The sequence below is a fragment of the Danio rerio genome, chromosome 22 (assembly GCF_052040795.2).
Source record: "Danio rerio strain M-AB ecotype USA chromosome 22, GRCz13ab, whole genome shotgun sequence".
NCBI classification, from domain to species: domain Eukaryota; kingdom Metazoa; phylum Chordata; class Actinopteri; order Cypriniformes; family Danionidae; genus Danio; species Danio rerio.
In genome coordinates, this window is record NC_141042.1 from 6,340,740 (window position 1) to 6,412,828 (window position 72,089).

A 72,089-nucleotide genomic window follows, 5' to 3' on the forward strand; every position below is an offset into this window, starting at 1 on the left:
CTCTCTTGTTTTTTTTCAGTCATAGTATTTATTCATTCATTCATTTTCTTTTCGGCTTAGCCCCTTTATTAATCCGGGGTCGCCATAGTGAAATGAACCGCAGATTTATACAGCATATGTTTTACGCAGTGGATGCCCTTCCAGCTGCAACTCGTCTCTGGGAAACACCCATACACACTCATACTCTACCGACAATTTAGCCTACAAAATTCACCTTCACTATATGTCTTATATATTTGGACTGTTGGGGAATTTGGTGCACCGGGAGGAAACCCACGCAAACGCAGGGAGAACATGCCAACTTCACACAGAAATGCCAACTGACCCAGCCTAGGCTCGAACCAGCGACCTTCTTGCTGTGGGGCCACAGCACTACCTACTGCACCACCGTGTTAATGTCAAGTCTCCATTTTGTTATTACCAACAACTTAATTTATTGTCGTTATATTTACATTTATTTCTATATTTATTGTCAAGTTATGTAGGCTTATCAAACATGTCAACATGTAGTCTATTCTAGATGTTTATTTTGAACGTATGTTAGTCATGCAATATGATTTAATGCTTTTAAGTCTTTGGTATTTTATTTCAGCATTGCATAAAACATGTATACTGGGTACTTGTATAAGAAAAGCATCAATATGACCCGCTGGAATAAAGGCCAACATGCTACGTCTCTGGTCTTATGTTATAAACTTGACGCAAATGGAGAAAACGCTTAACTCGATATTTTGCACTCTATTTATGGAATTAGGGCTCGTTTTTTTACAGTAGTTAATGTTAATTGCAAGTCAAATCTCACAGAAATTTGGGTTTATTTGACCCATGTTTAGGTACATAAAGCCGTTCTTCACGTTAAGCGTTTTAGAATGCCCACAACCCATTAAGCCAAACGTAGCCACCTTTCACTTTGTAAGTTAGCACAACCGTGTTTCATTTAATTTAATTGGAAATTCTCCAAACTGGAAGAGCAAACCTTGTCAAGCAAGCAGTATTTTACTTGCGAAAAAAAAGAAAAGACAAACCTTTATCCAAAGTGAAACCGAAAGTTCTTAAAATGCGAACCAAATCTAATCTTACCTTCCAAAAACAGCGAGAGCAGAAGGAAAAGAAGAACGTTTCCCATAATGTAGTATACTTTATAGCCCAATAGTTTCGAAGATGATCTGTCGATTATATTTGTAATTTCTGCTTATTTGCGTTTGGGTGCGGCAGAGTAGCGAATGAATCCCCTGACAGAGAAAAACTCGCCAAAAACCAAATGCAGATCGACAGACCGTTCGCACAGACGAAAACGTTGATACATTTGATCTACTCTAACTATACTTAAAACAGATTATAGGTGCTTATCTGTTAGCATTGTGTTCAAAATGAAATCCTAGACCTTTTCTTCGAGGTTTACCAGCAGCTTGCATGAAACAGCATTGCACTTTAACGCCACCTTCTGGATCATACTCCTGCTGAGCTGCTACTCCGCTACTTCCTCTATCATTCAGATCTAATGTAATATTAGCCTAAATAAAAACCGTGGAAACGTTGACATTCATAGTAGGAAAAACAAATACTTAGAAAGTCAGTGGTTACTGGTTTCCAACACTGTTCAAATTTATTTTTTATTTTTTTTGTGTTCAACAGAAGAAAGATTTTTTTCTTTTTGGGTGGGAAGAAGAAATATAAGATGTGTCTATCGATATGTAGGAAGGCAGGAAAATATAATATAAAGATAAATGTTTGCAACAGACAGTAACAGACACATTAGATGTGGACCACAGCAGACACAAAAAAGACAACCCACTGTGAAAAAAAAAAAATGCCGGAACTGGAGGTGAGAAATGCTGCAAATGCATTTCTCACAAACACAAACTAGCTCTAGCTACATAAATAGCATCTTAATATATTCTAGACCATCTCTACAGGACTTTCAACATTTCTGATCTATTGAAGAAAATGTTCTGCTCATATGTCATTTGCTCTTTGTGTCTGCTTGGTAAGTTTTTAAACTTTTTAAAAATGTTCATTGTTTCAAAAGTACAAGTCACCTACGTCTATGTCAGATATCAGCCGTTTGCAATGAGTCAAAGAGAAAGGACTCACTGAAAAGTTTAAATTTTTGAATGCTAAAGACTTAATCCATAAAAAACCCACGGTGACTCAGGTCTGGAAAGGACTTTTTCAATGCAGCATTATCCCTCACTTTCAACTCAGGAAGTCCCTAAAAGACATCTAATGAAAACACAGGTTCAGTCATATGACAATGTGACAAATTTCTTGTTGCCTTGGTGACATTTACAAAATGATAGTCAGTCTGGATAGCACATTGCTATGTCAGCAATTAAAAAAAAAAAAAATTAAAAACACTTGTATGTCTTGCTAGGAACAGACTTAGTGATGGGGCCCTAGCAATAAAAAAAATGTCTGTTAAAAAGTATATGTATGTATGTATGTATGTATGAATGTATGTATATATATATATATGTATATGTGGCGATGCGATGGCGCAATAGGTAGTTTTGTCACCTCACAGCAAGAAGGTCGCTGGTTCGAGCCTTAGCTGGGTCAGTTGGCATTTCTGTGAGGAGTTTGCATGTTCTCCCCACGTTCGCGTGGGTTTCGTTCAGGTGCTCCGGTTTCCCCTACAGTCCAAAGACATGTGGTACAAGGGAATTGGGTAAGCTAAATTGTCCGTAGTGTATGAGTGTGAATGAGTGTGTATGGATGTTTCCCAGTGATGGGTTGCAGCTGGAAGGGCATCCGCTGCGTAAAACATATGCTGGATAAGTTGGCGGTTCATTCTGCTGTAAATAGATACATATATACATACATACATACATACATACATACATACATACATACATACATATACTTTCATATAATATTCAAAGTATATTTTGTTTTAATATTAAAGGAAACTTTATCTTCCTAATGTAAGCAATAAATTCACAAATAATAAAAACAAGTTCACACACTATGTACATATGTACTGGGTGCAAAAAACTCGGTCCTGGAGGGCCGGTGTCCTGCAGTTTTTAATTCCAACTTGCCTCAACACACCTCCACAGATGTTTTTTAAAAAGCGTACCCACATAGCAAAATTTCTCTGGCCCACACAATCAGTTTTTGCTTGGCCCACATGCCGCGGTGAATTAGGATACATGACTGGACCAAGTCTGGCTTCCAAACAAGGACCAAACATGGAGTCTCAGACAAGTTAACTGGGCCTGAACTGGGCCAGATATGTTGGTGTGCCATGACCGCAATGAATTTAATAAACCCATGAAGCATTTCACTTTAGACCTGATTGGTAGACTTTTTTCTTTAGTTAAAAATAATTTAAATGTATTTTAATAGTGTGTCATGATACGCCAAACTTATGTGGCCCACATTTCATTTTTTAACATCTGGGCCAATTACTACGTTTGACATCTGGCCCAAGTCTTGTGTGCCGCTTTAAAGACGGTGCCACCTCTGCCAAACCCAGGCCATGTTTAGCCCACATGCTGTATGCCAGTGTCGAATAAATGTCTGCTGTGCCAGCTTTAAGCCAAATCTGGCCCAGAATTCTTTGCTACCTGGGTAGTAAGAGCTTGATTATAGCCCAGGTGTGTCTGATTGGGGTTGGAACTAAACTTTGCAGGATACCGGCCCTCCAGGACAGAGTTTGGACACCCTGATGTAGTTAATTAGCCATTTGTGTGATTATATATTTTATATTTTAATAGTAATAATATTAATAATAATAATAAACATTTACACTTTTTTAACTAAAAATTTAAATTAAATTTTAAAAGTAAATTTTTTTCTCAAAGGAATCATGCTGCACAAAAACCCTGATAAGCATCTCGTGTCGCTTAAAAACTGACTATTACAAAGCTGTGTGCTGTGAGTTGTGTGCATCACCCTGCTAAAGTGGGTCCATCCATAATTTCATACAATAATAAACTATACAATAATTCATAAAAAGAACACAACCCACCTATGGGCTTTGTTTATTGAGGAATAGGAGCTATGTGGCGCCAGTGTTCTAACGGTCAATTTTGCAGTGCTGCATATGCTCAAAGTTATAATGCATTGATTGATATTGACCACATTGTTACAATACTGAGTTTGGATTGGTCAATCGTCGTTGTTTATATGTCTTAAATTACCATATATAGGGAATTAATTCATTCATTTTCTTGTCGGCTTAGTCCCTTTATTAATCCGGGGTCGCCACAGCGGAATGAACCGCCAACTTATCCAGCAAGTTTTTTTATGCAGCAGATGCCCTTCCAGCCACAACCCATCTCTGGGAAACATCCACACACATATTCACACACACTCATACACTACGGACAATTTAGCCTACCCAATTCACCTGTACTGCATGTCTTTGGACTGTGGGGGAAACCAGAGCACCCGGAGGAATCCCACGCGAAGGCAGGGAGAACATGCAAACTCCAACTGAGCCGAGGTTTGAACCAGCGACCCAGCGACCTTCTTGCTGTGAGGCGACAGCACTACATACTACGCCACTGCTTCACCTAAATAGGGAATTTTAATTTTTAATTTGCATGATAAGTTTTACACTACACACATTGTTGTTAATCTAAAGGAGATGGTAAGTGGGGATGGTTTTACAAAGGGAATGATTTTTGTAATTTTTTTCCATAAGAGGGGTGCCTTCCTCCCGCATTCCCCCTCAATTCGAGCACTGGATGTGCATCACATTAAGAAAAAAAGTAACTCTTTACCTCCAGGTAGTTATTTATGTTTATTCAGTTGGTAATTTTCCTAACAAAGAAGTAAGAAAATTCCATATTCCTGAAATTGTAGAATTTTTGTAAAAAACGTTTTTTTTTTTTTTTGCAAAAATGTTATGGTCACAGACCAGTGTTTGAAATATGTTGTTGCAAAGCAAATAAAATGCAAAAACTGTATTACATCTTATAGGAGCCATATTACTTTTCATTTAATTATAATGTTTATTTGTATACTGATTAGTTTTGGGTTTCACAGTGACGTTTTATGTTTTGGTCACGTGAACATAACTGGCACCTGCTAGAACAAATAAAGATCACACAGCTGTTTAGGAGGAGAGAAGGAAAGTGGGGTAGCCGTATTTTTTTTTTTTTTGACCGCAAACAGCAGCGCAAAGCAGCCACGCAAATTGGTCTGAGTTTTTATGGGTTAAAAAAGCTGCTGGTGGTAAAAAGTGAAAATGAGTTTCTATGATCTGCCACTGTGTGTTGTTCAGGTGTGTTTGCTGATTCAGGTGAAGTGAGTTTTGTGATAAAGGGAGTTTCAGTTTTTGGAAATAAAAAAACTCAGATAGCTGAAGTGGATACAGATGCTGCAATCTCCTCCACATCTGATGGTGATGCTGTGGGATTCAGAAACAGACTGAAGCTGGATCAGCAGACTAGATCTCTGCCCATCATGCACACCAGTACAGCAGACTCTGGAGTTTATCAAATATCCATCAGCGGAAAGACAAAACCAACCACACTCAACTTCAGTGTTACTGTATACGGTGAGTCTCAATTACAGGTCTGTTCACCCTGTCTGATGAGTATTTCTCATTTATATTTTATTGTATTGAAAGTTTGAGGGGTAGTCACGGTGGCTAAGTGGTTAGCGCAGTCACCTTACAGCAAGAAGGTTGTTGGAGTTTGCATGTTCTCCCTGTGTTAGCGTGGGTTTCCTCTGCATGCTCTGGTTTTCCCTATAAGACATGCACTATAGGTGAACTGAATTAACTACATTGGCTGTAGTGTATGTGTGTTAATGAGTATGTATGGATGTTTCCCAGTACTGGGTTGCAGCTGGAAGGGCATCTGCTCTGTAAAACATATGCTGGATAAGTTGAAGGTTCATTCCACTGAGGCGACCCCTGAAAAATAAGGGACTAAGCTGATGTAAAATGAATGAAAAACTGAGCTTGGAAAGCAATAAACATTTGTGTGCTTTTATGGCATGTTTAGATTTTTTTGGGTTGCTGATATTAATTTGGGGATTTAAATTTAGGCTTTGGATATTTTTTACACCATATTGAATAGTACATATATATCTTGCTGCTCATAATTTATAGGTTACAAACAAAATATTTGTAAGCAGGTTAACTGTAATAAAAGATGTGTAAAGATAAATCATTATTATTAATGAATATTATAAATTGATCCCTCTGTGCCTGACCACTACAGGCCCATATCTAAGCTCTCATTTATATCAGAGGTGCTTTCACAATTGACCTCATATTTGGACATCTTTAATATTTCAGACCCGTTTCAATCTGGTTTTAGAGCAAAACAGAGCACTGAGTCTGCACTACTGAAAGTCACAAATGACATTTTACTCTCCATAGATTCTGGGTCATCTGCGATTTTAATACTTTTAGACCTAAGCGCTGCTTTTGATACTGTAGATTACGACATTTTTTTTTTAAACGACTTGAGTGTGTTGTTGGGGTTCAGGGCCTTGTCTTAAAGTGGTTCCTTCTCCTCATATCTAAAGGGGAGATCTTTTTCTGTAAATATTGGATCTTTTACTTCACCACCTAAACCCATTAACTGTGGTGCTCCACAAGGATCATTTCTTGGCCCTCTTTTATTTCCTCTTTATATGCTTTCTTTAAGCTCAATACTCCGCAAACATAACATAAGCTACGATTGCTATGCTGATGACCTCCAACTATATTTTCCTATCAAACTAGGAAAAGATTTATCTTTAGAACACTTTTTATTATGTCTATCCGACATTAAGACCTGGATGACCAATAACTCTCTGCAACTAAATGAAAAAAAAAAGAAGTGTTATTATTAGGTCCTGCTGCTACCAACGATTCAATTAAAACTCAGCTATAGGAGTCCTAAATGACAATCTGCACAGTCACGCCAAGGATCTCGGAGTTATCTTTGATCCACTCTTGCAGTTTGACAAACATGTAAATGCAGTTGTGAAGAGCAGCTTTTTCCAGCTCAGATAACCCATTTCTTTATAAAAGTTAAACCGTTTCTTTCTAAAAAAGATTTAGAAATCGTAACGCATGCTTTAATCTCCTCTTGGTTAGACTACTGCAACTCTTTGTACATTGGTCTAAGTCTACCCAAGTCAACACTCTCTCAGTTGGTCCAGAATGCAGCCGTCAAATTAATAACAGGACCTAAGAAAAGAGATCATATCTCCCCTGTCCTCGCCTCATTGGGGTGACTTCCTATAAAATTCAGAGTTGATTTAAAAAAATTTCTTTTCACTTATAAAGCATTGCACAATTCTGCCCCGGTTTATGTCAGTAAACTTATTGGGCTTTATACAGCTTGTAGACCGTAAAGATCCCATGACCGGTTTCTTCTGTCTGTTCCTTGGTCTCGCTGCAAATCAAGGGGTGATCAAGCTTTCTGTGTTGCAGCCCCAAGGCTCTGGAACAGTCTCCCTCTGAACATCAGGATTTCTCCTACATTGGATGCTTTTAAATCTAATTTAAAGACGTATTTTTACTCCCTTGCCATTGAGTGACACATAAATGTTATTTCTTATTTGTAATTTAGTATTACGTTTATACATATATATTTCCTTATATTTTTAATACCAGTTTTTATTTTTTTTATTTCATTTCATTGTAAAGCACTTTGGATCAACTACAGTTGTGGAAAATTGTGCTCTATAAATAAAATTTGCCTTGCCTAAATCAACCACTAAAATCTAAATCTAATAAATTAATGACCTGCTAAACAGCTGGATTTTTGTTTCTTTAAAAAAAATTAAACAAAGGTTAAATAACACAAGCCTACAGGAACTATTTAATAAACAACTAGATTATTAAAGTTCGTCAAGACAAACTTTAGGCTGGCTTGAGAAAGCTTAGACTGAAAGTTATAAAGCAGTTTTAAGTTAAAAGTAGTTTAAAGTCTTAAAGCAGTTTTAAGTTTAAAGTAGTTTAAAGTCTTAAAGCAGTTTTAAGTTTAAAGTAGTTTAAAGTTTTAAAGCAGTTTTAAGTTAAAAGTAGTTTAAATTTTTAAAGCAGTTTTAAGTTAAAAGTAGTTTAAATTTTTAAAGCAGTTTCAAGTTAAAAGTAGCTTCAACTTTTAAAGTAGTTTTAAGTTAAAAGTAGCTTTAACTTTTAAAGTAGTTTTAAGTTTATGTTGTTAACATGATTCTAGCCCAAATTAGCATGTTGTTAGCATGATTCCAGTATGAATTAGCATGTATTTAGCATGATTCCAGCATGAATTGGCATGTTGTTAGCATGATTCTAGCATGTAATAGCATGCTGTTAGCATGATTCTAGCATGAATTAGCATGTTATTAGCATGATTCTAGCATGAATTAGCATGTTACTAGCATGTTGTTAGCATGATTCTAGCATGAATTAGCATGTTACTAGTATGATTCTAGCATGTTACTAGCATGATTCTAGCATGTATTAGCATGTTACTAGCATAATACTAGCATGAATTAGCATGTTACTAGCATAATTCTAGCATGTATTAGCATGTTATTAGCATGATTCTAGAATGAATTAGCATGTTACTAGCAAGATGGATGGATGGATGGATGGATGGATGGATGGATGGATGGATGGATGGATGGATGGATAGATAGATAGATAAAACAGTAGATAGATAGATAGATAGATAGATAGATAGATAGATAGATAGATAGATAGATAGATAGATAGATAGATAGATAGAAGCAATTTGAAAAAGGATAGATAGTTTTGAGGTCACAAAGTTAGATCTAATGTTAAGTCAATGACAGTCTTTTGCAATGGAAGTCTATGGGACAGTTGTTGCAACAACCAAAAAAGAAAAATTTAAGAAATTGGGTTCACTGTAAAGTTGAAATTATTAAATTCTGTTCTTTAAAAGGCTGCTGGTGGTAAAAAGGCTACAGGTATAAGTGAAACTGCAATGTGGCCGTTTCTGTCTGTAATTTATTTATTCAGAATGTCAGAGTGTGATCCTGAGAAATGCTGTGTGTTGTTCAGGTGTGTTTGCTGATTCAGGTGTACTGAAGTCAGTGATGGAGGGAGATTCAGTCACTCTGGAGTCTGGTGTTGCTGAACTAAAGGAAGAAGATGTGGTGACGTGGCTGTTTGGACCTAAAAAAACTCAAATAGCTGAAGTGGATACAGATGCTGCAATCTCCTCCACATCTGATGGTGATGCTGTGGGATTCAGAAACAGACTGAAGCTGGATAATCAGACTGGATCTCTGACCATCATGAACACCAGAATAGCAGACTCTGGAGTTTATCAACAAACCCTCAGCGGCAAGACAAAACCAACCACACTCAACTTCAGTGTTACTGTATACGGTGAGTCTCAATCACAGGTCTGTTCTCCTTGTCTGAGTACTTCTCATTATTAGTATTAGTATTATTAGTGTATTGAAAAATTGAGCTTGGATAGCAATAACATTTGTGCAACTTTTTTTTTATTTGCATGTTTTGAACTTTTGGGTTGTTAATATCAATGTTAGAACTTAAATTAGGTGTGAGACCAGGGGTGCTTATTCCTGAAAGTCAGGTGTCTGGCAGAGTTTAGTTCCAACCCCAATTAGACACACCTGAACCAGTTAATCAAGCTCTTTCTAGGTATTCTAGAAACTTCCATGCAGGTGTGTTGAAGGAAGTTGAAGCTAAACTATGTAGGACACCGGCCCTCCATGACTGAGTTTGGACACCTCTACTTTAGACCTTTTTTTACACAATATGGCCACTGCATGATGCTGGTGGATAAAAATGTTTCCTGACCTGCTCCTCCAAAACATCCTAAAGTAACAAGCCATGGTAAATGTTCAGCTTCAGTTTTATGTTCATCAAACCACTCTGTCACCAGTCTTGCTGTGTGTATTGGTGCATTATCATACTGATAAAGAGCACCAACTTCAGGATGCAGTATTTGAACCATTGGGTTCACATGGTCCTCCAGAATGGTTTGGTAGCATTTGAGAGGGTGCTCGCTGCAGAGCCATTTGAGGAGAGCTGAGCTCCAGCGAGTGGGAGCATGAGCTGTCGCTCCTCCTCCTGTAAGCTGTTTTAATGCGTACACCAACCCCACCCCTAACCCTACCCCCAGTGACATCACTCGTAGAAGAAGTGCAAAAAAGCTTCAAGCTTAAGCTCCCCCTCGCTGGATCTCAGCTCTCCTCAAATGGCTCTGCAGCGAGCACCATTTGTAGCATTTGGCAGTGACACATCCCTCTAGCACAAGTATTGGGCCTAGGTAATGCCATGATATTGCAGCCCAAACCATCACTGACCCACCCCTATGCTTTACTCCGGGTATGGGTACACTTTTTTGGGGCTTCTCCACACCGTAACTCGCATGGATGTGGGAAGGACAGTAAAGATGGACTCATCAGAGAACAATAAATGTTTCACATTGTCCACAGCCCAAGATTTTTGCTGATGGCACAATTGAACAACGTTTGACATTGGCATGAGTGAACAAAGGTTTGGCTATAGTAGCCTGGCCATGTGTATTGGCCCTGTGGAGCTACTAATAAACAGTTTTGGTGGAAACAGGAGAGTCGAGGTGCACATTTAATTCTGCAGTAAGTTGGGCAGCTTTGATTTTATGTTTTTTGGACACAATTTGGTTTAGCACCCGGATATCCCTTTCAGAGAGCTTCATCTTTTATCCAAAGTTACTCCTGTTGGATGTGGTTTGTCCTTCTTGTTGGTATGCTGAAATTACTCTGGATACCGTGGCTCTCGATACATTACAAAAACTTGCTGTCTTGGTCACAGATGCGCCAACAACATGCACACTAACAATTCGTCCTCTTTTGAGCTCTGATATGTCACCCATAATGTTGCGTATATTGCAATATTGTAAGCAAATCTGTGCTATTACTGTGCAAATTAATCCGTCACACTCTGCTCTTACTGGTGCAATCAATGAAGATTGGCGACCAGGGGCCTCATGTACGAAGACTTGCATGGAAATCATACTAAAACATTGCGTACGCACAAAGCTGTAGCTGAATCCCACGCATATTCTTTTGTACATCCGAATGAACGTGAAACTGAGCGCAACATGCACGAGCACAAAACCCCTCCCTGTCTCCTCCCCCGTATGAATATGCTAATGACTCTACTTTGGCAAAACTCAACGAAAAAGCAATGGCAAAAGCAAGCAAAAAGAGAAACTTTGAACAGAATGTGATTTGGAGGTGCTGCTTTCGGAGGTAGACCGGAGAAAAGCAGTGTTATTTGCAAGTTTGTTCTCCGGAATTAACAACAAAAGAAAAAAATAGAGTGGGAGAGTTTAGCTGATGCGGTTAACACAGTTGGGTCTCAACATCGCACTAATTGAATTTAAATAGTGCACCATAGTGCATAGTGCGCTGGAAAAGAGGTGCACGACACCTCACTTCATTTTCATAACCGGTCACTTTCGTTTTCACATTGGGGTTGAGGGCGGCGTAATCGTCCTCTGCCTAGAGCGGCAGTTCAGCTTGCTCCTGCCCCCCTAATAGTCTCAGTGGCGCAGCTCGTAAAACGCATGTCATCATGTTTTGACACGTTCGAACATGAACTTGGTTCGAATCCAGCGTCTTATGAACTCTTTCTTTTTTCCCCCGCTACATTTCAGATTTTGCCAACTATTTATCACGAGAAAGACAAGTTGGAATCTTTAATAAGTTTGTGCATCATATTTTATTTGCACATTTATTGAATGGAAATGTTTCTGATTCATGCATGCAAATTCATCTTCAGATAGTGTCTTTATAGCAATGTGCGTGCAGTAGATAGCTCAGATTACATTGGGAAAACAGGCGACCGCTGCAAATTGTGCTTTAATGTTTAGCTGGTCAACTGTATGGTATGGAAACCTTACATACCTGCTAGATGAACCCGTCTCATACAGCTGCCATTGCAAGGCTTAGACACTTTGTAGAGAGGAATTTAACACAACTGCCTCTAGAAGTCGCCAATGGAAATAAAACAGAAACGCACAAAAAATGTGCGTACGCCAGCCATGAAGCTGCCGTGGAGCTGCGCACATTCCCACGTTCAGTTCATTGTTAGTAAATCCAAACGTGAGCGATTCTGAGCGTGAAACCTAGCGTACGCAAAGTTTTTGTGCGTACGCAGCGTTGATACATGAGGCCCCTGGTGTTTTGCAACACGTCTCTTGCTCATGTATTAATATTATGGTATGGTAATACTCCTATAATCAATGTTTAACTCCACCACAGCTAAATAAGATCATAGATGGTTCATGTTTGATGTCCCTGCAAAGCTAATTTGGTGTACTGAGCGATCGTTCACATTTTATGTTAATACATGTTAACATTTTAAGAAACTTTAAACATTTCTGCATCAACATACACCCAGAATGCATATGCAAATAACCAAGCTTCAGAACAAAGGATTATAAAACGTGCCTCGGGGGAGTTAAGTTCTCATTGTTCAACTTGGCTCTGGAAGGTAGTACAAAACCATCCTTATAAAAACTGGTGACTAAGGCCGCACCGCAAAGAAGAAGAGCAAGAACTGAAACTGACACAGACCCCAGGAGAGAGAGTTCCTTCCAGCTCAGGACAGCTTCTCTTCAGGTCCAGTGAACAGACTTGGACCCTGACAAAAATGGGTTAACCGCACAGCTTAGCCATTCCCATCTCCGATACCTTTCTTTCTTTCTTTCTTTTCTGTCGAGTCTAGTTAAGTATAGTGTGCTGCGAAACCAGAAGTCAACACGAATAGTGATGGTTGACTTTCTACAACTTTCTCCCATCTCCACCTCTCAACCTCAGCCATCACCACAGTGATCTTTGGGTTCTTCTTTACCTCCATCACCAGGGCTCTTCTTCCCTAATAGCTCAGTGCAGCTATCTAAAGTGCAGCAGAAATGTTTTTATAACCTTGGCCAGATCTGTGCCTTGCCACAATTCTGTCTTTGAGCTCTTCAGGCATTTCCTTTGACCTCATAATTCTCAAGTGCTTTGACATCCATTGTGAGCTGCAAGGTCTTACTGTATATAGACAGGTTTTCCTAATCAAGTCAATTTTTTTTTATATAAATCTGCAGAAATGTATAAAAATTCTGTGTTTTTCTGTCAATGTGGGGTGCTTAAAAGATTTTAGCAAATGGCTGCAATATAACAAAGAGTGAAAAATTTAAGGGGGTCTGAATACTTTATGTGTGTGTATTGCACAAGGAAACTGCCTATCCAAAAGTGCTTTATGAGCCTGTTTCTCCTCAGAGTTTACTGTGGTCTAAGCTTTTCACTCACCATAGCACACGTGCTGCTGATGATTTGACAATAAAAGTGATTTGATTCAGGTGTGTATTGTCATGTATTTCTTTGTTCCCTTTCCCGTCTGCATTAAGCTGTGGTCACACTGCATATTTCTCCCCATTGATTTCTATTCATATGCATGCGAATGTGTCAGAACAGAAACACAAGGTCGTGCTTCAAGTAACGCAGATCGCTGCGTTGGAAAGTTTAGGTTTGGTGAACTCTGACCTGCAAAAATCGCATCACTTGACTGTGTGAGAACAATTGAGGATCAAACATTGACCTCTCTGGACAGGAATTTAAAACATGGAACAATTGCTTGGTTTTGTAAGAAATGTCTCATCTTGTTTAATCCTGCCCCTTTTCGCAGCGTTGTTTGACAGAATTTAGCACGCTCAAATTCTAGTGTGACTAATGTTGACTTGTGTTTTTATTCTCACCACCTGTTGTAGTTCGCTTAGTCAGTATATTTAGTTACCGTTTTCCCCATGTTCCCTGTCCGGTCTTAATTTTTTTTTCCGCTTGCTGTTTTACCTGGATGTTCCTGTGCCCTGAGATGTGGATGCGCATATCATGTTAACTTTTTTATTAAACTGTTTATTGACTTTATTCCTATGAACTCTCCTCACTATTCCTTTACATCCATGACAAATATATGAGGAACTATTTCTTAAAGATATGTGTATAAATGTTTCTTATTGTAAATGATATTCTGTTTTTTTTCTGATATTTTCAGCTCATCTGCCTGTTCCAGCCATCATCATCAGAGACTGTTCTTCTTCCTCCTCTTCATCAGTGCAGAATTGTTCAGTGTTGTGTTCAGTGGTGAATGTGAGTGCTGTGAGTCTCTCCTGGTACAAAGGAAACAGTGTATTGTCCAGCATCAGTGTGTCTGATCTCAGCATCAGTCTCTCTCTACCTCTGGAGGTGGAATATCAGGATAAAAACACCTACAGCTGTGTGATCAACAACACCATCAGCAACCAGACCACACATCTGGACATCAACACACTCTGTCAACCATGTCCAGGTATATTTATATACTGCACACTACTTTCCCTATTATATTTGCTGTTGGTTTTGGAATTCAATGTGTCAAAATTAGTTTGAGAGTTCATTTTAACTAAGTTCTTTTCTGTGTTTTCATATTTCAGACTCTGTTCGCTGTTGTAGTACTACTGAAGCTGTGGTCCGACTGGTTTTTTCTGTGCTGTTGTCTGTGGCTACAATTTCAGTGCTGGTTTATGACTTTAGATCCAACAAGGCTGTACCCTTGCAATGATTAACCATATATTCTCCTAGCAGGACACAAGGGTGTGATTTGGTTTGCATTTAAATTATTTGCTAAGTTAAGTTAAATTGTAATGCATACAAAACATGACATGTCCATTCTAATTTGATTGAATTTTTCCATTCTGTAAGCTATTATTTAATAATTATGTTTTAATTCAATAAAATTTAAAATTCTGATAACCTCACCCAATAGGTTAAGGCAAGTCTGTCAGAAACGGTGGCAGGCAATTAGATTGTAACAGCACATTTGTCATAACAGTATAATTGTTTTCTTGTGGTTAGATCTATAAATATGAGCACAGTGTAAAAACACAGTACAGCTTTATGCTTTTGCAACATGATCCACCAGTTGTAACAGTTATGCCTGAGGAAATCTGAAGTTGTGGGGAATGTAGCGATAGTGGCGCCCTGATTAGTGGTGTACCTTCACCCCCTTGTGGCTCCCGCAAGGAGGCATGGGGATGGGGTATAAATTGGGATTGGGCCTAAATTCCCATTTTTAACAGGCAGAGTTCAAAATAGGACTTAACAATATCTAGCAAATCAACAAATGGTATAATAAAAAGTGTAGCAGTCAAAGCTAAATAATAGAAGGGAAGGAGGCAAGTTAACAAAATGAACAGGTGACAAGATGGGAGGGGGCTGACTAATAGACAGATAGCACATGGCAAACAGAACACAACACAAGCCATGTGCTCACATACTGTAAAATCACAAGGCCATTAAACACAAGAACTGCATGCAGGACACACTGAAACAAAAGCATGCGGCTGTAAACACAAATTACATAACACACAAACACATGGCTCAAGAAACCCGTTCAACGAGAAAATACAAGAATACATTGTCTAAGTGAACTCAAACCATGTACTCACAAGTAGGTTGTTTGTTTGGATATTGGTCTTCTTGACCACATCCTTGTTGTTTTTATTCATTTTATAGCTGGAAATTAGAATTGAATTTAGAAATTGCTTTGCAAATCTTTGTGCTAAATAAACAAAATTACAAAATAAAAAAATTGAATGGGTGTATTGAGTGAAGTGCATACAAAACAGCCATTTTCCAAATCCATGGTCAAATGGAAGACTCGTTCCATAGATGTAGTGCTTTGGCACATTAACCTTGCGCACAAAGAGGTCAATTTCATTGCGAGTTATGCTGCGGTCACACTAAAGTGTGTGTGTGCAAAATCCTGTAGTGCAGCGCTGCGGAAAGCGACGGGATTAAACAAGATAATTAGACAGTAAAAAAAGGAAGCGATTGGACCATGTTTTGAATTTCTGTCAAGAGGTCATGTTTTGATCTTCGATTGGTATCATGTAATCATGTGATGCAATTTCACAGGTCAGCGTTCATCAAGCTTGAACTTTGCCTCGCAGTGAACTGCGAAACTTGACGCACAAGCTTGCTTTTCTCTTAAACTCTACCATGTAAAAAGGAAATGTGCTATGGTGTGACCACAAATGGCTCTTAAAAAGGAATGTAAGATTGGTTTAATACACATTACACCCAAAAAACACCAATAGCTCATGCTTTTAGACCATTTTGGACATGCCTTAAAATGCACCTGTGCCAAGCACTTTAGACCATGCACTTAAATCTTAAAGGGTCACAAACACCAAAACACATGTTTTGAGCTGTTGACAGTCGTATATGTGTCCCACACTGCTAAAAACACTATTAGGACACCTATATTTTACTAAAAAGTGTAAATTGGTTGTTTTTGCGTTATTTCAAGCAAATTCGTACTTCCGGTTTGAAACGAATTTTTGAAGCTGCGTCACGGCCATGAGATAATAGCGTGTATTCCAGCGTGCAGACTGGACGTCTGTGCCAGAGTGTGTCTTATTACGTCTTACAGTCTGCTGCATTAATGCATGAGTAAGGCTTGGTTCAAACCAATCAGCGCGCTCTATTGTGCAACTTCATTAATATTCATTAGTGTCACTGTTTACACCAGAGACACCACGTTGTGTTGGCAAAACAAGCGTGAAGTCTTGCTTTTATAGTTTGCTGCAGTTAAGTTTCATTTTCATTTTCTCTCTGTGAGAGCGCAGCTGGAGTCACGTGTGGATTAACAGTGTACGCGACGCTCGACAACAATAACTTACGTGTCTAAGGAGGATTATTGTTTACCTGAGAGCTGTTCTCATCTGCAAACGCTGAGATCTGGATTCGCTTGTAGTCTCCTCTAAATAAAGACGCGGCTCTAGTTGCTGGTGATTGTCCTGTCTCTACAGATTTGGTAAGTGAGCGACCAGTGCTCTTTGTTTATTCAGTTTGTTCGTATCGAACTAAGTTAACTATTGCACCGAGTGTAAACATGTTAGCACCACAACCAAACTTTAACCTCGTGTAGGGTTTTCACGGTATTTAGTGACTGTAATAACACACGCGGCTGTCTGACGCCACCCTTCCGAGTGCATCTAAGTTTCCGGGAAATGCTGAGTTTTTTTTTCTCTCATTCGCCGTGCGGTATCAAACATTGCATGAAAAATACACGCTTGCAGAAGTTCCTCGAATCAAATATCTCGTTTGTCGCGAGGGACATGAATGAATTGCCTGAATGAAAGAGCCAAACTGCAGTTTAAGTCCAACATTTAATAATTTGGCAAATAATTCGACTACAGATGTCCATGTAAACACAGTCACAGTGTCCGCTGTGTGTGTGTTTTGACTCTGAAATTCAGCGCGCCCAAATAGACACTCCCACACCAAGCCTCTTTTCTTCCTCCGACACTCCCCCTAAACAGAGCTGGACACGCCCACTTTTCTGACTTTTTCCCAAGTAGAGGTGTGAAAACACCCTGCTGAAACGAGGGGGTTTCATGGCCCTTTAATGTGTTTTACCTTTATAAAGATTTTCATGTTCATGATTTTTTAGTTTCATTTAAGGAAACTCCTGAGATAAATAAGTGATCTTTAAGAATAAATCTATATAAAATGCTGCACTTTCCATCTCCTTTATTCAGCCACAATGACTTCTGGAACCTCTCCAGCAAGTTTTGCTCTCAAGTCTGCATCAATGCGTCCTCAATATCAAGAACACAACTTTCACATGTCCTCCTTTTTTGTGGTGTTGAGTTATGGAACTGAACTTTGGCAGTTGATGATGACATGAGAACACGAGGAAGCAAGAACGCTGAAGAACACATATTTAGAAACAGCAATAGTCCCTCCCCTACCATGCAGCAGCTTCAAGATGCTCCCTGAAAAGTCCAGGAGGGCGGAGGGGTGGAGGTGGAACAGGGGGAGGGATGGAGGGCCAGGTCTGTGCAGCAGAAGTGGACTCAAAGTATGGAACAGAAGCAAACCGGTAGCGTTAAACCACCTGGTGATTTGAGGCTCTGGGTCAGAAGGCACCAATTTGGAACCTAAGGGTCAGATGGCTGTGACAGATCAGGTAGCTTTGACGGCTCTAGCAGGTAAGACAGCTTTAGCAGGTCTTATGGTTCTGGCAGGTCAGAAGCTTTTGGCAGCAGTAGTTCAGGCGGTAGTGACCTCTTAAGGCAGATTTATACTTTCAACTGGTACCGCGTCGTGGACCACCACTGACTGTGCGCAGTTCACGAAACGGACAAGGCTTTTATACTTGATGCAGTCACCATTGTGATAATCTTTAAAATGACAGGGGGTGGTCAAAACAAACTGACCATAAAGTCAGACGGATAAACAGAGAAGTAGTAAGTTTCCGGAACTACGTAATATCACTAATATCATTTAAAATTTTTAAACTAATTATTTTTAGTATTTTTAGAACCATTCAAGATTTTTTAAAATCAAACTTTGATGCATCACTTGTTTTTGTTCATATCTCGGACAGTTCTACCCATCAAGGTTAAATATCAATGACAGCAGAACATGGGTTGCTTTACAATTACATTTTTTTAAATATGGCAAAAATAAAAGCAACAAAAAAAAAAGTACACACTAAAAATACTGACGTAACGTTTTTTTGTTTAGCCCACTCAACAATTGACACATTACTGTCTGGCTAGTTTTTGTCTTCTACTATACTGTAAACGATGGGTTCAAATATTCCTCTCTAGTTATCAAAGAAATAATTTGTTACTTTATTTTAGGTTGTAAATATTAAATTGTTTTTAATTAAAAATTTTAATATTTACATCAGTGTTAAACCTATAAATGGTGGAAAAACATATTCTGTAATATTAAAATCACCTGGGTCTCCACTTTTGCATGGCCTGTCTTTTTGGTTTTGACAAAAACTTATTTTTCAGATTTTTTCAATTTCCCAAAAAGGTTCCTTCTTTCCCAAGGCTGTCGCAATTTCTAGCCAAGAATTATTGATCAACTGGTTATCTCTATGATGAACACGCAAGGACAGATCATAAAGGTGTCTGTACAGTCGTACCTGTTTCATACAAAATCTCTTTAAAGTGTTTCATATTCAAATTAATAGCTCGAGTCTTATCAAATTTTGTGCACTCCGCCAACCAAAATCATGTTGCACGATGATTAAACACAGCGATGACGTCACATTCACCACGCAAAATCAAGCGAATTAGCGCTGCAGCATCAACAGCTTTGGGAGCTATAGCTCTGATGGCGGGTTGCCACTCTTGGAAAAATCAGGTGGTGGCATTGATAGCTCTGTAAGCAGGAGTTCTGGTGGTGGTTGTAGCTCAAGCGGTGATGACCATTCATAGAGATCATGATCTCAATCAAGATCTCATGATTGTGGCCATCTTGACAATGGTAGACTGGTGGCAGCCATTTTGGGTTTTAGTGGGATAGCGGCTAAATGATGACAAACATCTTCAGAGCAGGCTGCTGAATGACGACGGCCATCTTGAGATTAGTAGTTATTCAGATGGCTAGTGAAGTGAGCACATGGCTGGGGTGCCCTCTATTGGGTCTTGTGGACACTGATGATCTATGCCTTGGTGACCACAGTTTTACAAGCACGAGGATCATTTTTATTTTAAAACAAAAATGCACTAATGATTTTTCCTGCTTTATTCCCTGGTGTAAAGGTGATTTGCCCATCCCAGCTGTCCAGGAAAGATGTTCGACTTGGAATTTTTAATGACAGATGTTGTGTTTATTTTTTTCTCTCTTAGATACTTTTTCTTTGTTGAGAGATAAATCATAAGTATTTTGATGACTAATGAAAATAAGAAAAATAGTCAATCAAATGCTAGTAGTCCAAATGCTTGTAAGCTGTTTCTTGTAGTTCTTGAATAAGGATTTTTTGTCCACAAAGATACAAACAGCACACCAACTAACATTCAAAAAGTTAAAAAAGCATAATAGAATCCCTTTAAATACAGAAATACACTGCCATTTTACAAACTGCATTAATTGTGCATACTCCATTGTTCTTTAAGTTGTAAAAGTTAATTTACTCTTGTTCCTTATTTCTACCATATTTGTCTTTTCACCTTATTTTTAAAATAAGTAAATAATTTCTATAATTAATATAATATAATATATTTTATAAAAGTGCTATAATTTATTTAATTAATCTAATTAATCTAGTTGAAGCAAATGAGTGAGCTTTAATCAATACAACATCATGAATGCAATGGCACAAAGCAATACAAAAATACTGCAATTTTGTTTATTTAAGAGAAAGTAGAGTCCCACCCCCAACAGAGACGCACTGTAGTGCATCAAACAGTCAAACACTTTTCAACAGACCGTAACAGTTTCGCAACCATCCTCAGCGGATTACAGACTGCTAAACTGTTGAAGAAAATGTTTCAGCTGTTTGTTTTTATGAGTTTGTCTTTTTGGCTTCTGACTGGTAAGTTATAAATGCTTTTATGGTTTGATACAACTGTATGACCTTGTCTAGATTCAGGGTTTTATGCTTTAAAATAAATAAGCACATGAAGCTCATAAGTTTCTTTATAAAGAATAAATGATTTAAAAATATATTTTTTTAATATAATTTTAAGTGTAATTTCCAGCTGCCTCAGGGGAATATTAAATGAACATGTCAGCTTTTGTGTATTATTAATGATCAAATCCATTCTGCTTCATATTTCTGTGGAAACAGTGATATCATGGGTGTGTGTAGGAAACAAAACAGAGATGGTGAAAAAGCATAAATGTACCAGACTCATCCACGAGCTAATGAAACACTGGGATACAGAGCAATAATTAATGAAATACAAGTAGGTGTAAGCAGAATCACTAAAGAAACATAAAACATTAATATAATTTCTCATTTTGTTAAAAGCTGAGTTAAACTTCTGCGTTGAGTAATCACTGTAACCCACAGTGCATGCCTTGCAGTACTCGTGCATTTATACTTCTGCGTTTTGTTTGTGTTGCTCTGCAATAACACTTCTGAAACACTTGCTGACAGTTGGGTTTCTATGCTCTTCTGTGTCATGTTTCTTTGCAAGTGTTTTGTTTACACCAGAAATACTTGTAATGCTACTTACTATAAAAATAAAACGTGGGAACCGGCAAACTTTAATCATAAGGTAAACACAGAACAAAGTATCCCGAAAGAGCTCCTCCACGGACTCGACACTTGTTAAACACTCGAGCCACGGGCTTGCTCCACTCAGCCCCTCCCACACTCATCAATGCTACCACGATGACCAATCACAGAGCTTGCGATTTACGAAAACTTGAAAAGTTGTAACCTTTTGACTGTCGATTCAGAGTCAATTCAAAACATGTTGGGGCAGCAGTCTCAGGAGGAAGCCACAGACACAGGCTGTTTCTCAATGTACGCTCTTCTGCGATCTTGTGTATTGTCATCATCAACTGCCAAAGTTCATTTTCAAACCTCAAAACCGCAAGAACGGAAAATGCGCAAAAAGTTGTGTTTTTTATATTGAGGATGCGTCAATGCAGACTTGAGAGGGAAATTCACTCGAGGAGCCCAAAAAAAAGCTTTAAATCATCCAATTAAAAAAATGGTAATGATTCACGTCTAAATTATATAACTTGACCCAATAGAAAATAAATAATTTGCCATAAACAATATTTTCTCCACGAGAACAATTTGATATAACCTGGTACAAAGCATATGTCTCGTTGAAAGTCAATTAATTTAAAATTCTCTTTTTGTTCTAAACAATAAGACAATGGTGACGCAGTAGGTAGTGCAGTCGCCTCACAGCAAGAAGGTCGCTGGTTCGAGTTGGCGTTTTTGTGTGAGGCGTGCATATTCTCCACTCGTTCGTGTGGGTTTCCTCTGGGTGCTTTCCAGTTTAGTGTATGTGTGTGAATGGGTGTATGGATGTTTCCCAAAGATGGGTTGCACCTGGAAGGGCATCTGCTACGTAAAGGCATGTACTGGATGAGTTGGCGGTTCATTCTGCTGTGGTGACCCAGGATTAGTAAAGTAATTGCTGTGAATGTTTTTTTCTCTAGCAAGAAGTAAACCACTTAGGTGTTTGCTATGGATGCACTGCTGGCAATTTTTTTTCATTTTTTATATCAGCTTCCAATTTCACACACTTCTCTTCTCTCGAAGTGAACATTTATGTAAAAAAAATAAAATGATAAATACTATTATTTTCATTAAAGATTCCTAAAAGCTAAAACCTATCACAGAGAGTTTTCACAAAACTATGAAGTAAAAAGAAAATGGATCATTATAAGAATACTTGCTGATTGAGTTCCAGTAATTCATCCATTCATTTTCTTTTCGACTTAGTCCCTTTATTAATCTGGGGTCGCCACAGGGGAAAGAACCGACAACTTACTTTCTGCCATCACTGGGAATCATCCACAAACATACACTATGGACAATTTAGCTTACCCAATTCACCTATAGCGCATGTGTTTGGACTGTGGGGGAAACTGGAGCACCCTGAGGAAACCCACGCCAACACTGGGAGAACATGCAAACTTCACATAGAAACCCGAGGCTCGAGCCAGCGACCTTTATGCTGTGAGGGAAACATGCTACCCACTGTAAAAATTGATCATAATAGAACAGCAAGTTATAATAATATAATGATTTCTGAAGGACTGTATTGAAGAAAAAAATCATAATTACAATCAATATAAAAACTATTTTTCTTAATTAAAATATTTCATTTTTTTAAATGATACCACGGTGAGACATTTATTTGTTTGTTTGTCCCTATTCCCCAAGAAATGGATAAAAATAATAAAGAGGGTGTACTTATTTACTCTATGTTGGCCAGTATACAAATAACAATCCTAACCAGAAATGTTGATGTGTTCAATTACAGTAGATAGAAACTGATCTGCCACTGTGTGTTGTTCAGGTGTGTTTGCTGACTCAGGTGAAGTGAAGTCAGTGATGGAGGGAGATTCAGTCACTCTGGAGTCTGGTGTTGCTGAACTACAGGAAGAAGATGTGGTGACGTGGCTGTTTGGACCTAAAAAAACTCAGATAGCTGAAGTGGATACAGATGCTGCAATCTCCTCCACATCTGATGGTGATGCTGTGGGATTCAGAAACAGACTGAAGCTGGATAATCAGACTGGATCTCTGACCATCATGAACACCAGAATAGCAGACTCTGGAGTTTATCAAATATCCATCAGCGGCAAGAAAAAACCAACCACACTCAACTTCAGTGTTACTGTATACGGTGAGTCTCAATTACAGGTCTGTTTACCCTGTCTGATGAGTATTTAAGTGTATTGAAAAAATGAGCTTGGCATTAAAAACATTTCTGTGTCTTTATGGCATTGTAATAATTTGACATGGGTGACAACAAAGGTTGGATCCAAATGCAGCTTTTAATTAGAGTGGCCAGGCAGGCAATGTTCAATAAAGGAGCAAATGGCAGCATGAAGATAATACAAGGAGTGTGGTCAGTGTAAAAGGTAATTGGTCGAGGCAGGTGGCAAACATAAACAAGTAAAACACAGCTAAACTAGGCAGGGAAATGCTTTGTAATGCTAACCACAATGAAAACATTGGTGAAAACATCCAGGCTCAGTCCTGGATGAGTGTGTGTTTGGTCTCTATAAAGTACAAGTAATCAGTATAGATCAAGGGTCTTAAACCTGCAGCCCACAGATTGCACTTTACAGTTTTGTTTGCAGAGCTGACTGAACCCACCAATCACAGTAGGGTATATGGTATATGGGGGCGGGACATCGGCTGGTCTTGACGCAGGCAGATAAACATTTCCCAACGAGTAAAAGTTACAGCTGCGGCGCCATGGAGTGTTTTTTTCCCATGCCTGCTAGCTGCCTCATTTCTATTGGGCACACACAGACATTCGTCCCAGCGCACTTCATTCACAACACTTTAAAACAATTTTATTTATTTTTTTATGTAACTTGCTGCCTAGCAGGACATTATACATAGATAAATGTATATAAATCAGTGCTTAATTTGAGCAGAACCTTGCAGAATCCTATTCCGGGAAATGTCAGATATTTATATTTTTCTTTCCGGTAATTATTTTAATCGATTTGGCATTAACTTGTGTGCAGTGAATACCCGCATGTGTGTGTAAGTGAGTGAGTGAGAGTGAGAGAGAGAGAGAGAGAGAGAGAGAGAGAGAGAGAGAGAGAGAGAGCTGTGAATGCTGTGTTTGTGCACATGCATGACGTTATTTATGCGCTAGTTAATACAACATTCACGTTTAACTATTGGTCCTAAACAACAGTTTCAACCAATCATCTTTCTTGTGTTTACAATCACTTTCATTGGTTGGTGGTCATTGTTTTGCGTGCAGTGAGCAGAAAAGAAATCACGGTGATGCGTCTGCGGCGAGATAAAAGAAAAATAAGGAACTCAATGCAGCCTAATGTAGTCATCTGTCGGCCATTTGCATCGCTCTACCTGCATTGTATTTGCATTGCCTCACACAATAAACATTACATATATTTCTATATGATGTAAAAGGATTCAAAACAAATGACAATAACACAGTGTTGCTTCTTTTACCTGTAACAACAGCACCGCAGATAACAGTAAATCTAATTATAGTTATTATTATACTTTTTACTGATTGATTTGTTCCTTACTTATTTTTTATTTGTTTAATTTTTCATTTTATTTTGTGTTTAAAAAAATCCAATCTTCGCAAATATCTTTATTTTTATTAAACAAAATAAGATTCATAATTAATAATGTAATTAATTTATTGTGGAAAACCTGATGCGACCCAGCCTCACTCAGACTCTGCCTCCAGCAGCCCCAGGTAAATTGAGTTTGAGACCCCTGGTATAGATAAACTGCAGCTGTGCATGTGTGTGTGTGATCATAGGGTGAGCTGAAACTGGTGTGTGAGTGCTGTGCATGATGGGATATGTAGTTACTTTGAATGACAGAAAGTGTTCTTCGGCAGCCTGCACGAGCAACACTGCTGGTGATTATAACAGGCATGATTTGAATATTTGGTATTTGATATAAAATTGGACATTTAAATTTAGATATTAGACCTTATTCACACCACATGTAAAAGTTTAAATATTTATTTTACTGCTCATGATTAATAGGTTACAAACAACAGATTTATAAGTAGGTAAATTGTAATAGAAATCCTTTGGATGAAGATATTTGGTAGATGTGTGAATGTAAATCAACTATTAAAATCTTAAATCTGGAACCTGAGTGTTCTGCTAAACAGTTGGTTTTGTGTTTCTCAAAAGAAGTAAAGTCATACAGGGTGAAATTGAAAAGTGTGAAAAGAGGCTACAGGAATTATATGATAAACTATTTAGAAAGAAATTTAAGAAATATGTATCCAACTGTAAGTATCATTTTCTCTATTCTCTGACATTTCCAGCTCATCTGCCTGTTCCTGTCCTCATCAGAGACTGTTCTTCCTCCTCATCTTCATCAGTGCAGTCTAATTGTTCAATGTTGTGTTCAGTGGTGAATGTGAGCGCTGTGAGTCTCTCCTGGTACAAAGGAAACAGTGTATTGTCCAGCATCAGTGTGTCTGATCTCAGCATCAGTCTCACTCTACCTCTGGAGGTGGAATATCAGGATAACAACACCTACAGCTGTGTGATCAACAACACCATCAGCAACCAGACCACACATCTGGACATCAAAACACTATGTCAGCCATGTCCAGGTATAAAAAAATATACCATTTTGTAGCATATTTTCACTGCAAAATTGTTAATTCAAGTCTCATACAGACAATGTATATTTAAATAAATGATATAAAAATTACAGAAATTGAAATTATTCAGTGGCTAAATATTTTATACAAATCTGGTAAGACAAATGCTTTAAAGCATTTCAGTTCCTGCATATCATGATAAAGAATCAGCATATGAGCCATATTTAACATGCACATTGAATCATCAAACTTTTACCCAAAGACTTAAATAAATGACAGCAATAACAGCAATCAGTTCAGTAAAGTACAGTCTTTAGGTACCATTGAATCTTCACACAGATCTTCAGTTGCATAGCTGCTTAGACTTGGTTCAATCGAGCTGCTGCTTTAATAGTGTTTTTTCAGATATATACTGTCACTCACTGTTTGTCTTTAGCCACTTCAACACCAGACCCACAGACTCCTTTACATTCTTCCTTACACCCTTCACCACGGCCTCCTTCAACTACTCCTTCTAATCGTACCTCAGGAACTTCATCTCCAACTACATCTTCTCCAAACTCTCAGCTCATCCTGATTTCTGCTGCTGCTGCTGCTGGATCTCTGATCAGTATTACAATAGTCGGGATCATCTGGATCTGCAAGAATAGCAAAAAAACTGATCAGAAAGGCAAGTGTTACCGCATGCTAACAGATTTGTAAACAAACCTGAATTCATAAAACATAAGAATTTAAATACGATATACCTTAAACAACAAAGCATTTTACAAAGATACAAATCTAGGTTTATTGTTTCAATCCTTCTGTTATTATTGTAGAACCAGTTCAGAAACAGATTCGTGATGATCACCGTGATGATGAGGTCACTTACGCTGCTCCGACGTTCTACAAAAAAAATGCACAAAGATCGGTAAGATCATTTATGACCAGGATCTGTGTCTTACTCTTATTAGCAAATCTGATGTTTTTGTCCTGTGATTTCTTTTTCTTCCTTCCATAATAATACCTGAAATATAGCTATTAAATGCAAAATATGTAGATGTGTGTGTGAAATTATTAGGGCTGTCAAAATTAGCAAGTTAACGTATGCGATTAATTTAAAATGTTTAACACGTTTAAAAAATTTTACACCAATAACACAGTTGCAGTTTTTTTTATTTCCTGTTGTGGCCGACTTGTGTTTCGCGTGCAAAGAAATATAGATAAGACCATGGAAGCGCTTTTAGAAGGAAAGTTTCAGTATAAAACAATTAATGTCGCATCACCAGGCTATATCCAACGTTTCCTCCAGAGTTTCATGTAATTTTGAGTGTTTCATTTTTAATCTTTTGACCTTAACTGCAGTTCAGCAGTTCACTTTCATTCAGCAACATATTGTTCATGCTCCATGACGATTTTTGGATGCAAATGTGAAGATTGCTGTTTTAATGGAATTTGATACCGCATGGCGAACGGAAAGAAAAACTTCTAAATGTGTGATGCTCGCGTGATGCTTTAAGGCAGGGGTCTCAAACTCGCGGCCCGCGGGCCATTTGCGGCCCTGAGTGCAATATTTTGTGGCCCGCGCCGACCGCTGTACACTGACAGAATCAGCGGAGCGGGGAGAGAGAGCGCTCCCCGCTCCGCTGATTCTATCCGTACACAGCGGCCACTGGCATTCCCCGCCCGCCATGTAAACAAAGGGGCGGGGATGCCGGTGACGTCACCACGCACCCCGCCCCTTTGTTAGACGCTGTGACGGGCGGGAAGTTTTAGGAGGGAACTCGCGCCGGCCAGAACCAAGGTAAGCTGTTCCTGCCCCTGCCTGACATTTAGCTACCTATCTGCAGCCTGCCACCTACCTAGCTACAGCCTGCATCTTATATATATTATAGGTAGATACAGACTGGCACAGACTGATGTGACTGGAGTGGGGTGGGGGTGTTTTATTTATACATATATACGCCTTTTTTATAGGTGAGGGAATGGAAGTTGAGTGAGTTCCCCCACTTTTTTCTGTGTGAGAAGTTATTCTCCACCTTGAACTTCAATAAGTCAAAGTACAGGTCTAGACTTAATGATGATCATCTTCAAGCCATACTGAGGGTCTCAACTGCTTCCGCTCTAAAGCCAAATGTGGTTCAGATTTGTGAGAAGAAGCGCTGTCAAGTCTCTGGCAGCAAGTAGGCAAAAGATGCCATGTTCAGAAGAACTGTTCATAATCTTCACTCAATGTTCTCTTAATGTTCAGGACACTTCATGTTCAGAAGAAATAATTAAAACTGTTAATAATGACATTTGAGGACTTTTTTTTTGTGAAATCCCTTATGCGGCCCAGCCTCACCCAGACTTTGCCTCCTACGGCCCCCAGGTAAATTGAGTTCGAGACCCCTGCTTTAAGGTAATCCAAAATTGCTGCTAACATGGTCGACTCTTAATCTGAGTTTTATCTTTATTATAAAATCAGAGTATTGGTGTCCATGTAAATGTACTCTGCAACAAATGTCAGATGATGTTACGCTAATAGGGTGCGCTGTACTGCATGCATTGTCTGTCTGTGTGTGCATTTCTTAGTAGAGCAAATGCATGACATCGCTGACTGTCCAAAGAAGTCTCTTTAAGACATTCTATATGTATTCTATAGTCTTTGCGTTTTCCGTATCCCTCAAAGCTGTTTAGAATTAAATGAATAGAGATGATGTAATCAAAGTCCCTGTAAGAAATCTGTAGTCTTTAGTACGTGATTTTGATGTACCCCTTGGCCACATTTTTTCCATTTTCCATATTTACAATGCCAGTATTTTGGATTTTTTTTGTTTTTTTGTTGTCCACTTAGGATCCAATATGGAAATCATTTTGTTTGTTATTGGCATTGATTGTTTTGAAATTCAAATGGCCCTTACATGCCTGTGTCTTTATTTCTGTAATAAATATGGTGTTTCATGATTATTCATGATTAATTACAAAAAAGTGTGATTAATTAGTTAATTTTTTAATCAATTGACAGCCCTAGAAATTATATGTAAATATGTATGTAAAATTACAAAATATGTAGTTTTCTAGTGAAATCCCACAAGAAACTCTGCGTGATTCTGTAAAAGCATACAAAGTATGGTATGCCTCAAAAGTTTAAATGTCAGCAAAAAGAAGTAAGAATGTTAAAGTCAACTCTGTGGAAAAACCCTGCAGCACAGATGGTTGACAAAATGGGAAGTACACTGAAGCTTAGTGATTGAAAAAAAACCTTGGTGTGACATGAGATCAGTTATGCTGACAAGATTATGATTAAGAACACAAAGTTTTTGCACAAACTTAGGGTCAAATCAGCTCAGTTCCATGTTAGAGGGATAAATCAAAAAGAGGAAGCTGAAGAAGTAGAATCCCAAAGAGGAGGTGGGACGACAATCAACAAAGTTGGACCCAGAGGTTTGAGAGAGCCCACTGAAGCCAGTTGGAGTATGGGTGACAGTAAAGACAAAGGAGCACAAGCTTCTTTTCTACTGCAGCGCTACTTTGAGATGGTTTGGCTCACTTCAGTTTGAATTTGTTTGGCTCGGTTTTCATTTCCACAGCAGTTAAGTAGCTATAGTTCTTGCCTATAGAGTGGAGGGTTGCCACTTGATCGTACCATGCCATGTTAAAGTATCTATAGAGCCAATGGGTCGGAGGACCAAGGTGGAGACAGGTTTTGAGGTTGAGACTGTTGTGTTTTGTTTCTCGCCTTTCTATCAGCAGTCGAGTCAGAGGGTCTTGATTTTAAAAAGGGGATTTATTGTCAGACAATAAAAACGAGAGGCTTACAGACAAACAACAGTCTCTACACAAACCTCTGCCTCTGTGTCCATGGTCTTGCTTTCATACATGCAGTTTCACCTCCTCTTGTTTTTACTCAGAATACAATTCACACATATAAGGTATTTAGGGTACTGTGAAATTTCTCGGCTCTCTGTCCCTCTAGCTCAGGTATATTCTTGGCTGGGCTGTGATACTGACAGGAAACATCAGAAGTGGAGTTTTGATCTAGTGTATAAATAAACAAAAAAACTTAAACCTGTAAAAAGGTCCACCCAGTCAGTCCAATGTTGGTGTCTACTGGTGGATGAAAGTTTACTGAATATACGATCTTTCCAGTGTCCAGTCGTGGCCAAAAGTTGAGAATGACGAAAATATTGGAAAAGTTGCTCCTTAAGATTTATAAAAGCAATTTACATATACTCCAGAATGTTATGAAGAGTGATTAGGTGCATTGCATACTCCTTTTTTGACATGAAAATTAACTTAATGCTGAAAAAAACGTTCCACTGCATTTCATTGCTGTCATTAAAGGACCTGCTGAGATCATTTCAATAATCGTATTGTTAACTCAGGTGAGAATGTTGACGAGCACAAGGCTGAAGATTATGTCTTGCTTTAAATTAGCCCACTGGCCTCTTGTCAATCATGGTCTCCTAACCATTCCCATAATTTGCTTGATTACTCTGCCTCCGCTCCACCAATTAGTTTGTGTGTAGTGTTCGCGCAATATGGCTGCCGTCTTGTCATCCAGGAGAAAGCTGCAGACTGTTGGTGGTTGAGGAGATTTCCTTCAACATCAGTAAATGATGTTTGATTATTTTATTTATTCTCGTTTCTGTATATTATACTCGCTCATTAGGATTCCTGCAACAAAGTCTTGTACTGGCCAAATGATCTCTTAATCACAAACATATCTGTCTTGGTCATTAGCCAGTAGAGTTGTCACAATACTGGAAATTCTAACTTCTAAATTCTAAACCTTGAAGAATATAAATATTCAATGAAATTTTTCGATACTGCAAGGATATAGCATACTGGACTTCAATATTTTATATAATATGGAGCATGAATGCCTCATTTCATGGGCTGACCTAGTTACAGAATCCTGCCTTGAGCTTCCTGAACCTCTTGAAACTTTTCCTTAAATTCTCAGAGCACGACATCTCCTTCAGGAAGGGATGTGAGAAACAACAAAGGAAATTTGCATAGAGTGGAATGTTAGATAAGACTTTCTTCTACTTTCTTTCAACAAATGGTAATTTGAATAAATAAGTGGGCCAAAAGACCCCTGAAGTAATAAATATTATTTTGATTGTTTATCTCTGAAGCAACAAGACCCTTGCAGTCAAGTTATTTCAAATGATATCAAACGTGATATATTAATTCAATTGCATTGATACAGAACATTCTTATACTTTGATATGACCCTTCTGTGTGAGCTGAGTGGTGACTAGAGCGAAAGAAGACAAGGAAGCTCAGGAGAAAGGTCAAATGGAAACAAAGTAAAGTACAAATATATGCTTTCCTGCATTCTCACTCTATTTGGCGAGGAGGCAATTGTCTCTGTGTGAATATACCATGCTTGCATTGTCCATATGTAGAGACATATAAGTGTGTAATGTATCTCAAACCTTATGCCGGCAATGAACTGGAACAAACACAGGAAGTTAAAGAGTTGGTTTATGAAACTTCTATTATTAATTAATCACACTTATGCTGTTTCCAACCCTTGAGACTATCATTCATCTTCAGCACACAATTTAAGATGTTTTAGATCAATGGTCTCAAACTCAATTCCTGGAGGTCCGCAGCTCTGCACAGTTTAGCTCCAACCACTTCCAACTCACACCTGCTTAAGAGTCTCCAGTAATCTTGAAGACCATGATTATTTGGATCAGCTGTGTTTGATTAGGGTTGGAGCAAAACTCTGGAGCTGCAGCCCTCCAGGAATCCAGTTTAAGACCTATATTTTAGATGAAATCTAAGTTCCCCTCTCCTCCATTACCTTCAATTAAAATATTATGAAGCTATGAGAATAATTTTGTGTGTTCATAAAATACAACAGCTTCATTCTTTAACAGTGTCAGTATATTGTGCACCTTAATTAGCTCTATGAAGTGAATGAGGTAATCTTACGTGGACATACCCTGGACCACTTAAATTTGACTGAGGAAGCAAATGTGGTAATATGTCTACTTCAGAACATATGTCCCAGAATGCAATGTGACAGTGTAGCTTCTAAGTGCTTAAGAGTTTAGGGCATTAGATGTTCCGCCATCAGTGGACACTTGTAAAGCTTAATCAATGACATACATCCAAGTCAACAAGATAGAGGGAAGTTAGCGATTGAAGGGCGTAAAAAAATTCAACTGGTATGCAAAGTCTGAGCCAGAGGATGGAAGGAGCCCAGCCCAGTGAATAATAGTGGGACAGCTGTGAACTGACGACCTTCGTGGCTAATAACTTTCTTATCTGTTGAGCACATAAACACAACGGCCAATTGGTGGTGTTTAAGAATGAGCTCAACAGTCCTCAACTCTCCTACTATGGAGACATTACAAAGGTCAATACACCCTTATTTTCTTTGTGTTTTAATCATGTGTTGTAATTTTATGTATTTGGGCTGCTTGCTTGTTTGTGTGCACATTGTGGATTCATGTACAATAATTTGGCTCATTGTGGTTGGTTGAATGGGTACCAACTGGTACCAAAGTTGAAACTTTTGACAACCCTAAACCAGAAGGAGCTGGCAACTCTCCATTTTCATCTTTCACCTTAAGTTTCATGCTGAAGATTTCAGACCTAAATTAAAATTATGTTCAGTCCTACATTGTGCCATTTAAATGACATGCAAAAAACAAGGAAATTTATCGTGCTTCATTGGATCACGATGAGCTGATCTGTGTGGCAGCTTATAAAGGAAGTGCTCTTTGCATACTTTCTATGCTTCATGTAGTACTTTAAAAATTTGAATAATAGTTTTTATTTAACATTCTGAACTAGTCTAGACATTACTCATGGTTGACTCTTTTCCATGCATCTCTTTGTGTCTTGTGTTTTTCCGACAGGAGGATGAGGTGGTGTATGCAGGCATCGTTACAAGACGCTGATGATCAACAGTCAGTAATGTTTGCATTAACGCTTAAAAAACAGAAATGGCAACAAAACTATTAAATGTGCAAAAGTGATGTTTGATTTGTAGGTTTAAAAAGAAACTTTTAAAAAGCATCACTGATAGTCACTCGGACTCGGTTACATGTATTTACATTTAAAACATTTATTTTGGTTGCATTTTCCCCCTTGTTCGTGGGTTTCCTCTGGGTGCTCCGGTTTCCCCCAAAGTCCAAAGACATGGTGAAATGTGTGAGTTAAATTGGCCATAGAGTGTGTGTAAAAGTGTGTGGGTGTTTCCCAGTGCTGGGTGTGGCTGGAAGGGTATCCACTGTGTAAAACATGTGGCAGTTCATTACGCTATGGTGACCCCAGATTAATAAAGGGACTAAGCCGAAAAAGAAAATAAATGGCATGAACAAAATTCATTTTGGGGCACAGATGTTTAAGGAAAAAAAAAAAAAGACAACTGTAAATTATTCAAAATATTCATTATCAAAGTCAAGCCTAAATTAATTTAATGCATAATTAATTATCAGTATTTTCAAGTATGCTACACCAATCAATCTCATAAGAACTATAATAACCACAGCTATTAAAAATGCTGAATTATTTTGATGTGAATCCTACAAAAAATAAGATTTTTAGAAAATATAATACTGAAAGACAAGCCCTAAACACAACCATTACTGGGGTCTAAACAGATCATACAGAAATAATATACAAGTGGGAATAAACGTAATTGCTACATATGTATTTACCAAAAAAAAAATAAATAAATACACGGTAAAACCCAAAAAGTTGAGGTAACGCAAACCATTCAAGTTCAAAAACTAATCCTAATGAGTACCGTGAACTTACTCCATTTGAGTAAACGAAGCAATTTGAGCACAATAAAATAAATGAAGAGAACTCAAACCAACTGAGTACTGCAAAACCCAATGAGTCAATTTAAACCGTTTGAGGAAACCGATTGCTACAAACCATTTGAGTTAAACTAATCCACACGAGTACTGTGAACTTACTCTAAGTTGAAGTAAAGAGGTATTTAATTAACACTGAGTTCAAAACTCTTTTCAAGTGAGTAGAATTAACTTTCAGTACATTTTGAGTTAACTACACTCATTTCATTTGATAAAGTTGACTGGTGGGTTTTAGTCAAAACCTGATGTCCCTTGCTTTGCTAAAACTAATACATATATAAAAAAAACAACATAATGTGATATAATATAATATAGTATCATACAATATAAAACTTAATTTTGCCCCATACTGTGACTACTGTTAGCGTTCACACGGGAACGACTCACATATTCACCTTCAGCATTTATTTTTAGCCGGGTGGGGGGGGGGGGTTATTTTGCCTTTCATAGTTTTTTCACTTCCTTTAATTGCGCTCTTCATTTCTATTTAAATACTAAAAATACTTAACTACTTTTAATTTCCTGAAACTGTACATAGGCTATTTCTGTCAACGACTGCTTTCATTCGTAATGTAGAAGCATGCATTATCTGTAGAGCTACTTTCAAAGGGTATTTATAATGAAAATATTAATGTTATTTATCTGTTGGTGCAAATGTAAATTAAAACCACGCATAAAAAAATGAGCAATAAAATCTCCAGAACATGCAATTTTTATTATGTATACAGTCAGAATTATTAGCCCCCCTTTGATTTTATTATTTTTTAAACATATTTTCCAAAAGATGTTTAACAGAGCAAGGAAATTTTTACAGTATGTCTAATAATATTTTTTCTTCTGGAGAAAGTCTTATTTGTTTTATTTTGACAAGAATATAAGCAGTGTTTAATTTTTTAAAAACCTCTTTATTAGCCCCTTTAAGCTATATTTTTTTCAATAGTCCACAGAAAAAAACATCGTTATACAATAACTTGCCTAATTACTGTAACCTGCCTAGTTAACGTAATTAACATAGTTAACCCTTTAAATGTCACTTTATAGAAGTGTCTTAAATATTTAGTCAAATATTATTTACTGTCATCATGGCAAAGATAAAATAAATCAATTATTAGAGATGAGTTATTAAAACTATTATGATTACAAATGTGTTGAAAAAGGTCATCTCTCCATTAAGCAGAAATTGGGGAAAAATAAACAGGGGCGAATAATATATATATATATATATATATATATATATATATATATATATATATATATATATATATATATATATATATATATATATATATATATATATATTTCTATGATATATTAGCAGCAAACAGATGTGTTTAGTGTTGCACAAGGCCTTGTTTTTCGATCTGGAAAGAAATGTGGTTTGGGTGGATGCTAGCAGGACAAACAGCTTGAGACTGTGGCTTTTACTGGACGTTGTGGTTAATGTGCAATAGTGTTTGCATGTATTAGCGTGTTAACATGGAAAGTGTGTTACTGCCAGTGTGTTTGTGTAAAAATTTTCACAATCTCACTTCCTCTTTACCCGAAAAACTTTAACTTAATAACATGCAGAAGTTTATGAATGTTTTATAAATGTTTACATTTTTCCAAAATAAAAAAAAACCATAATAAATATCACTGTGCCGTCTTATAATGTGAGTGTGAAATACAGCACACAGCACTCTTTAATATAGAAAATAAGTTTAAGGTTTAGCTGAATATTGTTTGCTTCCCTTGCATGTTCACAGTTTGCAAACTAATGAAGTCACACTCCTGATCAGAAGTGCGATGTTTCACTTAATATGCAAAGTATTTCTGAGAAGTTTCCACTGATGATGATATCGATAATATCACACTTTAGTCAGCCTATGTTTGATATTAAGGTGACAGATGAGGTTGGTTTGTAAAGATGAAATCATTTAACCCGTGTGCATCTTTATGAGCATTGTTGTATTTTATCTTACTTTAGTTTAAAATAATTGTTCCTTAATTAATGCAAACTGCATAAACATTAGAAAAAAAAGAGGTTGTTTTTATTTTAACTTTAGTATTTCACCCTCATTTGCATTAAGCAGAAAATATAGTTAGACTCAGGAGAATAATTTCCACACTGAAACCCAATAAAATGGAAATATTTCATCCCCGTGACATTTAAAGCCACAAAAATGTACAATTCTGTCATCATTTACTCATCCTCCATTTGCCACAACCCTGTTTGCTTTACTTTTCTCTCTACACAAAAGACGACGTTATAAAAAAATGTTGGAAACCTGTAATCATTGACTGCCATTGTATTTTTTCCAGAGCAGCCACTGGGTTAGTGGTTAGCACTGTAACCAGTGGTGTAGTCCTAGAAAAAAGATGGTGTACTATTACACCCAACACAAATTTTAAATGAAAGTAGGCAAAGAAACGACGAAAGTCATTGTTTCTTGGATTCATTGGAGATATATATATATATATATATATATATATATACATATATATTTACATATATACATATATATTTACATCAGTTACCTGTATTTAAATTAACTCAAAAGGGCCTGTGCATACATGGAAAGACAGCTTTTTAGCTGTCTTATTACAGCATTTACTGACTTATTACTTTACGTTTTATAGGTTCCTTTAAACATCAATCAGCAATTATTTTCAATGGTCACATTCGTGCATGCTTGTTTTAAACCAAACTATTAGGAGTCCGTCTTCTGTTGTCGCTATTATATACTAGTAGTTACCCTTTTAAATCGCACATTGTTACGCGATTTATGAGAAGTGTTTGCCTAATTGTTTTTAGTGTTATATACGGTGAAGTGTCGTTCACTGGCGGCACAATTAAGACAAATGTGAAATACTGTTTTACAGGGGCGATTTTAGGATTTTAATTTTAGGGTGGATCTGGATCAGATCTTTTTGGGGTAAACAAAGAAAAATGTGTAATATATATATTTAAGTAGAATTGTAAGAGATAGGCACATCTTTACAAATTAAGTTGTGAGTTAAAAAAAAAAAACCCAGTTAAAGGGGACGCAAATACATGTAAATTAGGGAAGTTTAATCAGAAAAACAAGTGAGCATACTGAGGGTATACTCAATTATTAATCCTCAGAAGTGGTAATATCCAAACAGCTCATGGAAAAAAGTAAGCATACTGAGTATATGTGCGTATAGCAAGGACCACACCACTGACTGTAACCTCACAGCAAGAAGGTCACTGGTTTGAGTCTCGGCTGGGCCAGATGGCATTTCTGTGTGGAGTTCTCCCCGTGTTGACGTAGGTTTCCTCCGGTTGCTCTACACCAGTGGTCACCAAACTTGTTCCTGGAGGGCCGGTGTCCAGCAGATTTTAGCTCCAACCCTGATCAAACACACCTGAAAAAACTAATCAAGGTCTTACTAGGTATACTTGAAACATCCAGGCAGGTGTGTTGAGGCAAGATGGAGCTAAACCCTGCAGGGACACCGGCCCTCCAGGACCAAAGTCATGGGCTGTTTCTCAATTCCAAGAACGCAGAGAGAACAGACTTGCGTTCTTGTGAAGACCTCGGAAGAACGAACTTGTAAAGACGAAAACAGAGAATGCGAGAAATCTGAGAAATGAGATGCTGGGTCGTCCTGATGGTCACATGACCTTCACACGTTTTTAACTGAAACTCATTTAAACATTACAGCATTCATAAAACATTTATTGTTTTCCCCCATTTCCCAATATATACTATACATAAAGAGCTAAATATACAATGCACAACACAAATAAAACTAATTTTAATGTGAATTTCAGCAAATAAACGCAGTTAATGTGTTTATGCCTTTATGAATATTTCCATGTTAATGTTTGCTTTCACCTACTCATTTGGGGAAACTCCAGAGATAAATAAGTAATATCTCTGAACTTTAATAATAAATCTAAATAAAATGCTGCACTTCCCACCTCCAGTCGCAATGACTTCTGGGACTTCTAGAGCGAGTTCGGTGCTCAGGTATGCATTGGTGTGTCCTCGATGTCAAGAACACATCCGGGAAGTTTTTACGCGTCCTCTGTTCTTGAGTTTTGGACCTGAACTTCGGCGGTTGAGGATGACGTTACACGAGAACATGAGGCTGCAAGATCACTGCAGAATGCATATTGAGAAACAGCCATGCTCTATAGGTGAATTGGATGATCTAAACTGGCTGTAGTGTATGAGTGTGTATGGGAGTTTCTCAGTACTGGGTTGCAGCTGGAAGGGCATTCGCTGCATAAAACATATGCTGGAATGGCTGACAGTTCATTCCGCTCTGGTGACCCCTGATAAATAAGGGACTAAGCTGCAGGAAAATGTATAAGTATTTTTTCCCACTATGGAAGTCAATGGTTCCTGGTTTCCAGCATTCTTCGAAATATCTTATTTTGTGTTCAACAGAATAAAGAATCTCCGAAAAGGTTTTGGAACCACATTAGGGTGCATAAATTGTGAATACATTTTCATTTTTAGGTAAACTATCCCTTTAAGCAAAAAGTAAAAGAATCCTATTGATTTATTTCTGCATGCATGTATTTATTTATTATTTTGGCACATTTTTCAAATTTGGTTTGTTGAGTATTTTTGCCCCTATTTTCTACTTAACTGATATAAAACTGTAATGCACTCAAAACCTATATTAGCTGTGTGTTTATCTGAATATAATGGCAGACCAAAAGGAGGTCTCATACCAGAAGCAATCACGCCATGCATTTAAAATTCTAAACATAGGTTTCTATCAGGGTACGCACACCGGCAACGCGAGTCCGCAGCTGATCTCAACAGCCAGCCATGACTGTTCATATTTCTGCCTCACCAAAGAACACCATCTAAATAGTTTCGTTTAAAACATGTCTGGTGTGCGATACTTCCAACTGTCATGTGTGCGCCGTGTTGTGGCACCGAGTAGGCATGGGATAATAACCGGTTTTAAGGTTTAATAAGGTTTCATATATATAAAATTATATGTTTCCTAAAATAAATTATATTGTTTCCTAGAGATGGGTTGCGGCTGGAAGGGCATCCGCTGTGTAAAAACTTGCTGGATAAGTTGGCGGTTCGTTCCGCTGTGGCGACCCCGGATTAATAAAGGGACTAAGCCGACAAGAAAATGAATGAATGAATTAAATTATATTGTGTTCAATGGGGGGAAAAAAGTTGTTGTTTTTACCCAGATATTTAAAAATAACTTGTTTTAGAGCAGTAATCACAATACTGTGATACAGAGATATTATTATCTAAAGTTATCATACCGTCAGAATGTTATACCGGCCCATGCTTAGCGCTGAGCAGCGCTTCTGGTGTGCGACCCCCTTTAGAATGTTCATCAGCCAATCAGAATCAAGCATTCATCATCACCATACTACAAGTAATTATAATTATGTGGGTGTACTGGTAGGGATAATAGAGTTTGTTTTGTACTTGGAATTTTCCACACTCGACTATCACACTTTTATTTACTTTTATTTTTTGATTGAAGTATTTTTGTCCTGTATCCAGTGCAATGTATTGAATAAGTCTGTGTTGTTTTATGTGATGCTGTAAAATCAAGCTAAAAAAAATTGAATGTATATATAAGAGAAATGTGTATGTGTGCAAAGTGGTGTTACTTTGTTAAACTAATTCATTTTAACAATAATAATGCATCTGGATTCATGTTTTTTTCTAATCACCCAATATAAGACTTACAAATGATCCTGTAAGAATAATAGTAATAAAATGTAAATCCATTTGCAAAAGTTTTGTTGTTGCTTGTTTACCTTTATTTAAAATGGTGGAAAATAATACTTTTGGATCAGATTTTTAAATGAACATTTCTATGTTGAACGGGTCTGCATTGTAATGTAAAATAATAAATAATAAAGTGATGATTTTAATAGTTTTTGTCGATTTTGTACAGTTTTTAATCTACATTAATACTAGTTTAATTAGCATGTCTTTTTATCAGTTGCATCTTTCTTGTGATAACAACACCTTTTAAAATAAAGCAACCGCATCACGAAAAACACATTAGTCTCTCACCAAGAAAAAAACCCAACAACATCTAAGTTGAGAGAATACACAAAAAATATGGTCAAACTTTATTTGATGGTCCCTATTGCACATTTTGTTGACTAAAAGTGGCATTGAAAATTCTTATTTGAGTATTAGTAGACTGTCTACTTTATATCTGCTGATACTGCTACTTCAACAGACGTTTAACTGACTATAAGAAACTTTGCAAGTACATGTCAACCTACACTAACCCCAACCTAACAGTCTACTTATAATCTAATGAGAATTAGTTGGCATGTAAAGGCAATGTGACTTAAATCCAACAAAATGTGTTAAAGGGACCATCAAAATAAAGTTATACCAAAAATATTACATTCCATAAATAGAAAATATGATAAAATATGACAAAGGTCCAGAACTTGTCCCATACATGAGCTCATTTGTCCTACTTTGACTGCTTTGCCATCATAAATAGTGAAAATAACTAATCGAAAAAGGTTTTAAGGCCAAGTGGAATCCTCTGTTGGCTGTCGCTTCAGAGTGACTTTAGCTAATCAGTTTTGGCCAATGCTAACGAATATTTTTCATGAGTCCAACATCTTTGCAAGAAAATATTCCATCTGAAGTAAGTGAAGTCATCTTTCCCTACATTACTGTTTTTAAATCGAGACAAATACTCTTGAAACAAAAAAATGACCAATAAAAAGATGTGAAGCACCAGAAGCGGTTCATATAAAAATTAATTTAATTATTTTGGCTATTGTTGTTATCCATAAATTTTCAAATGTACTTTTTTTTTTTTTTTTTTTACAAGAGAGGCTAGAAAAATTGTGAAGCTCTATATTATTATTACTATTAAAATAGTGCTTAAAATGTCAATAAAATGTCACTAAAATATTTAAAACTCAAAATGAAATAAAAAATTAGGGGTAGAGCTGAAAAAAAATTCCACTTTTTGAGAAAAAAAAAACACCTCATTCACGAGGCTGGCTACGGGCCTGTTGTGAAATTACAGTAGGCTATGTAGGCCATGCTATGAGCACGCTGGCTCCTGATGTGAATGTGTTACTAGCGCTCTCTGGTGTTTAGAACAAGAATTCACATTTAAATATACCCTTTTTTATCAGATCCCTGTAGCAGTTTCCTATTTGAATGTGAACAAATATTTAAAAAAAAAAATAAATAGCTGATAACAGACAGGCTACTTTAAATTAGTTTTAGCATACACCCATGCCTAAAACGCTACTAGTCATTCACAACAAGTCAAATTTAAAAATGAAATGGCGGACAAAAGGATACATCTCCAACTCAGGGTTCAAATGGGATATATCCGTCAAGAGAGTATTTAAGAATTGGATTTGGTTTTTACTCTGATAAATGTATGTTTTGTGATGATAATGAAACAACAGATTTTGTGTAATTAGTTTTTTCACTGTATGTTTGTGGATGTATTATGGTCAGATGTTTATGATTGGCTTTACCCAAGGATTACACACCTCAGGATCTTTGATGTATGTGAATTTAATTAATAATTGATGGACTTGTAATGGACAGTAATGAAAATGCCTTCCTATTTAACAACACCCTTCTGCTTGGAAAATTTTTCATATATAAATTAAAATATTTGAAGGTGAAATCAATTTTTGTGCTTTTTATGATTCGTTCACATAAAATCCCTTAAGATAATGAAAACAAAAAGTGCACTTATTCCTAAATTAATAAGTTACAGGAAAACCCCTAGTCCTTTTTATTTATTATATTTAGTCATATATTATTTTAATTATAATTATTTTATGTAACACAATATGTAGGTAATTTGTTCTTTAGTTGCACCTGTCTACTTTGTAATGTAAAGGTGTATTGCCAAGTTGTTGTACAGTATGTTCAACAAAAACAGAAAAAGAAGAAAAAAACTCTGGGTTCAAATTACTGTAGGTAAAGATTCACTTCATTTAGTTTTATTTCATATTTACTGTCTAAACTAAAGCATCGCTTTGTTAGTGAAGACTCTCCGAATGATTCAATGAGGCACAACTGAATGAATCTTTTGGACTGAATCGCGAATCAATTCCACCAGTTCTGCTATAGTTCATACATAAACTGTAAAAAAAATAAATAAATAGTCAAATCCAATTCATTTCCCAGACAGCACACATACGTTGGGCCGACGTCGGCCGAAGGTCAACACGTCGGCCCCTTTAATTCTAACATCGGTATATGGTCGGCCAAACATACGCATGATCGTTCGGTCGTGTGTTCTATTGTTCCAGCTCAACAAACGTCGGCTCTGCATCGGTTAACGACCAGAGGCCGACGAAGCACTTCATAAGCACTTTATCTCTCATGCCCATGAAGGAATCCGGCAACATATTTGGTTTACAAGTAAGTTTTTGCGTGCATAATAAATTAGACAAACGCGACATGCATCATGTGAACTGCGTCGGTCGGTCCAGCTTTAAATAGTCTACATTAATGCAGTAAAACTGACCAAAATGCCTACAACACATGATTTCAATTAATTAAAATATAAAAAGTTTTGTTGTTATGCTTAAATAATGAAAACGTTGTTTTTTTTCTGGTGTTAACTGCTGTTTGCTTTTTTTTTATTGTGGCTTTTTCTAATACATTTTTCCCAGTGTAAAAATCAAGTATGTTCTGCATGTTCGGCTGTTTAATAAAAATAAACACCTTTTTACAGAGTGACATCTTTGTTTTATATATACTTGCATTTATATTTATTGGTTATTTATTTTTGACAGTGAATCTGATGCACAAATAAGTGTTTGTTTTGTAACAGTTTAGTAGGCTATAAAGCTCGTCTTAAAGATAATAGCGTATATAAAACTACTAAATACATTTTTAATTCAATATATAAAATACAAGGTTATTATTTAAATAGTCTATGGAGTGATCATGTTTATAAATTTAATACTGCATGACTTTGATGTGCGCGCGCGCGTCTCATTCCAACACTGGAGCGGAGGGGATGTTGCTATGGGAAACGAAGCTACAACACGACACGACACCACCTGAAAGACACAACACGACTTCTCTCAAGCTGCCGTTTTGACAGTTTTCAGGTAAGTTTAGTCCCTAAAACAAAGCAAATACTACATAAAACTGTTCCTCACACTTTTATTATTGGCAATTGATGAATATTCAGTTGAATATTATGTTATATAAGAGTGGTAAGTCTTCGTAAAAGTCCGTTAGCATATTAGCACTGGTAACGTTAGCGTCGGGGTAATATTACGTTAACTTACTTAATGTTAGCTCTTGTTAAACTTGTTTGTTAAAGTTTAGGCTTTTATTTATTCTTTATGTGTAGATGAGAGGTTTTGTCAATGTTTTATTTAATGCACTCCATATGTAACGTTAGTCTAATACGCATTGTACTGTAAAGGACCGTGAATCAAAAGTTCAATCGTGTTTTGATATTTCATAGTAACGTTATCTTAAACAAATGTTAAGTAAAAAAGTGTTCTGTGGTTTCAGGAGTGAGAGAATAACCCCCTGCTACAGAAAACATAACACAAGATTCCTAAATTTCTGAAGGGAGCTGATCACAGAGATGCAGAAAAGACAGGTAACTTTAAGCAGAGGATTAATTCATATGAATTTCCATTGCACATCATTATGCAAATGTTACATGTCTATATATTATGCATCTGTTACTTGTCTTTATTGCAGTTATTTTAAGAAAGTTTTGACATTGAAACATGTGAGTGGTGTTAAATTTCACATCACATGATTCTTCAGAACTTAATAAATATGCAGATTTGCTGCTAATGAAGTAATATTTGTTATTTTCATTTTGTTTAATTTTTTTATGATTAATTGATTTATTAAATCTTAGAAAAAAGTTTACACTAAATTATTTGTCATCACATCTGTTTTTAGCATTGATAGCAATCAGAAATGTTTCTTGAGCAGCAAATCAGCACCATTTGATAATCACCATTATATTAGTTCAACCTCAAGCACTAAATCAACATCTTTAAAAAAGATTTCTGAAAGATCAAGTGATACTGAAGACTTGAGTAATGATGCTGAAAATTTAGCTTTACATCATAGCTATGAATTACATGTATATTTACACCGTTCACCCATCCCTTACACCTTAACTCATCCTCAAACAAGTCAATTTAAGCCCTAAATGAATACATTTTGATTTGTACAGGCATGATATGCAACTTGTATTCAGTCGTTTTGTTTTTTCTTTCTTTTGCTTTTGTTTTCCACATCAACTGAAAAGGAGGTCAAAGTTTAACCTAAGTGCTGTGTAGCTGATGAACATCTTTATATGTAAGTATATTTTTGACTGACTGCCAGACACTTGTCAAACAGTGATGAGCAAACGAGGGGCCGTTCTTTTAAAAAGATCAGGGAGATACAAGTCTGAAGATAAATATACATTTTAATTCAAAATTGATTTATCTGTAAATATTTCATAATGTTTTGAGATATGTGCCCTATATCCATTTAGATGTCCATCCATGTTTAAAATACTTTTAAATTTAACAACGGCTGCAAGTTATAAAAACATAAACACAAAAATGTTAAAGTAAATTGAGAAAACATTTTCATCAGTTTGACAACATACACAATCTCACAAATAGCATAGAAAAAGTGACAAAGCTGTCTTCTTTGTCTGTGTTTTATTACTCTCTTTGCACTCTCGGCCACTGTATGTAACAGTGATTAGTATAATGTAACGGTAGACAGATGAGGAATGTGAATATGTAGTTTAACTTTAAGGAGCGTTACTACTGGAACCATTTTTTGTACAAATATATATATATATATATATATATATATATATATATATATATATATATATATATATATATATATATATATGTATTGATTTACCTGTTAAAAAAATTAAGCAAAAAATTTATTATCAGGTAGATCAGCTCCTGACAGACATGTTAAGAGGTCAGTTTAACTTTTATTAAATTCATTCATTCATTCATTCATTCATTTTATTTTCTGATTAGTCCCTTTATTAATCTGGGGTAACCACAGCGGAATGAACTGTCAACTAATCCAGCATATGTTTTATGCAGTGGATGCCCTTCCAGCTGCAACCCATCACTGGGAAACAACCATATACGCTTATTCTCACTCATACACTACAGACAATTTAGCCTACCCAATTCACCTGTACCCCATGTCTTTGGACTTGTAGGCAAAACCGGAGCACCCAGAGAAAACCCACGCAAACGCAGGGAGAATTTGCAAACTCCACACAGAAATGCCAGCTGATCCAGTCGAGGCTCGAGTCAGCATCCTTGCTGTAAGGCAACAGCACTATTGTGCCACCACGTCATGCTCTTATTAAATTATATTTATATAATGTTGTGTTTCAGTACATGCTATTTTGGAAAGACAAAATATATTCATAAGCTCTCAGAAAATTCAATAAGACAATTAACTGCACAATTACTTGAAATGTGTGGATGGGATTACATTATTTGTTAACCCAAAGTGAGTTTCTCTTTCTTTGCAGTATTGGATGCCTGATTGCAGTTCAACTCCAAACTCAGTTGGACCAGCTGATCAGTGTCTTCAGTATTACCACAAGCTACTGGGCAGATGTGTGGACACGACAGCTATGAGCCAAACTTGGGACGTTTGGTTTTTAGGTAATACCAGTGACAAAGTATTCAGTAAATTGCTTATAATAAAAGATGCTCACTGCTTACCCCCTTATAGTTAAGTTGTTTGCAGTTTCATTGTTGGAAAAATACCATACTTTTTCCTTTTTTATCAGCAGGTGGAGAGACCGTCTGGGCAGCAGAAACAAGACAACTAATCATAGTTGAGTTGAGATTAGTTGTAGCTGCCGTCAGAAGCAATGCTTATATATTACACTCTATAAACATAAACTTTACATTAAAAAGTCAATAAATAGATAAAATGTTCAAATTAATCATTAGAATAAATAAGTAATGTATATTTGTTGTTAATGCATGTTAATTCATTTAAAGTTATTTAACTAAAACTATAAGGGGGAGGGGGGAACCTTTTCTTGTTATGTTTAGCTTGGGAATTATTTCATTGTTGCAATGAAGATATTCTTCCGATCCACTACAAGTAGTTCAGCCACAAGGTGCTGTGCTAAAACAAGTTTTTAAGGTTTAAGAAGTGCAAAGAAGTTTGTTAAAGAGAAACTGCAACCCTTCAAGTTTATTCCTCTTGAGTTAGAGAGGCCAATGAGGTATGTGTTGTATGGTGTTAACGTATGTGAACGTGTATGATTATGTGTCCGTATGTAATGTATAATTAGCCAATTAAGTGTATTTCGTTACATGTTGAATGTGCACTTTATTTTTTGTTTGTATGTATGTTGTTTATTACGTGCAACATCACCTTTAAAGGGTTAATTGAAGTTTATGTATTTCTTTTCGTAGTTCTGACGGCAATATTGGGACATAAAGGAGTGCAAGGCTAGAATGTACAAGACATACTACAGACTCGTGTCCGAATAAATGTCAGTTAAAATAAAGAACGACTTGAGCCTTTGTTTCATCTCGAGGGGAGTAACAGTCAGAACTCAGCCTGTTTCGCGCTGGAAGAGAGGAGAGGAGGAGAGGAGAGCAGAGCGGTGCCGGTCGCAGCAGCGGAGCTGTAAACGAGCAGCTCGTTAGGCGGTGACGTCGTTCTCAAGCATCAAAGGAAAAAAGGACTGCAAGCGCGCAAATCCCACATCAACGGCTGTCGGTGTATAAGAGTGCAGCGTGGTTAAGCTAAGAAGAAGTAACACATTTAAAACAAGTTAAATGTGAAGCAGATTAACCTTGTTAATTTAAAGGGACTTTATTAAGTGTTTACAGGGGTAAAGTGCAGTGGTAAAAAATTTGAGACTAAGCTGAAGTTATTGTTTGTTTAATATAAGGTGACTGTTAGCTACAAGTATTTTATTATTCATTTAAGGATACATTAAGATATATTTAAAGGGAAGTCATTGCTTTTTCATTTTTTATATTTTATATTTTGTAACAAGTGAGAAAAATTTAAAATTTATAATTTGGCTTATTAGGTGTTTATGACACACATTTAAGTTTATCTTTAAATAGTTGAGAAATTTACTGCTATAAGCACATTAAAGACAGTGATATCACTTAGTTGAGATATAGTTATAAGTAACAAGTTTAAAGCACACTATAATAGTGGTATGGCAGATCAAGAAGACTGTGATATTGATGCTGTGGAGTTGCAGTTACAAGTCAGTCCTGAAGATGAAAATTGTGAAACAAGCGCACAAGAGCCAAGCACAAATGAAGCTGCTAAAGAAGAGAGCTTGAGGAAAAGCCAAAGAGTTAGGAAATTCACTGAAAAGGGTCAAGCACTTCACGATGAAAAGGTGAATAAGTTTCAAACTCACTTTAAGGCATGCTATGATGAATGGAAATCTGCTGCTAAACAAGCTAAAAAGGCACTTGAAAACCCTGTTAGTGTAACATTGCATGATCACATTGCCCACGTCCAATATGCCTCATCAGAAGTAAAACAAACCTATGATAAGCTGCGCAGTTATGTAACTCCTGATGGAGACACCCGTCGAAGAGTGGATACATGCGATGCTGTTTCTCAAAAGCTTATAAAACTAGCTGAAGATTGGCTTGTAGAAAGTGGAAGTGTAAAGGATGTAGCAAAGGGGTCACTACGCTGGAGTGAAGCTGGTTCAGTGTTCATCTCAGCAGCGTCTCAAAAATCTAAGAGTGCAGGAAGCACATATTCAAGTTCAAGCAGATTATCTGTAAAGAAACAGGAAGCAGCAGCTGAATTAGCTGCAACTGAAGCTGCTCTTAAAGTTATGGAGGAAATGGATCGTGAAAGAAACGAACTTGAAAATCTAGAAGCAGAAAACCGGCAAAGGTTAGCAATACAAGAAGCAGAAAATGCTGAAAAACTAAAAGCATTAGAACAGAAGCGAAGAGAGCTAGAACGTCTAGAAACTGTAAAGAAAATGAATGCTGCCAAGGCACGACTGAAAGTGTACGAGGAAGAAATTAATTCAGATGAAGAAATCTCAGACCTCCTACATGACAATGTTAAACAAAGGAAAGCTGCTCCTAAGCCAGGAAGTTTGCCTGAACCTCTGCTAACACCATCAAAACCTACTGTAAAACTGCATCAGTTTTCCGCTTTACCACAGACCACAAGGTGTCAACTTCCGAACAATGCTACACAAGAAGATAGCACTACTGCTCTGGCTAGAGCATTAGCAGAATCCATTAATATAAGCCGTCTACCAGTACCAGAGCCTGCTGTATTCAATGGAGACCCACTCAAGTACAAAGACTGGAAAATGTCTTTTCAGACACTGATAGATCGGAAAAACATCCCAGTAAATGAAAAGATTTACTATCTCCGCAAGTATGTGGGTGGACCAGCCAGAAGAGCTGTTGAGAGTTACTTTCTACTGGGCACGGATGAAGCATATTATGCGGCATGGGACACTCTTGAAGAAAGATATGGAGGTTCATTTGTGATCGCCAAAGCCTTCAGAGATAAGCTAAATTCATGGCCAAAAATCGGAACAAAAGACAGTTCTGAGTTACGAGAGTTTTCTGATTTTCTCAGAGGCTGTGAAGCTGCTATGCTACAAATCAAGAATCTTGATGTCTTAAATGATTGCAGTGAAAATCAGAAAATACTAAGTAAGCTTCCAGATTGGTTAACAGCAAGATGGAATAGAAAAGTGATTGAGATTGAAGAGCAGCACGGTTCCTTTCCAACATTTAGTAACTTTGTGGACTTTATCACAAGAGAAGCCAAGATTGCGTGCAACCCAGTAACTTCACTACATGCACTCAAGGGAAGTGACTTAGAAAAAGTTAAGCCTACAAAGACTCGAAGTATCGGAACTAAGGTGCTGGCAAGTGCTGCAGAGGAGAAACCAAATATACAGAAATGTGTTTTCTGTGACAGATTGTACCATAGCATTCACACATGTCGACAGTTTATGGACAAGTCAATAATGGAGCGAGTCAAGTTCGTGCAAACAAAGGGATTATGTTTTGGGTGCCTTAACCCTGGACACCATTCAAAGAAATGTGGAAAGAGAAGTGTTTGTGACACATGCAAAGGGAAACACCCAACCTGTTTACACGAGGAACGGGATAAACAAATCAGAAAGAATAAAGAAGGCATAAAAGACACAAAGGAAAACAAACAAAGCAAAGAAATACCATGTGAGACAATATCACACCGTGTAGTTCAAAATAATAGTAGTAACCTCACATCTACAATCAGTCCAGTTTGGTTATCTACAACAAACAACCCAGAACATGAAATCCTGGTGTATGCTCTTCTAGATAGTCAGAGTGACACAACATTCATTTTACAAGAAAAGGCAGATGGTCTGGATGCTGACAAGAAGCATGTACAGTTAAAGCTTTCTACACTGTCAACCAGAGATTCAGTTATCCAAAGTGAAAGGCTGTCTGGGCTGCAAGTCAGAGGCTTCTATTCCTCAAAGAGAATTCTTCTTCCCGTAACATACACAAGAGAATTTATTCCTGCAAATCTAAATCACATATCCACTCCTAAGACAGCAAGAGCATGGCCCCACTTAGAGCACCTTGCCGAAGAGATAGCCCCTCCTATAGAATGCGATGTTGGGTTACTCATAGGTTACAATTGCTCACAAGCGCTTTTACCTAGAGAAGTTGTGTCAGGAAAAGACAATGAGCCATTCGCTCAAAGAACAGACTTGGGTTGGACAATAGTCGGTGGAGCTGACCCTTGTGTTGACTATGGTGATGCTATGGGAAGCAGCCACAGGATTATTGTTAAGGAAGTGACACCCAAGTTGTCATCAGATCAGTTGCCAAATGAAGTCCATTACATTTGTCGCACACAAGTCAAAGAAATAATCACACCACCAGACGTGATTAAAGTTCTTGAATCTGATTTCAGTGAAAGAAAGGTGAAAGAGTCTCACTTCTCCCAAGAGGATCTACGATTTTTGTCTATAATGGAAGAAGGAGTAAGGATAACAGCAGACGGACATTGTGAGCTACCATTGCCATTTAAAGAGGACAGGCCGTGTCTGGCAAACAATAAAAGCTGTGCAGAACACCGACTCCAATGTCTTAAGAAAAGACTTGAAAGAGACAAACAATATTGCAACGACTATACAACATTCATGAATGAAACTATAGAGCGTGGAGATGCAAAAAGAGTTCCACTTGAAGAACTTGACAAAAGCTCTACCTGGTACCTTCCGCATCATGGGGTGTACCACCCCCAAAAACCAGGGAAAATAAGAGTAGTGTTTGATTGTTCGGCCAAATTTAAAGGTGTGTCATTAAATGATCATCTGCTCACAGGGCCAGAGCTAACCAATACCTTGATAGGTGTCTTGTGTCGGTTTCGCAAGGGTCCAGTGGCAGTGATGTGTGACATAGAACGTATGTTTCACCAGTTTAGAGTCAGGGACGAAGATCAAGACTACCTCCGTTTCCTGTGGTGGGACAATGGAGATTTTCACTTAAGTCCATCAGTCTACCGAATGAGAGTTCATTTGTTCGGAGCTGCTTCGTCACCGGCTTGTGCAAACTTTGGTCTCAAGTACATTGCAGCACAAGGTCGAGGCCAGTTCAGTGAAGCAACTATAAGATTCATTGAAAGGAACTTTTATGTGGACGATGGCCTTATCAGTTTCCACTCCGAAGAAGAGGCTATTCGTTTAGTCCATGAAGCGAAAAAACTCTGCAGTATTGGAAAATTGCGACTGCATAAGTTTGTTTCTAACAGCCCACAAGTTCTTGAATCTCTCCCTAAAGAAGATTGTGTAGAGACAGTAAGAAACCAAGATCTAGCACTGGGCGAGCAACTGATTGAAAGAGCTCTAGGGGTTAAATGGAGTGTTGCTTCAGATCATTTCCAGTTTCGAGTAGTAGTGAGTGAGCGTCCATTCTCCAGACGAGGAGTCTTGTCAACTGTAGCTTCCATCTACGACCCACTTGGATTTGTGGCGCCTTTCGTTCTGCTTGGCAAGCAAATTCTACAGCAAATGTGTCGTGACAAGTCAGACTGGGACACACCACTCTCAAATGAGCATCAGTCACGGTGGGAGTCCTGGCTTACAGATCTAAAGGACCTTGCGCATGTCAAGATTGATCGCTGCTATCTACCAGCAGATTTTCAAGAAGTTCAGAGATATGAACTCCACCATTTTTCAGACGCAAGTGTTGCAGGATATGGTGTCTGTACGTATCTAAGAGCAGTCAGTAGATCAGGACGAATCCACTGTTCACTTGTCATTGCAAAGTCCAGAGTAGCACCCACCAAGGTAACTACTGTACCAAGATTGGAGCTGTCCGCAGCAGTAGTAGCGGTGCGCATAAGTGATATGCTCAAAGGAGAACTAGAGTTGGAAAATGTTCAAGAGTTCTTCTGGACAGACTCTCAGGTTGTCCTGGGATATATAAACAATGAAGCGAGGCGTTTTCATGTTTTCGTGGCAAACCGTATCCAACGAATCAAGGAAAGTACTAAACCAACACAGTGGAAGTATGTTGCATCAGAAGATAACCCTGCTGACCATGCGTCTCGAGGTCTCAAATCTAAAGAACTCATTGCTTCCAACTGGTTTAGTGGCCCAAGTTTTCTTTGGGAAGATTCACTTCCTACTGGAGAGATTAAGGTGGGAGATCTTGACACAGATGACCCAGAGGTACGCAAAGTTCTTGTACACCACACCTTGACAACAGAGAATTCTCTGGCAGAACGTTTCAGCAAATTCTCCAGCTGGACAAAATTAGTTAAAGCTATTGCAAGACTAATCAGATTTGTAAAGGAGTTGAAGGGCTCAATAAAGCGAACCAATAAAGCTACAAGTCTCGAAGAAAGGCAAGAAGCTGAACATGTAGTTATTGCCATTGAACAAGGATTAGTCTTTTCCAAAGAAATCAAGGAACTCCACTCCAAGAAGGAGTTAATTACTAAAGACAGAGCAAGCAGATTGTATCGACTCAATCCCTTCTTGGACCACAAGGGCATCCTCAGAGTGGGAGGAAGATTAGAGCATGCAACTTTACACCCAAATGTCAAGCATCCATTTATCTTACCAAAAACCAGTCATATCACCAAGTTACTGATTGATCACTATCATCAGAAAGTGAAACACCAAGGGCGTGGCATGACCACAAACGAACTGAGATCTAATGGCATATGGATTCTCGGCTGTAGTCAAGCAGTATCATCATTTATCTACAACTGTGTCAAATGCAGAAAATTCAGGCGGCAAACAGAAGAACAAAAGATGGCAAACCTGCCTAGCGAAAGAATGGAGACAACTCCTCCCTTCACATATTGTGGGATGGATTGTTTCGGTCCATTTTACATCAAGGAGGGAAGAAGGGAACTAAAGCGCTATGGGCTGCTGTTCACATGTTTGTGCTCTCGTGCAGTACATATAGAGTTACTTGATGATTTATCAACTGACGCATTCCTTAACTCACTTCGGGCATTCATTGCTTTACGTGGAAACGTTCGTCAGCTGCAATCAGACCAAGGCACCAATTTTGTTGGAGCAAGGCGTGAGTTTTTGGAAGCAGTGAAAGAAATGGACCAGGAATGTCTGAAACAACTAGGCTGTGAGTTTGTCATGAACCCACCCTCTGCCAGCCATATGGGTGGAGCCTGGGAACGGCAAATCCGAACAATCAGAAGTGTGTTGAATTCCATCCTGGATCAATCATCTAGAACTCTGGACAGTTCATCCTTAAGAACATATCTATATGAAGTGATGGCAATCGTAAATAGCCGACCCATAACAACACAATTACTCAACGATCCTACTGGACCACAACCACTTACACCCAACCTTCTTTTGACAATGAAATCGTCAATAATACTGCCTCCACCAGGAGATTTTGTAAAGGAAGACCTTTACCTTCGTAAAAGATGGCGTCGAGTGCAGTATCTGGCTAACGAATTTTGGCAAAGATGGAAAAAGGAATATTTGTTGAGCCTACAACAAAGACAAAAGTGGCACAAAACGAACAGAAATGCAAAAGTCAATGACATCGTCATAATACAAGATGATACAACGCAGAGAAATGATTGGAAGCTGGCAAAAGTTACTGCTGTGTACCCAAGTCAAGATGGATGCATACGAAAAGTGCAGCTACTAATCAGTGACTCCACATTAGATAACCATGGAAGGAAACTGTGTAAACCTGTCCATCTAGTAAGGCCAATCCACAAGACTGTCACATTACTGGAAGCTGATTAGCACAGTTCACATTTCATTCTGGAAATCACAAGTGATTGGTGGGAGTGTAGCTGCCGTCAGAAGCAATGCTTATATATTACACTCTATAAACATAAACTTTACATTAAAAAGTCAATAAATAGATAAAATGTTCAAATTAATCATTAGAATAAATAAGTAATGTATATTTGTTGTTAATGCATGTTAATTCATTTAAAGTTATTTAACTAAAACTATAAGGGGGAGGGGGGAACCTTTTCTTGTTATGTTTAGCTTGGGAATTATTTCATTGTTGCAATGAAGATATTCTTCCGATCCACTACAAGTAGTTCAGCCACAAGGTGCTGTGCTAAAACAAGTTTTTAAGGTTTAAGAAGTGCAAAGAAGTTTGTTAAAGAGAAACTGCAACCCTTCAAGTTTATTCCTCTTGAGTTAGAGAGGCCAATGAGGTATGTGTTGTATGGTGTTAACGTATGTGAACGTGTATGATTATGTGTCCGTATGTAATGTATAATTAGCCAATTAAGTGTATTTCGTTACATGTTGAATGTGCACTTTATTTTTTGTTTGTATGTATGTTGTTTATTACGTGCAACATCACCTTTAAAGGGTTAATTGAAGTTTATGTATTTCTTTTCGTAGTTCTGACGGCAATATTGGGACATAAAGGAGTGCAAGGCTAGAATGTACAAGACATACTACAGACTCGTGTCCGAATAAATGTCAGTTAAAATAAAGAACGACTTGAGCCTTTGTTTCATCTCGAGGGGAGTAACATTAGTATTATTAACTTGACTAGTTTAGTTGCAGACTTGTTCAATACTTAACAATTTGTATAAGTTACAAGATCAATGGTCCTGCTATCAATGTTTTTGTAACTTAAATTCATTACAGTTTAGATACAATCAAATGTCCAAACCATCTCTGAGTGAATGACATCAAGGAAACAGGATCAAAAGATCATTCATTATAGACCGTTTCATAGGTAACAGCACATCCTTTGTGAAAAATAATTTTTTTTTTGTGTCATCATCACAAGACAAAATACATTTCAACTGATTTCAGTTGGTTATATTTTTCAGGTCATTCTGTTCTCCTGGTGGTGAGGATGTGCAGAGGCTGTATTTGTGCAGCTGTATTCACACATACAAGTAGCCGACAAAGAGTTCTGGAGCAGGACAGACAGGTAGTTCACAGTGGCTAGGCAAGAAATTTATACTTGGGTGGCCAGAAAGTGGCCTCCGCTATTTTGGGGGGTCCATACAAATAAACCAGTGTAAGCTATACTATTGCACTGAAAAAATTAAATGAAAGAATTAATTAATCGGTTGAACACAAAATATTTTAAAGAAAGCTTGAGTATCAAGGTGGCAATATACAGTATCTGTTACATTGTAGTACATGAGCTGGCTAATACAGACTCGTAAATGTTTAGTTGTTAAGATTAGTTAAATACTAAATCCTATACTTGAGACCGGCTGCATATACAGCTTTAACTGAACTGAATTTAACTAGAACTACACCAGCATTCCAAGTGCTCTAGACTAGCTTTTTGCACTGGTGCGTCTAAAATGTTTGATGGCATTGCATTTAACACTGCAATTTTACATGTTAAAATCACAATCCATATAGGCAATATTGACTTGTAAATGATTAATAAAAATCGGGTCAACACACATTATGGGGATTGTGTGTAGAATTTTGAGGAAATTAATGAATTTAATCCATTTTGAAATAAGACTGAAACATTAAAAATGTGGAAAAAGTGAAGCGCTATCAATACTTTCCGGATGCATTGTATATGGTTTTTAGCACGTTATCAAAGACTTAAAAAAATAGTCCAACACTATCTACAGCAGCAAAAGACCCTCCACATCAAAAGCTACTGGTCAGCTCACGATTCAGCAAACATCTGAAAAACAAATAGCTTATTATGCCTTCACAAGAAATCAGTGTTTTTGAGTCTAATGAAGATAGTACTATTTTATTAAATTATTATTTAGCCTGGCATGTTTACTGTTACAAAATATTTTAAATGTTTCTTAAAATAAAACATATTGTGTTTAATGAGGAAACAGTAGCTGTTTTTTTTACAGAGATAAAAAAAACACATTTCAGAGCAGTAATCACAATACTGTGAAACTGTGATATTTTTATCTAAGATTATACCCTCAGAATCTTATACCTGCTCATTCCTAGCCAGTTACTTAAAGCATTCAGTCAGAGTTTTTTTTATTTTTTTTTCAGTTGTCCTATATTCTGTTTTTCTTTGTTCTTGGAAATGCTGCTGTGCATGAAAATGTGACGACATATCCAGGTTCTATAGTTAATTCTGAAATAAATCTTAAAATGAAACAATATTTAAAAATGCAATATTTAATGTGTCAGACACTAAATAAACATGTCAATTCATTTATATTAATCTGATTCCTTAACAGGAGAGCACGGTGGCGCAGAGGGTAACACGTTTGCCTCACAGCAAGAAGGTCGCTGCTTCGAGCTTCGGCTGGGTCAGTTGGCGTTTTTGTGTGAAGTTTGCATGCTCTCCCTGTGTTGGCGTGGGTTTCCTCCGGGTGCTCCGGTTTTCCCAAGTCCAAAGACATAGGTGAATTGGGTATGCTAAAATTGACCATAGTGTATAAGTGTGTGTGAATGAGTGTGTATTGGTTGCAGCTGGAAGGGCATCCGCTGCGTAAAACATATGCTGGATAAGTTGGCCTTTCATTCCGCTGTGGCGACCCCAGATTAATAAAGGGACTAAGCCCAAAAGAAAATGAATCCTTAACAGTTAATATTGGTATAATGAGCAGCAGTTGTCATTTATGTAAATTAACCATTTGAGCGTGCTTAGTTTGGGGTATGTTGTGCCATTAAATTGTCAATTGTCAATTTCTACATTTTAAATCTGCTTTAACTTTCTTCTTTCCTATGAACCTGGAAATATAAAATATATATTTTTTTGGTTTTTAACAAATTGCTTATTTTATTCTTAGATTGGTGTACGCTGATGGTCTGCTGAGAATTCTCCTGAGTTGAAGGGATCCTCCTGTCAGACAACCTCTCCAAAGTACAATAGGACTAGTAAGTAACATCTTAAACATACACTAATGTTTCATAGCTTTTAGGTTGGTATGGTAAATTCTCTTCTGATAGTGTCAGCTTTATTTAATTAATACAGTCAAGCAGTAATACTGTGAATTTAATACAATGTATATAATTAATAGTGTCACATGATCCTTCTGAAAAAAATAGTATTCCAATGTACTGATTCTCTCCTCAAGCTGTTTTTTTAAATATAATAATAATGTAATGTGGTATCTGAAGATTAGACATATATTTAGATACACATTTATACTAACACAATGATACTAAAAACCAAAAAAAAAAAACATTCATTATGATTTCACAAGGAATTTAACTTTCAAATGGCTTTTCTGAAAATTAGTGCTCAGACACACTCTTTAAGTTTAAATTAAATTACACATTTTAGCTAGGCACTTGCATAACACATACTCCAGTTATATGTCATGAAACAAATAATATTTATTTGTGGTAATATGAACTGCTGCAATGCTAATCTTTCTCCTTTTGGTTTCTTGCTTTATTTAAGGGTTCCCACTACAAGGATTAGATTTGGCTACTGCAGTCCTGGTTTGGGCCAGCCTCACTTGTGAAGACTAAAGATGAAGACAACATACAAGAACAATTTAGAGGATGGCGACACACTTTTTATTCCACCTATATATGCCCTTTTATGTGTAAGCAACATTCCACAAGAATAAAACAAAACTAAATGACAGGTTATTTCTTTTAATTTTGTCTGATTTCTTGGAACATTGTACACAATTTACAACCAGTTTATATATATATATATATATAGGTCAGAGCAAGAAAATGTTATGTTTTCTTCTGGAGAAAGTCTTATTTCTTTTATTTATATTTTAGTTTTGAATTTAAAAAAAAAACATTTTAAGGTCAATATTATCAGCCTCTTTAAGCAATTTTTTTCGACTGTCTACAGAACAAACCATCGATATACAATAACTTGCCTAATTACCCTAACCTGCCTAGTTAAGCCTCTAAATGTCACTTTAAGCTGTATAGAAGTGTCTTGAAGAATATCTAGTCAAATATTATTTACTCAGTTATTAAAAATGAGTTATTAAAACTATTGTGATTAGAAATGTGTTAAAAAATATTTCCGTTAAACAGAAATTAAGGGATTATATATATATATATATATATATATATATATATATATATATATATATATATATATATATATTTATATATTTATATATTTATATATATATATATATATATATATATATATATATATATATATATATATATATATAATCCCTTAATTTCTGTTTAACGGAAATATTTTTATATACAATATATATATATATATATATATATATATATATATATATATATATATATAATGACAAAATCTGTTTTGTGTCGTGCATTAGTTTGCTTAAAAAAACTGGTTATCTCTGAGAAAGTATTGTTATTTTATATTATTGATGTGTTATTAGTTCATAGGAGATTTCAAATTGTTGAATGCCATTTATAAAAAAAATTGTACTACAGACTTTAATAAGATTTTATCAGACAATTATTTTAATTTGTATGATTTTATTTACTACTGTAAATATTGTTTGCTTGGTATTTATTTTGTGTTTGTGTTCTCTTTTATTATTGTAACTCCCTGAAGAAAGTCTTTTGGATACTGAACACATGACTGGAATTATCTTGTATTTTAAAATTATAGTCTTGGAAACATGCATTTTCTTTAACACTATTTAAGAAATTATAAGCATTATAACATGTGCTTACACACGTTATTTGTGTTTTTACTATAGTAAACTATAGTCACCCTTAGTGTACATGTTTTGAAGTACTTGTAAATATTCCTATGGTCTTAATATAAATGCTGCAATGAACTTTGTATTTAAAATCTTTATTGCACAGTAGCTTAGCCATGGTTATAGTACAACTTGTTGGTTTTGTTTTAAACGTGGTGGTTATGTGTGATAAAAGTATGTTAATCTATTTGTATGTTTGTGAAAATATTAATAAATCTTCAACTGTTATTGAGAGTGGTGTGTCGTGTTTATTATAAATAAGCAGCTGCTGCAGCTAGTGGTCCATAAGTATGAGCAAAACGCCTGAGAATAGCGCCTCCGCGGCGCGGCCGGTATTTCCGGTTGCGTCGTCCTAACATCGGCCGGACAGCGTTTCCGATCATTTGCCGACGTCGCGGCGACATTTTGCCAATTAGCAAACGCTCCCTGAGCGACATCGCACCGATGGAATTTTGAAAATCGGCACGACGTCGGCCCAACGTATGTGTGCTGTCTGGGTTATAAGGATCGACTGATAAGATTAATCGGGGGTTCCGTCAGACTATACTACAAATTAAAAACACCGGACAATACAGAAATACAGACTATAAAAGAGTGGATTAAAACTACTTCACTAATCAAACTCTTCATCAATTCACTCTGTGGCTCTGCTTCTGAAGAAGTTCGACGACAAACTAACAATGTTTACGTGTTTCTAAAGTGTATTTATAGCAGGTCTAATGCTGGTGATAAAAATAGAGTAGGCTAGCCAGTGCGTGTTTTGAATTGATAACATATCGCTACATCTATTTAGGGGAACTGACCTCGATGTTTTCGTGATAACTTCACGCTTTTTGGACACGAAACTGCAGAACAAGTATACGGAATTCAACCAGTATTTCAAATTAAAAACATGTATCAAGCTAGCCACAACTTCCAAATTTTTGAAGCGAAGAGTGCCTGAATGAACTCGCTCACCTCTACCGCAGTCCTGAACACGTTAGTGCTGGATACAAACTTCCCGAGGCGTTGATTCTGGACAGCTTTAATGATATTTTATGTACTAAGGTGTTCTGTGTGTTTACTGGTACTTGGCTACTAATAAAAACCTACAATTGATCGAATTCCCGCGTACATTTTGAGATGTTTTACCCGTTTTATAGTCGTTATTGAGCGGAAGTACAATTTGACGTCTGCGAGATGCGCGTGACCGTGATATCAAGTGAAGATGGCGGCATACAGCGAGACAATCACAATCAACGAGAATAAATTATGCCTGTAATCAGAAATTGATTTACTACTACGGGAGATTAGAGGACTCGTCGTCATTTTAAACGGTAACGGCTCGGCTAACTTGGATCACGTGTGTGACACTCGTGCCAATAATATTTGCCTCCATTCCTACTTTTTGTATTTTAAATAATTTTTTTTTCATGAATCAACATGCAAAGAAACAATAACAGCAACTAAAACAATGAAAATTAAAATAAAATACAAATAGAATTTTTTTATTGTAGCCTACACAAATATAAAGGCCTTTTAAAGGATTTTGATCATCGACCTTTTTGAAGTGATACTTTCAAAGCATGATTTAAGCAAATTAAAAACAAAATGCATTATCCTCCAACAGTTCTTTCTATTTTGTTTTAAATCTTTTAATCTGTCTACTTTTTGCCTGTTCTTTATATCCAAAAACAAAAAAAACAAACAAACAACAAAAACCAAAAACAAAACATATGCAAGCTAAAAACTTACCAAGACATATCACAGCATCTATATATCTGGTGTTTTGAAGTGCTTCAGTTATTAAGTCCCAAAACCACTTGGGATAAAAACGTCTGGTAAGTAAATAAGTGAAAATGTACTGCATTACAAGAGCGCCATCTTGTGTCCAAACCAGGAGTATTTTCTTTTTTTTTTTTTTTTTTTTTTGTTTACCAGGAGTATTTTCAAGTTTCCTACCAAAGACATTTAGATGATGCATTGGCTGATTGTCACTCAGGATTATCTAAAAAAAAATATTGCAGTACAATCAAACAAACACTAATCTGGTCTGTTTTAGCTAATTATAAATCTATCAAACAGTGCTTCACTAATCACTTATAAAGTACAGTTTAAAACTTTGTAGATCAGCTGTGTACTTGTAACTCTAAAAGTATTAGGTATTAAAATAATGTCAAATCTCTATTTTTAATTAACTTTTGTTCTGTAACTTTTAAGTTTTGGACCTATAATCAATATTGTATATTTCCTGTATCTCTGCAAGTTTAGTGGCTAAAAATAGAAAATCAGAAACTAAAACACTGTAAAAAATATTTTTTTGTATAATTATCATAGGCTATTTGTTACACAACCAGCATAGTGTAAGCCATGAAGAAGTGTATTTAGATTGGCATATTAAAATCTGTTTTATTTATATTGTGTAAAATATCTTTGTAAGGCTTTCTGTGCCTGTTATACACATATTAAAATAGGAAACAATCATTATATGAAAACTGTAATATTTAATAAAAAATTTTTTAACTAATGCCAGGGTAACAATAACAGCATCAAACAAATTTGTTACACAGATTGGAGAAAGTCTTTGTTTTATTTCAGTTAGAATAAAAGCAGTTTTTAATGTTGGAATATCAAGCCAATTCCATGCGTGTTCAAGAGAAAAGGTCAGGAGAGGTTTTTCTTCAATGTCAAAAATCGTAACAATTTATTAGATACAAATGAATAATTGGATGACAGAGCTCTGGGTTACATTACCCCAATGCAATACAAGAATTACATTCAAGAGGTTCGCAACTAACATACATTTCCTGACTTCAGCATATATACACCACGGATCTTAACAGGTGGAGTTTTGGTGTAACGTCACTTGTCAGTCATTGTTCAGTCCTCCATTGGCCACACCTTCGACATACTTCCTCTTTTTCTATGACTTCAGTTCAGTTTTACCACCTTTCTTCAGACAGGAAGTTTCTGCAGAGCTGAATTTAATTTTGGACCTGCATCTATCTACTTCTGAAAAAATGCTAATTAGTATGCACAGCACTCACCCACAACATTAGAAGTTCAGTTAATATATGACCCTTACATGACCAATACAAATAATTGTTTGATTAAAAGAAAAAGAGACAAAAATAATTTAAAAAAACTGATTGCTATTTTACAACATTAATTAAAAAAAAGGTCAAAATTTTTTAAGGTCAATTACATTTTAGGGTCAATATTATTAGCCTCTATAAGTTTTTTTTTTTCTTGATAGTCTACAGAACAAACAATTGTTATACAATAACTTGCCTAATAACCCTAACCTGTCTAGTTAACCTAATTAACCTAGTTAAGCCTTTAAATGTCACTTTAAGCTGTATAGAAGTGTTTTGATAAATATCTAGTGAAATATTATGTACTGTCATCATGGCAAAGATAGAATAAATCCGTTTTTAGAAATGAGTAATTAAAGCTATTAAGATTAGAAATGTGTTTAAAAAGAAATTGGGGGAAAATAAACAGGGGGCTGTAAATTCTGACTTCAACTGTTTAAACTCAATATACATTTACTGTTGCTGCTTGTTCAAACTTATTTAAAATGAGTTGAATTAACACAATTCTTGAGGCTTTTAACTTAATAATTTTATATTCAGTCCACTTAAATTTGTAAATAAAATTAAGTTAGCCTAATCCATTTGTGCAGGGACAACATGAAGGAATTATGTGGAACACTGCATTTTATACAGTGTACATTTTGCCAAAACTTACCTTTATCAGGGTGACTGGTGGTTAATGATTAATACATTATATATATATATATATATATATATATATATATATATATATATATATATATATATATATATATATATATACCCTTTAATGTTTTTAAGACCCCGCAGACACCCTGAGTTAAATCCCATCCTTAATATTTAATAACATTAACTTGTGTGTGTATGACCATGTATCAACTTGGTGACAAGCAGAGCTGACCTAGTGATATGATGCTTAAACCCTCCTGAAATGACTTCTAAAGGGTTGTTGCATGGTGTTTGGAGCATTCATAATATCATCTGTTTTGCAGCAGATTGAATCAAGTGGCTCCTGTATTTTTGTTTTCGGCTACAAAACAACAGATTCAATAAAAGAACAGCAACCAATATGAGACCCCCGAGACCAGGGGTCTCAAACTCAAATTGGTGGGTGGCAACTGACACTTCATAGGAGGGCCATTTTAACAGTCAAGCACAAGAAAAAAGTGGAAACCTGACATAATAGATGCGTCTTAGGACAACAGACATGATGTTTATATTTGAAGCATTACCTGTCACGAGTGATAACGCAAATCAGCATGTTTATTGTCACACATCAGCTGCTAAAATATATCGGTGGTTGTTGTGTACATGGCCAAGCGTTAGACACACACTCATTCTTCCACAGAGTATATGCAGTCAAAACTCCATCTTTTTGTTTCTTGTCATACATATTAAAGGGGAAGTTTAAATTGCTATGAAAATACTACAAATAATAGGCATAATTATTATTATTCTGTCCCAACCAATTGTATTGTCCTGGAAGTGTAAGAACAGCAAAAAGCAGTTTGGGTAAATTAAGTGGCATCACAGGCAATTGTTCTTCTCAAAATCTTTCTGTTTTTGTAAAACTACAACTAAGCGAGGAAAAGTATGTACATATTCACATTTACTTTAACAAGTTCAATTTAACTAGCAGTACTATTTTACTAATGTTCACAGTTTTTATGCAAACCTTAATATGCATATGAGGAAAATCTATTAAATGAGACCATTTGAATGGAATATTAGCAAAATGGTCATATTTGTTACATCACCAGCATAATGTGTGAGCCATGGAGAAGTGTATGTACAACAAAATACAAGTGGAATGAACCTGCTAATAATCAAACGAACCTTGTATATTTACAAAAATAGAGCTGTTACGGACATAAATTTCAACGTTTAAACCAGCCACAGAATTAAAACGCTATTTCGACCGTACACTGAGAGAAAATGAAAGTAAAACTAATCTGAATGCAGTGCTATAAATGTCGACTAGGTGACGGGTCAAAACCACAAGTGGCTAGGTGCGACTGCAAAACAATGATAGGGGGCCAAATGATTTGAAGGGCCGAATCTCGTCATATTTTTATGTCAGTTATGAGCCGGAGGGAGGAGGAGAGGGGGCCGCAAATGACCCGCGGGCCGGCAGTTTGAGACCCCTGCCCTAGACATTGTGATTGCTGAATCCAATGCGATCCTGCGAAATTTTTAATTTATGGAAAATGTTTGCAAAAAACTTAAATAATCTCATAAAACATCCAATTAATAGCCATATAATCAAATTATATTTATTTCAGTTGCAATTAATTGTTTTACATGACTTATAGGTGTTGCGCTGTAATTTACTGCAAACATGTACTGTTGTAAAAACGTTTTAAACTTGTAAAACTCAATCTTGACCACATTTGATGATGATTGATGATCACAGAAAGCTGAACAGATCTTTTAATCCCGGTTGCTTTGCGCACATCCTGTCTTCTTGATATGATTAAATGCATTACTACGGAGACATGTTAAAGATCCCATATTATACATGAAATAGGGTCATATCTTGGTTGTAAGGGTCTCCAACAACAGTTTAATATGCATGCAAGGTCAAAAAACACTTTCATGGTCTTATAATCTGCATTTATTTTTACCTAATTATCCCAGCGACTCCCGTATGAATCGTCCAGTAATTCATTTGTTCCCAAACCCCTCCTTAGCGCAAAGCTAATCTGCACTGATTGGACCGATGACAGCCTGATGCGATTGGTCGACTGCCTTTAGTGAAATGCACAACAGCTAATCAGCAATATAAAAGTAATCACAGTTCATACACGCTCGATAGTGTAGGCGTGGATTTTAGCTGCCAGTGGGTCAATGTAAATACAGTCGATGGACTTGAAAATACAGACGACTAACTATTTTATTGAGCAAAAACTCCAAGAACTGGTGAGGAGATCTCTTAGCTTGTGTCACACACAAACACACACACAAACACACACACACACACATAACCCTCCTCCGGACGACAACGCGAGCACACGCACGCACACACACACACATAACCCTAATCCTGACGACAACGCGCGTGCACACACACAAACACACACACACACACCTTCGGACGACAGCGAGCACACGAACACGAACACACACACACGCACACGCACACACACACACATTACTCTTCTCCACCAAACATAAACAAAGCAGCACGCGTTGTGTTTTTAACGTGGCTTTGCACGCGATTTGAGAATATGTAGCGAGTTAACCTGATACAGTACACTCGGTTACAAGTAATAAATCACAACTAAAAACATTTGCAAGCTAGAGTCAACGAGGCAACAACTTTAATCGCACGTACTTACACTTGAGAAATGGAGGAAGAAACCGATGCATGTCCTGACATGTCCATCATTAAGTTACTCCTTACTGATCCTTCCTTTAAAAAAGCGTAGATGAAGTATTATTTGTAGCATGTAGTTTCCAGTAGTTTCCAGCTGTTCAAGGCTTGGCTATAATGCTGATGTTTCATCTTTGGGTAGAGACTCAATAATATCCATCTGCAGTGTGACTTCAATCGACCGGCATGTTTGTGTGTGTGTGTCTGGGTTTCTGCGTCAGAGGGCGGGGCCTCAGGTTTGAAATCTCCCGGGTTTGCACGTGCACGTGAATAACTTGGTTTCGTTAGTACGTCATGGCGAAACACCTAATGACTCGGTATCATGGCGACTCGTTTGAAGCACTATGAGTCGACTCTTTTATGGATGAATCAACAGTTTTAAACACTGTATTCTTACAGATTTAAGCCTTAGCTGGATACTTTACTTCACTTAGTGCTGTGTTACACACTACATGGAGGGGAATTTTCAAAAACCCATAATATGGGCTCTTTAATATGCGACTGTCAATCAATTCGGTGGATGGGAAAACCTCACTCCTACATCACGTTACATTCAATATCAAAATGGTAAAGATTTGGATCCTATTTTAATGTGAGGAATTATTTTAAAAAGAGGCTTATTGTCCTTCTATAACCTCAATATGACTGTGGACACACTGTACCTGCACACAGATATGTCCAAACATTTTTGTCATCATAGATGCTCTTTAAGGCTGTATTTTTTTCATGAGAAAACAGAGTCTCTTTTAGAAAATGACCATGAATGTTGCCACAGTCAGAAAATAATGAAAGGGGCGTTTCACCACAAATGGCAGCTGCCGGGAATGGGAGAAATAGTTGGGGTGGATGGATGATAACCATTAAGGAGTACCTTATGCTTTGATAGAGTATCAGAAGGATTTGCATCATTAATTTAGATGAGACAGGGCTAAAATTCAAAAACCTTTGCTTTAACCGAGGAGAAACCAGAGACTGAGATGTGGGGAAATAACTTACTCTGATCTAAACACCATAAACATATGCACACATATAGGCTATTACCCTGTTGTTATGTATTTGTGTTTTTTGTGCTCTGTTTCTCTGTGTTTTTTCCCCTCTCTCTCTCTTTCTCTCGCTCTAGCTCTGTTCTCCCTTATCTGCTCTCATGTATTCTCAGGTTCCGTTCATTGGTCCATTCAGCTGTCAGTCATTCCTCCCCGGTTACGTCACTCTTACGTCACATCCAATAAGCAAAGACCACCCGTGTTAAAAGCGCGCGCCAGACCACTCGCTCTTTCTTGCTTGCATTTTTCTCTTTTGCTGTTTGTCGCTTGTTTGTATTTACCGCGTGCGTTTAGAAATTACCCCGTCTAACTGTGTTTTGTTGTTGCTTGTTTCTGTGTGCACGTTATCCGTCCGTTATTCGTACATTGTTCTTAGTTTATCGTTGTTTACGAGGCTTGGACGAAGCAGACAGGTAAGAAGGTCACGTGACATACATTTCGCAACACTTAGGACTACTCTGCTGTCTAGTACACTAGGTTAGGGGCGAGCGCCACTCCTTGTACTTTTGGATAGATAGAGTAGATAGTTAGGACTCGGAAGATCTTCGTGTGTTAATTATACTGTTTTTCACATAGTTAGTTAGCTAGATGCTTCTGGGAAGTTAGATTTAGTTTGGGTTTTGTTCTTTTCATTTCTTTAGCGCCGCCCGCGTCCCTTCTGCCAGCTCTCTTGTTTTTCCCGTCTTTATTTGTTTCAGTGTTGTACATATTGTAAATAGAATATTTTTGCTTTACTTACTTTTTCTTTATTTTTGATTAATTCGTTGTTGTTGTTCAGTTTGCGATTGTAAATAAAAGCACACATTTTTTGGCATTACTTTGGTTGTCTTTCCACTCATTCACTGTTTATATAAATATATTTTAATTAAATAAATGTCAAACCCCACACCCTAGACTAACATCAGGGGTTTGTAACACCTGTTTTATATTATTTCAATAAAAATATATGAGGCAGCTGTGTCATATATTTGGGACTTGTGGAGCTGCGCATCGATGGATTTGCTCTTCAGTGTTTGGACTTTTAGCAGTGAATATTAAACCACACTAAACTGGACTTAAACCCTGAAAACTGAACTGACACAGTTTCAATTCAATTTACTAGAACTTATGTTAAAGCTGTTTTGACACAATCTACATTTTAAAAGCACTATAGAAATAACGATGAATTTAATATATAGGCCTGCAATTAAATATACATGTTTTATATATACATGTATATATTTTTGATTATAACTATGTGCTTTAAATATTTTTTTCTTTCTTTTTTATATAATATCTGACTAGTTTCCAAGGTTGAAATGGCTAAATAAATGCAAGGTCTTTCAAATTGTATTCATGACTATTTATAGTAGAGCATCACCAAACTTGTTCCTGGAGGGCCGGTGTCCTGCAGATTTTAGCTCCAACCCTAATCAAACACACCTGAACAAGCTAATTAACGTCTGTCTTGGTATACTTGAAACACTCGGGCAGGTGTGTTGAGGCAAGTTAGAGTTAAACCCTGCAGAGCACTGGACCTCCAGCAACGAGATTGGTGACCCCTGATCTACAGTGTATCTAATTAGTTAGTGTGACCGAGTTAAACGTAGATTTGCATTAGAGGAAATTCATATCCTGTAGGACCAGGGCGGGGCCAAGTTAGAGCACTCACTCTGTCCCCCCTGGCTCTGCGATTTGTTGTGGAAATTTCAAATTGAACCAAAACAAAACGATTACAATTGGCATAAAATTGGCAATGGAATTTTAGGACATTACAACCGGCAGCTTAAAAAAAAAAAATAATAATAATAATTTCCTGTAAATGAAGACTTTCTGCGAATAAACTGCCACCTAGTGGTCTGGTTCATTTCTGTTGTGTTGTGTTTTATCAAGATGGACTACAGCTAATAATTCTGCATAGGCTATTTTGAGTTGTTGCTAGATCGGATACGTTTGCTGCTGAAAGTTAACAAGAATTATTTATATCATTTATTAAATTTCCCATTTATTGTATTTTATTAACGTCAACCGCCACCGCAACCCTAAACCCAACCGTCCCAGTAACATAAAAAACAGTAGATGTACAGAGTATTATTTATGTTATCTTTTAAATTACCCAATAAAATGTATTTTTTAACACTTACCCCCACCCCAACCCAAAACCCAACCGCCACAGTACTGTAAAAACATAAATTATTGTTATACAGCGTCATAAATTTTTTTTATATTATTGTTCATATCACACTTCCGGCCGGCCGCATATCCGATCTAGACTTTACCGCTATTTTGGGGCCAGCCACCATTGTGGGTGCACACTTGAATTCATCTATTGTGGTATATCTGTAGTTGCTGTGGTAATACAAGTAGTAATATAAATAAACAACACAATACTGTCATTTTATAAACTATAACATAAATATTAACTATAAACATTACTAGCCTAAATACACTAATTATTACAGTTTATCAGTTCATAATCGTTAATACTACAGTTATTACTAGTAGTATTACTACTACTATTATTAATACTTACCAATAATGAACAAGCATTTATAAATACTATAATTTGAATAAAATATTATAGCATATGTGCACTGCAAAAAATGTCTGTTAATAACAGTTTTTATATTTTGTGATTAACAAGTGTTTTCAGTTTATTTACGGTGGTGAATTGCATTATGGGATCGTTATTTTGACTTTGATGTTGAAAATTCAACTCTACAGTTTAACTAAGTAACTTTTTTTGACAATTTAGTAGTTTGAAACAATATAATATATAAGAATTAATAAAGAGAGAAATAAGTCTATAAAGTAACAGAAAATGTAGTGTCATTATTCCAAGGTGTCTGTAGCGTAGTTTTATTAAAATTTTTTATAAAAGTCACTTTTTCGAACATTTCATGGTTAAAAGTTGTAGGAAAAAAGATCAAAGACCCAAAATGCAATTCAAAAGCATAAATAAACAGTGAAAATCAAAACATGAATCACAACATTTAAAGTTTAGGACATTGACGCACATACAGTTGAAGTCAGAATTATTAGCCTCCCTTTAAATTTATTTTTATTTTTTTAAATGTTTTCCAAATGATGTTTAACAGGGCAAGGACATTTTCACAGTATTGCTGATAATATTTTTTCTTCTGGAGAAAGTCTTGTTTGTTTTATTTCAGCTAGAATGAAAGCAGTTTTTAATTTTTTAATTTTAATTTTTTAAAACACCATTTTAAGGACGAGCTAAAAAAAATTCTATAGTCTACAGAATAAACCATCGTTATACAATAACTTGCCAAGTTAACCTAATTAACCTAGTTAAGCCTTTAAATGTCCCTTTAAGCTGTATAGAAGTGTCTTGAAAAATATCTAGTCAAATATTATTTACTGTCATCATGGAAAAGATAAAATAAATCAGTTATTAGAGATGAGTTATTAAAACTATTATGATTAGAAATCTATTTAAAAAATCTGCGCTCCGTTAAACAGAAATTGGGGGTCTAATAATTCTGCCTTCAACTGTATCATTCCAGTTTTACTCTGTAAAGGTATTGTCACCGACTCGGTCCCAGTCATTCCCCTCGCTGGCCAGCAGAGGTCATCATCACCGGACTTCTAACATTACGTCATCCACTTATCTATCTATCTATCTATCTATCTATCTATCTATCTATCTATCTATCTATCTATCTATCTATCTATCTATCTATCTATCTATCTATCTACACGCGCGCGCGCATACATACACACACACACACACACACACACACACACACACACACACACTCTCACACACACACACACACACACACACACACACACACACACACACACACAGTTGAAGTCCAAATTATGAGATCCTTCATTTTTGGTTTAATGAAGATAATTTTTTCCAACACATTTCTAAACATAATAGTTTTAATAACTCATTTCTAATAACTGATTTATTTTATCTTTGTCGTGATGACAGTAAATAATATTTTACTTGATATTTTTCAAGACACTTCTATACAGCTTAAAGTGACATTTAAAGGCTTAACTAGGTTAACTAGGCAGCTTAGGGTAATTAGGCAAGTTATTGTATAATGATGGTTTGTTCTGTAGACTATCAAAAAATATAGCTTAAAGGGGCTAATAATTTTGACCTTAAAATGGTGTTTAAATTTTTTTTTTATAAAAACTGATTTTATTCTAGCCGAAATAAAACAAATAAGACTTTCACCAGAATAAAATATATTTTAAAATATTATCAGACAAACAGAAAATTTCCTTGCTCTGCTAAACCTAATTTGGAAATATTAAAAAAAAATAAAAAATAAAAGCGGGGCTAATAATTCTGACTTCAACTGATCAAAATCTTTATAGACTATACTGTTAACATTCAATACAGAGTTTCTTAAAATGATTCGTGATATATGTTATAGTCTTCTCTGTTTTGTTTCTGAGTCTGTCCAAGTTTCAGCAAACAGGTTGACAAAAAAAATCTAATGAAATTAAAGGTTAAGATTCATGACTATAGTCAAAACCGCTGAAAGTATCTAAAAAAAGGTTGAATGTTTGCCTGATGCAAAGACGCACAGCGTCATCTAGTGACGTAACTAGAAATTTAACACGCCATTAATATTCAATCCAATCTTATTTGAATATCGTTTTTCACAACATTTACAAAAAAAAAGTAGCTTTACCAAGGTAGCATAATATCGCCTTACAATCAAATAGAGAAAAGTTAATAGTTAGGCATACAACTTTATTAGTTAATTAACTAGTACTAACAGCTTTTTTTTTTTTTTTTTAACAGTTAAAGTTATTATATATAAACATAGTTAACCTGCAGTTAGCCTATATCGTATAGGTCAATGAAGTGTATTTGTGTATTAAGAGTATGTGAACTAATAGCCTATACGTGATAAATAAGCCTACAGGAAGACTGTACCCTGCACACAAATCATAAATAGTGTAACCTTTTACGGGAAATAAAACTGTAAGTTCGTTCAACGATGAACCTATACAGCTTACCTTCTGTAACAAATGAACGAGAATGAAGCGAAATTAAAGACCTGCAAGATGGAAAAACAGCTAGCGGACTGAAGCCCTCAAGGTAAACAACTAAACTGATTGCACACACAGGTTAAGACTAGCGTGTTTGTTGCGTCATCTAGAGGTGATTAACAAACATCATGCGATTTTTGTTTGTTTGTTATTAATTTTTTTTAACTTTGTTTTACCTATTGAGTCTATATACAAGTTTACTTTGTTATGCTCTTCATATATTTTTATGTACACCCCGGCATTGTTTTTTACTCGTCGTTAAAATAAAAAAACATGGGACTTAAAACTGTCAGTGACATATTAACGCCACAGGATGTCGCACTTGGTTAGCAATACCCATAGAGCAATACCTTGTAGTCAAAATCAGTCATCTTCATTTTTAAGATACATATACAGTATACAGAGATTTGAAATTACGTTTCTCTCTGATTTAGATCAATGGTCTCAAACTCAATTCCTTAAAGGTCGCCGCTCTGCAAAATTTAACTCCAACCACCAACTCACACACCTGGCTTATAGTCTTAAGTACAGACAGACAGACAGACAGATAGACAGATAGATAGATAGACAGACATACACACAGATAGATAGGATAGATAGATAGAAAGAGTGTGTCTGATTAATTTCTTGCGGCAAGCCACTTCTGTTTAAGCAAACAAATCACTTCCTGTATGAAGTTCTATCAGCTTTCTGAATGATTTTGAGATATCAAGCTTCAAATTTGTTGCATTACATATAGCAGACAGTATGTGTGCAACATTTGTTTTTTTGAATTAAAAGTCTTAAAATGAAAACAACTTATTTAAAAAACATCAGACACTGTAGATTAGTTGTCATTTAATAAGAATGTTAATAACTCAATTTTGACAATTCTAAGGTGATGATTATCTAAAACGTAATGATTTTAAATGTTGACCTTGCAGCAGTAAACACTGCTGAATTGATAGTTTGAGAAAGCGGCTTATAAGAAAACACCTGATTCAAACTGATCAACTTGTAGGTTCACAAAGAGCCCCTCCCCCCAAAAAATTGGCCTACTTAAATAGTGTTAATGCATATTTATTAGTAAATACTAGGCTATATCAAAGTTAGTTTGGTAACACTTTATAATAATGTTCATTAGTTTATGCATGTACTAACATGAACTAATCATGAACAACACTTGCTTAGCATTTATTAATCATAATTGAACATTTACTAATGCATTATTAACATCCAAGTCTATGCTTGTTTAGTTAATGCACCATAAGTTAACATGAGCTAACAATGAACTACTGTATTTTCATTAACTAACATTTAATAACATGAATAAATACAGTAGTAAATGTATTGTTCATTGTTTATTCATCTTAGTAAATGCTTTAATTTTAACTAATGAACCTTATTGTAAAGTGTGACTGTTATTTTGAGAATTAAATTTTTGGATATTTAGCCTGAATACACATTATGATTATAAAGTTAAGTATTGTCAACCCCTCAGCCAATCACACAATCACATGAGGTTCTTTGCATATTAAAAAAAAACAAAAAAACATTTTATTTAATGATACATGGCAGAACATGCAAAGTTTCAATAACACCACCAAATTGTACATTACAAATATAATAAAAAAAAAAAAATTGAAAACATTTATTGTTATGACTTTTTTTTTTCTAATTTAAAGGAATAAAATGTCAAAGGTTTACATTAATCTGTTGGGTTAATCTGGTCTTAGCTTTACATTGTAAAGCATCAGGCGTATTTTTTGCCTTTGTCAACCTATATTACACACATTGGTTAATACTGTTAGGAAATTTCTCTAGCACCAGGGAGATTTATAAAACAGAAAAATGTAAAAAGTATTATATACATAATAATAAAACAGAAATTCTTAAAAGCCTTTGTCGCTTCCCTTGTTTGCTCTCTCTCTCTCCCTCTCTCTCTCTCTCCTAAGAAGCCAGTAACTCAAGTGGTAATAACTACCAAAAAAAAAGGTAATAAATCTTACAAAACAAAGATAACATTTACTCCCTTAAATGTACAAAAAAAGATTTTTTTTTTTTTTTAAGCGTCAACTTATCCAGCATTACACTGTTTTACACAGTGGATGCCCTTCCAGCTGCAACTCAGTATTAAAAACCACCCATACACACACATACACTATGGCAAATTTAGCTTATTCAATTCACCTATAG

At 36.4% G+C, this 72,089-nt stretch overlaps 3 protein-coding genes and 1 non-coding gene across 40 annotated transcripts in view; 2 read left to right on the forward strand and 2 right to left on the reverse strand.

The window, feature by feature from the left end:
• The window catches only part of si:rp71-36a1.3, a 21,377-nt gene extending 19,971 nt beyond the window's left edge, over positions 1 to 1,406 (reverse strand). For both annotated transcript variants that reach the window (XM_087303604.1, XM_087303603.1), the window contains exon 1: positions 1,081 to 1,406. In XM_087303604.1, the coding sequence (XP_087159730.1) occupies positions 1,081 to 1,126 (46 nt within the window). In that variant the 5' untranslated portion in view covers positions 1,127 to 1,406. The remainder of the gene's footprint in view (positions 1 to 1,080) is intronic.
• A 7,556-nt stretch (positions 1,407 to 8,962) lies between these two features.
• Positions 8,963 to 33,204, forward strand: LOC100002141. Its single transcript, XM_087304812.1, has 10 exons — positions 8,963 to 9,292; positions 13,964 to 14,257; positions 14,382 to 14,502; positions 14,901 to 14,986; positions 20,114 to 20,290; positions 22,746 to 23,075; positions 25,233 to 25,526; positions 25,954 to 26,187; positions 26,336 to 26,427; positions 32,360 to 33,204. The coding sequence occupies exons 1-10, from the start codon at positions 8,998 to 9,000 to the stop codon at positions 32,399 to 32,401; spliced, it is 1,965 nt and encodes a 654-aa protein (XP_087160938.1). The 5' UTR covers positions 8,963 to 8,997; the 3' UTR covers positions 32,402 to 33,204.
• Positions 33,205 to 42,327: 9,123 nt separating this feature from the next.
• On the forward strand, positions 42,328 to 56,356 carry LOC141380148 (uncharacterized). 34 transcript variants are annotated; one of them, XR_015521415.2, is made up of 11 exons: positions 42,328 to 42,398; positions 42,814 to 42,904; positions 43,574 to 43,623; positions 44,319 to 44,617; positions 44,831 to 44,966; positions 45,095 to 45,141; positions 53,447 to 53,537; positions 53,635 to 53,738; positions 54,991 to 55,062; positions 55,546 to 55,633; positions 56,163 to 56,356. XR_015521415.2 is itself a non-coding variant. In XM_088651630.1 (7 exons), the coding sequence occupies exon 7, from the start codon at positions 46,499 to 46,501 to the stop codon at positions 52,571 to 52,573; it is 6,075 nt and encodes a 2,024-aa protein (XP_088507756.1). In that variant the 5' UTR covers positions 42,328 to 42,398; positions 42,814 to 42,904; positions 43,009 to 43,039; positions 43,574 to 43,623; positions 44,510 to 44,617; positions 44,831 to 44,966; positions 45,095 to 46,498; the 3' UTR covers positions 52,574 to 53,292. The 34 variants fall into 34 exon arrangements, 8 of the variants coding, with proteins under 8 accessions (XP_088507756.1, XP_087159437.1, XP_087159440.1 ...); XR_015521403.2 differs by having other exon boundaries at positions 44,510 to 44,617; positions 45,095 to 45,159; positions 53,334 to 53,537; positions 53,618 to 53,738; XR_015521404.2 differs by having other exon boundaries at positions 44,510 to 44,617; positions 45,095 to 45,159; positions 53,334 to 53,537.
• Positions 56,357 to 71,416: 15,060 nt separating this feature from the next.
• LOC100331974 (uncharacterized) overlaps positions 71,417 to 72,089 on the reverse strand; it is a 34,642-nt gene continuing 33,969 nt past the window's right edge. For all 3 annotated transcript variants that reach the window (XR_015521482.1, XR_015521481.1, XR_015521480.1), the window contains one exon: positions 71,417 to 72,089. This exon is cut by the window's right edge and continues 3,336 nt beyond it. This is a non-coding gene — a transcript (uncharacterized LOC100331974).

Bases quoted from the DNA above. Each gene is read 5' to 3' on its own strand.
- LOC100002141 (XM_087304812.1), top strand. From the start codon at position 8,998: ATGGAGGGAGATTCAGTCACTCTGGAGTCTGGTGTTGCTGAACTAAAG. The intron at 14,503-14,900 runs GCAATGATTAAC...GGAAATCTGAAG, and splicing joins TCCAACAAGGCTGTACCCTT to TTGTGGGGAATGTAGCGATA. The intron at 25,527-25,953 runs GTATAAAAAAAT...GTTTGTCTTTAG, and splicing joins ACTATGTCAGCCATGTCCAG to CCACTTCAACACCAGACCCA.
- LOC141380148 (XM_088651630.1), top strand. From the start codon at position 46,499: ATGGCAGATCAAGAAGACTGTGATATTGATGCTGTGGAGTTGCAGTTA.